The following is a 72089-nucleotide window of genomic DNA, read 5'->3' on the forward strand; positions in this document are numbered from 1 at the left end:
CAGTCTGGAGAGGGGGACGTCAGTGTGTCTGACTATGGCATCACCTATTATAGGTGTGTCACACATTGTGTTTGGCCTTATGGGCTGTGCCTGTTAAGAACACTGACTTTGTGAGGTCTGTGTTGCTTGAGATATGTGTTCATGTGGGATGCAGCGTGTCTGGCCATGTCATTTCTGTCCTTGGTCTGGTAAGTATCACCTTTGGTGACATAGGTATTCATATGTCAGCTGGTGAGCATTTGCAGTGTTACCTACTGAAAGTGGTACAGCTTGTTTGTTGTACAATGGACTACATGCAGCCCTGCTTACAGTAGCTATGTTTGCATGCATGTTTCCTTGCAGTTACCCTGGAATACTGATCCGACCTGCCATGCAGAGTTACACAGCTTCTGTGGACTCCTAGTGACATCTGCATAGCTTACTATATGTATGTTCATGTCTCACTTGACAGAATGTCACTGTTTCTCCTGTGCACATGTATGTTGCCTGTGACACTTTGCATATGACTTACCTGGCATCTGTCCACGTGAGCAGTCATATATGCCACTGCAGGACTCTAAACCTGATGATGCACACACTCGAAACATTCCTCAGCATGGAGAACATCGCTATCTGTGTAGTAACAGATACCGGATTCAGGGCTACCAACAGCACCCCAGCACTACCAAGTTATACCTCATACCATGCTTTTCAGGCCCAAAACTTGCACAAAACCACAAAAGGAGGGGGTGTATTGATATTCATCCAAGATACCCACACCTCCAGGTTGGTGGCAAAGCACCAAACATCAGAGACTATCCATATGCAAGTAACAATGGGTAAAACTGCCTTCCAGGTTATAGCCTGCTACAGACCACCTTCACAAACACAAGAACCGCACTTGGCCTTCCAGAAAACAGTTGGAAGTATGTAGGTCTGTCCATACACCATTATATTGGGTGGGTTAAACTACCCAAACATAGACTGGGAGCATGACTGTAGCTCCAACACCCTAGCCCACAGATTACTAGAATTTATATACCAAAATGCTATGGAACAACTTGTTACCACTCACACAAGAGGGGAAAACATACTGAACCTGATCATCACCAATATGGGGACTCTATGCTCCAGACCAGAAGTGTATCCCTTACTGGTAAGATCAGACCATAAACTAATCTCACTGGATATTCACATCCCAAGGCCACCCCCTGCACAGAAGAATACAGTCAACAACTCATGTAAAGCATGTTCACACTCCTCATAAATGATGTGGAAACCTTCAAAGCCCCCAGGCCTGTTGAAAATATGGACCAGACTGCAGATACCTGTATAAAGGTATTCTATGGACACCTTCAGGAATGCATGGATCATGCAATCCCAAATAAAAGCAAGACCCAATCCTCCAAAGGCAGACGTCCTGTGTGGTGGACACCAGCCATAAACAAACTATACAATAGAAGGATGAAGCTACTAAATGATACAAAAAACTCCCAAAATGTGAAGGCATCACTGATGAGTATTAGAAGAAAACTACAGGCACTCATAAGATTGTCTAAGGCCATCTTTGAGAGAAGATTCCACAAGACACTGAGGATAATCACCAGGCTTTCTGTAGTTATGTTAGGAACCTGGGTGGTAATTCCCAGATATGCTCAGAGGTAGTCCAAGATGTCAAAAGAAATACCAAACACACAGACATTGCCAGCATCCTAGTGGACAGGTTCACTGCTACCTTCTCCCCCCCTCCACACCAAAAGGGCAAATATTTCTCCCAGCAGAGTGCTGCCCCCCTGACATCTCAGATGCTCAGGTAAGAGCTGCCCTCTCCAAAGCAATAAACACTGCATCAATGGGAACAGACAGTGTCTCAGGCTGTGTCCTACATGAACTCCAAGAAGAGCTACACCCAGACATAACACTACTGTTCAGTCCCAGCCTTACTACACGATATGTGGCCAAAGAGTGGCGTACAGCAACAATGGTCCCTCTACATTTAGGTGGTGCCTTAACGGATCCTGGACACTATCGCCCCATAAGTCTGAATAGCTTGGTCTGCAAAGCTATGGCAAGGATCATCATGAACCTCATAAATATAGATATTGGGGACCTACAGACACTGCATCATACACAGTTTGGCTTTGTTAATGGCAGATCCTGCCTCTCAAACCTGTTTGATTTCTTTGAAACAGTCACCAAGGCCACTGTCAAGGGGAAGGTGGTCTACACAGCCTGACTGGACCTTGCATAAGCCTTTGATACAATACCCCACTTGTGCATTCTAGGGAAGCTCACCAGTGTACATATTAACCCCTATGTCACTACAGATATTGCACAGTGGCTCAAGGGCAGAACACACATGGTTAGAATTGCTGGAGCCATGTCAGCCTCAAAACCAGTTACAAGTGGTGTCCCACAAGGCTCAGCCCTGGGATCTGTCTTGTTCAGTATATATTTATCAGAGGTACAGGCCAACATGGAAGGACTGTGGCTGAGCAAGTCGCAGATGACTGCAAACTGGATGCCATAATCAACTCTCCAGCCAACACACGCATCCTCCAAAAGGGCCTCTTAGAAACAGACGACTTGTGCCACAGCCATGGCCTCAAGCTGAATGCCAAAAAGTGTATAGTCATCCCCTTTGGCAAAAACAAAGTGACCACAAAGTACCACATATGTGTTAATCCATTAAGTACAGACGAAGGAATTATGGACCTTGGGGTACACAAGTTGATAGCATTCTCTCATTTGACAACCACATGGCCAAAGTGGTTAGAAAAACATTTTATATAGGCCACCTCATCATGAAGGGATTCACATGTAGATCAGGGGAGGACATTGTGCCTCTTTACTCATCCCTCATCATGCCCATAATTGACTACAATGCCCCTGTTGGCATGCACCTTACCAGACACCTGCAGCAACTGGAAAGACCACAAAAGTACCTCAACAAGAGGATCAAAGGGCTCAAACAGATGCCACATACTGACTGGTTAAAGAAACAGCAGCTCTACTCAGTGGCATACTGCCTCTTCATAGGCAATCTGTGCCTGACATATAAAGCCATGTCAAACATGGACTTAATGGTCATGCTGCACCTCAGAATATCCAAATCCCATCAAGCTACATGCTGGAAAGACGTGAACCTCAGGAGTGATATACATAGGACATGCTGGAGGGACACATTCATAACTCAGAGGCTCCCTTCACTCTGGAATATTATCCCAATACAGGTTAGGCAGAGTCACTCAGGAATGTCTTCAAGAGGAATATTAATGACTGGATGGGACATTGTAGGTTTACCCTGGGTATCACTTATGTGTCACTGTTAGACAGAGGCACAGTATACTAACCTTGGAAAAGGGCATAGCAAGATAGATTTACAATGCATGGTGAAAGCCACACACATTCTGGCTAGGTTTATAAATGCTCTAGGGCAGATAGCCTAGTATGAACCTATGAACCTATGTATCTTGTTCACCATTGGCCCTATGTGTTGTTAATCACCAATGCAATCTCAATACTATGGTAGCATGTGCAAAGGTCAGTTGTCAGTCACCTCTATGGTACAGTTGTGGAATATGTGAGTCATGTAGTAATGTCACAGCTGCCACATGTACACAGTCATCCCTATCCCCTACCCATGGATGTACAACACATGTATGAGATGGAAACACATAGCCAAACTGTGGACTAAGCACTCTGAACCCAGTACTGGCATAACCTGTCAGGTGGCATGAAATACTACAGTGACTGCAATACCAGTCTGATGTAGACCTACACTGACAGCAATACAAGCACGGGAACACACCGGGCCATTCGTGGATGGCATCATACCCTCACCAGGAATGCTGACATATTACTGAATGCTAATGAATTACTGTAGCTACAACACCCTAGCTGAAAGGTTCTTAGCATGCAGTCACTGCATTGCTATGGAACAATTTCTTACAACTCCCACAACAGGTGAAAACATGCAGCACCTCTTCATCAACAACATGTAGACTATATGCCCCAGACCAGGTGTGTATCCCTCACTACTAGGTTGATAGCATCTACATCTCACACTGTATATACACATCCCACATGCAGCACCTGCACAGAAGACCACAGTCATAATGTTACCCAGTGCAAATACCATGTATTCACATGTTGCAGGCATCACACATGGTAACTATTGAAGGTCACAGGTACATATGTGTATTTGGCACACACATACATCATGTGTGCATTGCCATAACTGGTTTAATCGATGTCATGCATTATTGTGAGAAACAACCCGCACACATGGGCATTCTGTGTGAGCAAACCACACGTGACATGTCTGGAATCAAAAGCCATAAATAATTGTGATATTGTTTAGAAAGGGGTATGTGCATCCTGTAGTGTGTTTTCCCAGTTGCCAAAAGGGATGTTTCTTTCATACACACACACTAACCCCCCTTCACACACACTTGCTGGATTCAAACCCCTACCTAACTATGTTATGACACTAGAGACGGACGCATTAGCAGAGCGCGCTATTCGCATTACTGGGAGATTTCTTTTCTCCTGATATACTTATAGGGTGCTGACATCATCGGTGTTTAGAAAGGGGAATGTGCATCCTGTGGTGTGTTTTCACAGTTGCCAAAAGGGATGTTCCTTTCATACACACTTACACACACACTAACCCCCCTTCATACACTTGCCACATTCAAACCCCTACCTAACTATGTTATGACACTAGAGACGGACGCATTAGCGGAGCACGCTATTCGCATTACTGGGAGATTTCTTTTCTCCTGATATACTTATAGGGTGCTGACATCATCAGTGTTTAGAAAGGGGAATGGGCATCCTGTGGTGTGTTTTCAGAGTTGCCAAAAGGGATGTTCTTTTCATACACACTTACACACACACTAACCCCCCTTCACACACACTTGCCACATTCAAACCCCTACCTAACTATGTTATGACACTAGAGATGGACGCATTAGCAGAGCACGCTATTCGGATTACTGGGAGATTTTCTTTCTCCTGATATACTTATAGGGTGCTGACATCATCAGTGTTTAGAAAGGTGAATGAGCATCCTGTGGTGTGTTTTCCCAGTTGCTAAAAGGAACATTTCCCTCACACAGACTTGCACACAGACCAACCACAATCACCCACACACACACACTCTGGATAAGCTGTCATTCCCTAGGGCAAACAGCCTAGTGTTGACCTCTACACCCATATGTTTAACTGTCAGATGCACATTATTTGGTGCTGATAGCAGTGTTTGCAGGTCTTTATTGCCATAACATTTCCTGTTTGTATGAACAACTTATGTATCTGTGGAAGATGTTTGCATATGGGGGAAATCCACTATATCATGTATGTCTCTGTAGTCATTTAAGTGTGAGCACTGGTCAGATTGCTATAATGTTGTTGGTTACTGGAATAACACGTACATATACCAGATATATGTGGCAAAATGCTAAACTGATATTTGGACTGTGTGTGTGAGCATGCCCAGTTCAGCCTTCCCATGGCATGTTGTGTGAAAGATGTCTCATTTATCAAAGTGTGTGAGCATGCCCAGTGTGAGCTTTCCATATGTTGAACTCTGCAGCCCATCACATTTGTGGATGAGTGTGAACTTCAACAAATATCTCCTGTTTATGGGTGTGTGTTCTGTGTCATGTTGTGTAGTTACTGTCCAAATGCTTTTTGTGTGAACACAACAGGGATTATACTGTGCCTGCAGGCTTTGCATGGGATACATTGCATACAATTGTCAACATCTGTTCGTACTGACCTAACACTTTAGTACTGTATAGTGTAGTGGTTCAGTACTTTCACTGTGGTGGACAGTATCCTGGGCTTTAGTCCTATCACTGGTTTACATTTCCATAGTGAGCACAACAGCTTGGTTAGGGTCCAATTGTGCACATCTGCACAAAGGCGGTGCCTCTACGGACCCTGGTAATTACCGCCCCATAAGCTTAACAAGTCTAGTCTGCAAAGCTATGGAGAGGATCATAATGGAGCTCATAAACAAAGATATAGGGGACATGCAGACATTGGACCCGTCTCAGTTTGGCTTTGTCAAGGGCAGATCATGCCTTTTGAACTTGGTCGACTTCTTCGAAACAGTCACCAAGGCCATTGATGAGGGAAAGGCAGTCCATACAGCCTACCTTGACCTTGCAAAGGCTTTCGACACAATACTCCACTCAGGTATTGTAGAAAAACTTACCAACTTAAATGTAAACCCATATGTCACAAGATGGGTTGCAAACTGGCTTAAGGACAGAACCCACAGGGTTAGAGTTGCTGGCGCTATGTCAGACTCCAAGCCGGTCACAAGTGGTGTCCCACAGGGCTCGGTCCTTGGCCCCCTATTGTTCGGCATCTACTTCTCAGAAGTACAGGCCAACATGGGAGGACTTTGGCTGACAAAGTTTGCAGATGACTGCAAACTGAGCGCCATAGTGAAAAGTGCATCAGACACGGATATCCTTCAGAGGGGACTCACGGAAACCGATAGCTGGTGCCAGAGCCATGGCCTGAAGTTAAATGCCAAAAAATGTATAGTCATACCCTTCAGGAAAAGCAAGGTAACCCCAAGCTACCATATAGGTGGCAATCCTCTAAGCACAGAAGAGGTTATCAGGGACCTGGGGACCCAGGTTGACAGTGGCCTTTCTTTTGACACTCACGTTGCTAAAGTGGTTAGAAAGACCTTCTACATTGCCCACCTGATCATGAAGGGATTCACATCCAGATCTAGTGAGGTCATTGTTCCCCTGTACTCTTCACTTATCAGACCAATGATCGAGTACAATGCCCCATTCGGGATGTATCTCACCCGACATCTGCAGCAATTGGAGAGACCCCAAAAGTCCCTCACCAAAAGGATAAAGGGACTCCAACATCTGTCATATGCTGCCAGATTGAAGAAACTCCAGCTCTATTCAGTCGCATACCGTCTGCTCAGAGGTGACATGTGCCTGACATACAAGGCCATGTCCAACCAGGAATTAATGGACATGCTCCACCTCAAAAAATCCAAATCCACCAGAACCACTAGAGCAAGTGACTTAAACCTTAGCACGGATATAAATAGAACGTGCTGGAGGGATAGATTTATCACTCAGAGACTCCCTATGCTGTGGAATAGAATCCCGGTCCATGTGAGGCAGAGCACCTCGCTGGCTCTGTTCAAGAGGAATCTTGACCTGTGGATGGGAGATCGTAGGTTTACCCCGGGAATCGTCTCTGTGTCACTGCTGGACAGAGGCACAACAAACTAATGGGCACAGTATTTTTTCATATAAGGGGTGGCGTAAGCCACAAAACTCTGGGCTAGGCTTATAGATGCCTTAGGGCAGATAGCCTAGTATAAACCTATGAACCTATCTGACCATGTTGCATTATGTTCAGATATTAACTACTTACAACAGCCTCGTCCAACATCAGTAGTGTATTCCACAACATAGGTGTACATTGGCAAACACTACCGATGTGCCCTAGGCCATTTCTAATGCTAGTCAGAGAGTGTGTTTGTCCTTCAACACATTGTAAGTGTAGTTTGCCATGACATATGTCATGTTTAGTATACTGTGCCTCTGTCTACCCATGACATAACAGTGATACCCAGGGTAAACCTACCATCTCCCATCCACTCATTAAGATTCCTGTTGAGGAGAATCAATGAGTGACTCTATGGATAACCTGTACTGGTAGTTTACTCATGCGTGGGGGTGGCTTCTGTATTATGGATAATGCAGTACAGCTTGTCCTATGTATGTCAGTGCTGGGGTTCAGGTCCCTCTTGTGCATAGCTCACTGCCATTCAGATTGTACAAGGTGCAGCATGTTCATTGATTCCAGCTTGGACATGGCTTTCTACATCAGGCACAGCTTGCATCTGGGTGGCCAGCATGGCAGTGTGTAGAGTTGCACTCTGTTTAATCAGGCAACACATTACATCTGTTCAAGCTCTTTGATACTCCTGGTGAGGTACTGTTGTGGACTTTACAGTTGATGGAGGTGTCTGTTGTAGTCAATTGTAACGCTGATGAAGGATAACTGCAGAACCACAATGACCTCCCCTTATCTAGATGTCATAACCTTCATGATTAGGTTGGTAAATGGATTGTTTCTGTTAACACTACAGCCACATGTTTGTCCAATGTAGGATATCTATCACCTTGTGTACCCAGGCCTGTCATTACATGTTAAGTATGTAATGGGTTAACACCTATGTGGTAATTGGTGGTCACTTACTGTATATCCACAGAGGTTGACTATACAGTTTTCTCCATTTAACTTGCTGACATGGCTATGGCACCAGTTGTCTGTTTCTATCTGGCACTTTTGTGGGATGCTTGTGTCAGCTGGAGTGTCAGATATGTTGGGCGGTCTGTAGTCCTCTGCAAACATGTTCAGGCACAGTCCTTACATGTTGGCCTGTACCTATGGGGCATATATACCAGATGGGGAAGGTCCCAGGACCAAGCTTTGTGGGATATCTGTTATATGTGGTTTGTAGTCTGACATGGTTGCAGCATGTCTGACCATGTCAGTTCTGTCATTGGTCTGGTTTGCAACCCCTCTAGTGACATAGGGGTGTATATATAAGCTGGTGAGCATATCTATATTGAACACGTAGGGTATTGTATGGAAGGCTTTGCAAGGTCCAGCTACGCTGTGTGGACCACATTGCCCTCATCAGTGACCTCAATTACTGTTTCAACTGAGTCACACATGTTTAGGGGTAGGGTCTGCACTTAATAAACCCACACTGGGTAGGGTCAGGTGTCAATAGATCCCCAATATCTTTATGTCTGCAGTACATGCGGATCCTTTCCATAGCTGTGCAGACCAAGCTTCTCAGGATTCTGTGGTGGTTGTTTTTAGTATCCATTCAGGCGACACCTTTCTTGAGGACGACCACTTTTGTTGTACACTGCTCTTTGGGTACATATCCTGTGGTAAGGCTGACATAATGTCAGGGAGGCAGCAGTCTGCTGGGAAAGATATTTTGCATTATGGGGGGGGGGGGGTTGCACTGCACCTGTCAGGATGTATGTTGGCAATACGTGTGTGTGTTTGGTATGTTGTTTGTAATATTTGTGTGATCCAGAGCATATCTGGGAATTCACAACACGCTTCCTACCATCAGTTGCAGCAGCCTTGGGATTATCCTTAGTATCCTGTACAATTTGTATCATAATAGGTTCATAGGTTCATACTAGGCTATCCACCCTAGGGCATTTGTAAGCCTAGCCACAGTGTGTGTGGCTTTTGCCACTTGCTATGTGAATATTATGGCCATTTATGATTTACTTAGCTGTGCCTCTGTCTGGACATGACACAGTAAAGACCCCCCAGTGTACATCTACAATTATCCATCCATTTTGCAAACTTCCTGTTGAAGAGTGTCAGTGAGGGCTCTGCCTAACATGTAGTGGTATTCTGTTCCAGGGTGTGGAGAGCCTCAGGGTTAGGTATCTGTCCCTCCAGCACATCCTATTTGATTATGTGTTGAGGTTGACATCTCTGACTCACACAGCTCCGATGGCTTTGAGTTTTTTGGGGTGGAGCATGTCCATTACTTCTGTGTTGGACATGGACTTGTACAACAGACATACAATGCCTCTGTGTAGGCAGTATGTGACTGCATTCAGCTGTGGTGTCTACAGCCAGGCAACATATGACATATATTTGAGACCCTTTCTAACTCTTGGTGAGGTACCTTTGAGATCTTTCTAACTGCTGCAGGTGCCAGGTAATGTACATCCCAAATGAGGCATTGTACTACATTATGGTCTGATAAGGGGAACAGTATAGGGGCACAATGACCTTTGTTGACGTAGATGTGAATCCTTTCATGATACAGTGTCCAATATAGACAGTCTTCCTAGCCAAATTGGCAATGTGACTGTCACATAACAGGTTACTGTCCACTTGTGTCACTAGGTCCCTGATTACTCCTTCCATACATAATGGTTTACCACCTATGTGGTAATTTGTGTGTACCTTGTTTTGTATTTGGTGGTACATTCATACTGTCCACTGTCTTCAGGACAGCAGGGTGGGGTTCCTGTGTGTGAGAGTGTGGTCTGTAGCATGCTACAGACTGTACAGCAGTCTTGCTTACGGTTAGTTGCACATGGGTGGACTGCAATGACGTAAGCATTGTCAGTTCACTGGACGTATAGGTGTCTGTGCTGAATATGGATACTCACCCTCCTTTTATGATTTGTTCCATGTTTTGTGGCCATAACGCATGATATGTGGTATTACCTGGTAGTGCTGGTGTGCTGTCATGAGGCTTGCAGCAGTTTTCCATCAGTGGACAGACATCGATGTTCACCATACTGGGGAGGGCCTCAGGAGCATGCATATTGAGGTTTACACGTCTGGCATTGATCAGCATTACCCTTCTGTTTCTTTCCAGTTTTGTTTTCTATGGTGGTGGGTTAGTCTTTTCGGCCTTGCCTACAAAAGGATCTCTGTAGGTTGCAAAAGCCTTAGGCAATATCCAGACGCCCATGGGTAACAGGTGCAAGCCATCCCTGGAACAGCAGCATGTCTCACTATGGAGTCACCTATTACAACTGTATCAGGCATGTTGTTTCTCCTTCTGTCCTGTGACTGTTTGGCACACCAGCTTTGTGTACTATGTGTTGCATGTGCTATGTCTGGAGGTTGTTTTATTGGGTGTCTGCTTTGGAGGCTTGTGTTGGTGTTGTGTGTTTGTAATTAGGGCCTCTGGGAATGTTTTTGTGTTTATGTGTTTGGTTTACAGTCGTTGTAGGTCTATGTGGGACTGGGTTTGTGGTGTATGTGGTTACCTTGTCCTCCTGACTACTTTTGACAGTACCGATTTGGGGGTGCTCAGGCTCCGGTTTGGCTACCTGGTTGCGTCTATCACATATATTTGTATTTATTGGGGTGAGTTGTTGTTGTGTGCAGTGGATTGTATATGTGGACACATTTTATTGCCATACTAGTGATCACTGATTACTTCACTTTTTATGTTTGATCTATCATGTGGTAGCTTCCTCATTCTCTTCAATGGTTTAGTAATTGCTGGAGTCCAGCATGCCAGATGCCTGGGTGTATGGCATTGTGTCTTGTTGTTATTTGTGATTGCAGACTCCAAGCACTCTTGGCTGTGTTCATGGAATGCCTATATAACATGTTCTGCAGTGTGTCCCATATTCTGGACTTGCATAGGGCCTTTCATGGATTCCACATTGGTTTGTAGGGGTGCAAGCTATGCTTTATACATGTGTTTCACTGTGGTATTCTGGCCAGGGACTGGGGTCGGGATGTGTAACTACAGTGTGATTACTCTATGGTCTGGTCTTACCAGTAAGGGATATACTTCTCATCTTGACATCCAGTACTCATATTTCTGATTATCACATCCAGTATGCTTACCCCTCTTGTGAAAGTGTTACATTTTGCATGTCCATTTTGTTTGATGGCTTCTGGGAAATTTTCTATAAATGTGTCGGTGCTAGTATAATACAAAGAGTATAGTGACAAACTTCTCAAAAGCTGACTTCACACTTCTTCAGACTGAGATGGTATCCTTTAAGCCCACTGGGCCAGTGGAAACCACTACACACAATGGTGACTCCTTCACAAACGCTTTCTATGGACATCTCCAAGAAAGCATGGACCATGCAATCAGAAATAAAACCAAGACCCTCTCCACCAAGGGAAAGTGGCCTGTCTAGTGGACCCCAGCCATAAACGAACTGTATCACAAAAGAAGGATACTAATGCAAAACAGAGCTAAATCTCCTAAAGGGAAGGCAGCTGTGATCAGCACTAGTAAAAAGCTACATTCTCTCATAAAGACATCCAAGGTCAACTTTGAGACAAAAATCACCACAGACAATAAAGATAACCACAATGCCTTCTTCAGTTATGTCAGAAACCTGGGTGGGAACCCTCAGATATGCTCAGAGTTGGTACACAACAACATAAATTTCAGTGACCCGACAGATATTGGCAACATTCTGGCAGACAGGTTCAGTGCAATTTTCTCCCTCCCTCACCCCCAAAAGACGATAGTTATCACAGCTGAATGTAACCTCACTGTCATCTCAGATGTCCATGTGAGAGCCGCACTCAGCAAAGACAAAACACAGCATCAATGGGACCTGATGGTATCCCCAGTTGCGTGCTACGTGAACTCCAAGAGGAGCTAAATCCGTATATAAAATGCTATTTAACCTTAGCCTTGCTACAGGATATGTACCTGAACACTGGCATACAGCAACAGTGGTCCCACTCCACAAAGGAGATGCCTCCACAGACCCTGGGAACTACCACCACACAAGCTTAACCAGCCTTGACTGCAAAGCTATGGAAAGAGTCATTATGGAGCTCTTAAACAGAGACATTGGTGACCTACAGACTCTTGATCCCACCCAGTTCAGCTTTGTAAAGGGCAGATCCTGCCTTTTGAACCTAGTTGACTATTTTGAAACTGTCAGTAGGGCCATTGATGAGGGCTAAGCGGTCCACACAGCCTACCTGCACTTGGCTAAGGCCTTTGACACAATACCCCACTCAGGCATCATAGACAAGCTCAACAGCTGAAATATAAATCCATATGTCATAGGATAGGTTGCAAAATGGCTAAAAAACAGAACCCATAAAGTCGACATTGCAGGTGCCTTGTCAGATTCAAAGCCAGTCACAAGTGGTGTCCCACAGGGATCTGTCCTGGGGCCCCTCTTATTTGGCATTTACTTTTCAGATGTGAAAGCAAACATAGGAGGGTTGTGGCTGACACAGTTTGCAGATGACTGCAACCTAGGCACCATAGTGAATACATCAGCCGGCACACACATCCTACAGAATGCCCTCACAAAAACAGATAGCTGGTGCCAGAATCATGGCCTGAAATTGAATGCAACTGATGTGTAGTCATCTCCTTTGGGAGGAACAAAGTACCCACAAATTAACACATAGACAGCAACCCACTGAGCACAGAAAAAAAAAATCAGACACCTGGGGACCCATGTAGATAGTGACCTCTCGTTTGACACCCATGTTGCAAAAGTGGTTAGAAAGACTTTCTATCTTGCCCACCTTATCATGAAGGGTTTTCCATCCAGATCAAAGGAGGTCATTGTACCCCTATACTTCTCCCTTATCAGGCCCATGATTGAATACAAAGCCCCATTTGGTATGTACCTCACCCAGCACTTGCAACAGCTGGAGAGACCCCAAAAGTACCTTACCAAGAGGATCAAGGGTCTACAACACATGTCATATGCTTCCAGACTAAAGAAAATCCAGCTCTATTCAGTAGCATACCGCCTACTTACAGGTGACATATGCCTAACATACAAGACCATGTCCAATCAGGATTTGATGGACATGCTCCACTGCAAGCAATCCAAATCCACCAGAACCATGAGAGCTAAAGATTTGAACCTCAGCACATACATGTATAGGACATGCTGGAGGGACAGATTCATAACTCAGAGGCTTCTCACACTCTAGCACAGAATCCCAGTTCATGTTAGACAGAGTCCCTCACTGACTCTCTTCAAGAGAAATCTGGACAAGTGGATGTGAGATCGTAGGTTTACCCCAGGGGTCCTCCCTGTGTCACTACTAGACAGAGGCACAGTCAATTAATTCGATTAAGTAAAGGGGTCATAATGTGTCACTACTAAGTCAGAGGCACAATATTCGAATCTATTCTGTACACTTATTACCACTATAAGGGGTGGCAATAGCCACATCACTATGGCTAGGCTTATAAATGCACTAGGGCAGATAGCCTAGTAGTAAACTATGAAACTATGGTGTATGTGTAGGTATTTTCAGTCAAGCAATATAATGTGGTTTGGGGGGCTTGATATCTTCATGTATTCCAACATAGGCCTGGTGCAGTTCCTGCTATTAGGACAGTGGTCTGCAGCAAGCTATATAGTGGTAGGCAGTTTTAGCCATTGGTATTTGACCATGGCTAATCCATGCTGCTTCTTGTTGTGGTACCAACATGGGGGTGTGGTTATCCATGACATTTATTGCTAGTGACCCTCGTTTTGTAGCTTGTTCCATGTTTTGCAGCTGTACATCACTGTATGAGGTGTGATCTGGTAGTGTTAGGGTGCTGATGTGGGCTTTGACCCAGTTTTCTATTACAGCACTGATATCTACATTCTCTATACTGTGTGCATTTACACTGCACGCATCTTGCTGTTTATACTTCTGGCATTGGGTAGCATTACATCTAGGTTCCTATCCCTTGTGGTACCTATGAAGGTGGGTTTGTGTTTTTGTGGTTCATGATTGGTGAGGGTAGATGTTAGTCAGGGTCCTCAGGTGTGTGCATATGGTACATGGTGTTACATTACTTAACACATGGCATTCATGCCTCAGGTGGTGCTGCAGGGCTGCCTCTGTCGGATGCACATACTACACTCCCTGTACATGTTTGGAAGCAGGTTGTGTCATGTTAGGCGTCCCTGTTACTATATGAGTGAGTCGGAGGGGGTATCAGTCCCAGTGTTCCTACTGAGCCAGTGTATGTGCTATGCGTTGCCTCTTTGCCAAGGCCAGGGCATACTGGGCACGCCTCCTTCTGCCTACTGGGGCAAGGTCAGGTTGTTCCTCCTCCGAGTCACCCTCTGCCTGTGGTGGCCTTGGCAATGGTGGGGGTATGTTTGGCCCAGCCCTATGCTGGTCCTGCTGCAGTTGTTTCCGTAGGATCATATTATGTAGCATAGCACATATCATGATCATTTGGGCACATGTAGTTGGTGTGTACTGCAAGGCTCCACCAGATGTGTCCAGACACCGGAACCGTGACTTGAGCAGCCCAAACACACGCTCTATGACATTACGTGTTTGTGCATGTGCCTCATTATGGCGTTCCTGTTCAGGTGTGTGTGCATTTCTGATAGGTGTCATCAGCCACGGCTCAAGTGCATAACCTGCATCCCCCACTAGGTGTCCGTGTGGGAAGTCCCCACTGGCAAATGATTGGTACAGCTGCGTCAGATGCCAGATGTGGGAATCATGGTAGCTCCCAGGGCAGCCAGCACACACATTCATTATTATGCCCTGGGCATCACACACGACCTGGGAGTTGATGGAGGGGAATCCCTTGCGGTTAATATAGGCTCTACCCCGCTCACCGACTGGTGCTTTGATGCATATGTGCGTGCAGTCTATTGCACCCAGTACCTCAGGGTATCCCGCTATTTGCTGGAAGAGACGCATATTGCTGGCCAATACCTCACGGGCATTGGGGAAATATACATGATCACCGACATGTGCTGACATGGCATCCAGGAACTGGTGCAGTACCCTGGAGGCTGATGCCTGTGATATCCCCATCATATCACCAGTTGGTCTCTGGAAGGTACCTGTTGCTAGTATTCTTAGGCCAACACATACCTTGGTTTCCACTGGGATGGGTTCCCCTCTGTTGGTTCTGTGTGTGAGACGTGGCCTGCACAGCTCAACAATTTGCTGCAGAAGGTCTCTGTCCACTCTGTAGCGCTCTACTATCTCCAGCTCATGTAACCCATGGTAAGTGACCCTGGGCCTGTATACTCTTCTCCGTCTCCTCACACTGGGTTGTCTGTCAGCATCTGCATTGTCACCACCCTCAGCAATTCGCATATGCCTGATTATAACAGCTATGGCAGCCCCTAGCATTTCTGCTCTGAGTTCAGCTTTTTCAGTTTTCAATTCTGATAGCTTACTCCTTTCTTGCAGTATCTCTTGAGAGAAACACCCTGCACTGCTGTGTGCAGTGTTTTAAGTGCTGGGTTGGGCTTCTAGTCTGCCTGTGTAATTGCCTGCTTCTGATTGTTTTCACCAATTAACTTCAGCAGTATTCTCTGACAGCTTCCTTGTAATCTGGTTGTTTCCTTTTTCCTCTCTGTTTCCTCAGGGGGAGCAATGTGCACACCAATATAAAGCACGCTCACAGTGACTTAAACGCGCTCACACATACTTACATGGTTTGGACTTAGCTGATTCATGGTAAAACACGCGCACACAGCCTTATACATCAGGCAACAGGCTTCCTGATGTTTACATTGCCTTACACATGTGCACGCCCGCGCAAACCGTTTTAAACGGTTTGCAACATGCTCCCACATGGTGAGCCTGCCTTACACGTGCACACACGCGCGCATGCACATATATCAAAAAAGTTTGAGTGTAGGGATAGTGTACACCCTCTATTTCTTGACTTTCCTAGTGTTCTGTTGGGACACACCTCCCTCCCTGATGTCTGTCTGTCATCTTGTCATGTTACACTGCCCTCCAATGTGATACATTTATTTCTATCATTCCCCCCCCCATGATGTCACCTACCTCTTACTCTATTCCTCCCCCTTCTGTAACTCTTACACTACTCGAAAAGTGCTCATTAGCTATGTGGCAGTGTGATTCAGTATTGTAACCCTCATTTACATAGGATTGCCTAGTAATGCTTAGTTACATCTCTTACACTGAGCTTCCCCCCCTTGGCAACCACTATACGGTGGCCATATTGTTTTTGGTCTGCTGGTCCCTGAATTGTCATTCCATGTAATACATAAAACCCACAATTGTGAGCTTATAAGCTTCGGTTTTCACTTTTAGGCAGCGCACCCCGTTTGTGCGGGTGTGCGCTGCAGTTAAACATCAAAATCCCCCGAAAAAAAAAAAGTTATTTTAAATAATTTTGCAACACTTTTTAATGCCAACGGCCACATATTTGGCCATTGGCATGCTAGATGACACATATGCAACCTTTATTTGGAGCTGACATAGCTCCGTTGTCAATTTTGCAGAAATGTACTCAGTTGTCAGCTGAGTACATTTCTGCAGCTAAAACGTCCGTTACACGGGCTGGTTTGGGCTTCCTGGATCGCTCAAATACCTCATTTGCATATCTTTGAGCTGCAGATTAGGTATTGAGCATTTCCACGCCCAGTCCGTGTAAGAGACATTTTAGCTGTCTCTTACACGGAGGTTTGGGCTGTTCCTGGATCGGGAGGCTTACACGGAGGCTTACACTACTCTTAAACTCCGTGTAAGCCTTCGTGAATCCGCCCGACTGTCAGTATGAAAAATGAAGTAAGGAGGTTCAGAAGATAAGGCTTGCAGTTCTGAAGTTCTAGCTGAAGTAATGGGTACTGAAAATATCAAACTGACTTTGTCAATTTTCATTCTGCCATTCACTCTTGGGTTTGGCCATTATTATACCTTGTGACCACCAAACAACTCTCAAGTTCCTCTCTTACTCATAATGCACCAACCCCTAATATACCCCAGGTCTCGTTTGCCGCTTTTCGAATAACATGTGTTCACCATTTCAGCTCTTGAGCTGTTCTTCACAGGTGAGCTTTTTTAAATCTTTTTTATAAATCTTATTTACTCAGATATTTCCTCCCTTTTTCTTTCACAATAGCTGTAATTGTCATTTTCATAGTTGGTATTTTCTTGCTTTTTATATAAGCTACACATTCCGTGTAACCTTATTACCATTTTTGGTATTCCTAAATTTTATATTAAAAAAAAAAGTTATGTACTGACCGTAACGTTCCATCTGTGTTGTCCATCTTCATTTATTCTTGACATTTGTGTTCAATTCTAAACCTCAGAACTGACTTAGTCGCTACTACAGCTCGTGAGCACCAAAAAACTCTTGAGCCAGATCATACCCATGATGCTCCTCTTTAAGTTACCTCAGTTTGTTTGCAGACAGAAAAAGGAAAGATAGCATAATTCTGAAATACCTTTATAGACATCATATCTGGTATCATTAACAAATAAATGCACAGCTAGGACCATAAGTCACCCCACCCAGAAATCTGAATGGAAGGGGGGTGGTGATGTCAAGGATAAATGAAGATGGAACGTTATGGTAAATACATAACTTCTTTATCTGATGTTGTCAATCTTCATTTTATCCTTGACACTTGGGACAGAGACCCCAGCTACCATACATCTTGGATGGGCTCATGGGCGGATATTCCTGAGCACCATAGAACCAAATTGCACTCTTCCCACTACAGACCAGGTCCAATTTGTAATGAGTGATAAAGGTATGTGGCGTAGCCCAAGTTGCCACTGCACAAATATAGTCCATGGATGCCCTAGAGTGGAAAACTGCTAAAGGAGCTACAGCTGTACTGGAATTCGCCCTAGCAGGACCAGGTAATTTAGCTTTTCTTTTGTTATATATGAAGGAAATAAAGTATTTCAGCTACTTTGCTAAAGTAACTTTGGTGGCTGGTTTGCCCATTCTAACAAGTGCAAATGATACAAACAATTGGTCATACTTGTATCTTTTGTTCTATGAAGATAGAAATGCAGTTGTCTATGAAAATCTAATTAATGGAAACAGTATTCACCTTTGTTTAAGTAATTGGGGAAAAACACAAGTAAATGTATCATCTAATTGATATTTGTTTCTGACACAAACTTTGGTAAAAAGGAAGGTTCTGTTCTTAAGGAAAGCCTGTCTTTATGAAATATCAGGTAACGTGCCTTGCAAGACAAGGCTTGGATTTCTGAAATTCTTCTGGCTGAAGTAATTGGCTACTAGAAGAATAGTTTTCTAACTTAGACATTTTAAGTCACAGTCAGCAGCAGGCTCAATAGGGGAATGAAATATTGACTGTAATACCATATTCAAATTCCAGAGAGTCAACGGATTTTTATAGGGGATTTTAACATCAAGGTACCTCTTAAGAACACTTTGCAGAGTTTGTGAGCTATTAGGGAATTCTCTTCAAATCCATTATGAAAGGTTGAAATAGCTGCCAGTTGTTCCCTGATAGTAGAGAGGCTCCTGCTTCAAAGAACACAGCTAAAAATTGTAAAACTTTATCAGTAGGGGGTGGAAAAGGGGTCAGTGTTATTATCACAAACCCAGAAAGAAAATCTTTCCCATTTGCTACTGTACAGCTTTCTGCTATAGGGCTTATGAGATGCTAAAAGGATGCAACGAACTGAGAAAGAAAGTTTATTACACCTGGCATTCAATGGAACTGTAGAAGCCAAGCTGTGAGCTTGAGATTTTGGAGCTTGGGGTGAATCAATCCCTCTGCATAGGATAGGAGATCTGGATCTGGGTCCAGAGTCCATGGTCACTGAATCAGACAAGGCCAAAAAAAGGGGAAGCAAATCTTTCAAAGCCAGAAGGGAGCAATGATGTTTACCCTGGTCTTAAACCTGATTGCCCTGTTTACGAATTGAGGAATACATGGAAATGGGGGGAAAGCATACAGAAGAACTGAAGGCCAATTGTGCAGTAGAGTGTCTCTGATGGACTCCCCATTAGGAGGGATTAGGGCAAAGTAGTTGTTACAGTTGTTGTTCAGGGGCGACGGAAACAAGTCAGAGCCAGGCTGGCCCCAGTAATGAAATATCTTTTTCATCACTTTGGGATTTAGAGACCACTCGTGAAGCAGGAGAATGCACCTGCTCAGTATATCCACTATCAGATGTGAACTCCCCAGAATATGCATTGCTATAAGACAGCAGTTGGAAGAGATTTCTGTTGCCACATTCTGAGAGCATCTTGACAAAAGGGGTAAGACTTGGTTCCTCCCTGCTTGTTGATGTACAAAACCACAGACATACTGAACCATTGACATATTGTCCATTTGTATTGCAACAGTCCCAAAGGGGAGATGGCTTGAAAGGCTTGCAATGCTAACAGCACTGCTCTCAACTCTAGAACACTGATATGCAAGTTGGCTTCATGGGGGACCATGTACCTTAGATGGCCTTGCCCAGATAATGCCCCCTACCCCATCTGGGAGGTGTCTGTGGTCACTATGGCTTGGGGTTGAGAAGGAATAAAGGGACAGCCCAAAATAATTTCCTTTGAGTGGCACCACCAAGCTAGGTCTTTCTTGCAATGGTTGGTAATTAAAACCTGACGTGACATTGGTTGATTCAAAATGGACCACTGGGATACTAGAAGCCACTGTAAAAATCTAATGTGGAATCTTGCTATGGGCAGTAAAACTATGGCTGTTGCCATTGAACTTAAACCTTGTAAAACAAGTCATTTGGAAACTCTTGTTCTTGACAATTTTCCTTACTTGGGCTTTGATTTTCAGTAGTCTCTGTGGATGAAGGTAGGCTATGCAAGTGTTGGTGTTCAGTATTGCTCCCATGAACTCTGTCAGAGTCAGATGAGATTATTCATAGTTGATTGTAATTTCTAGGTTGGAGCAGGCCCGAGAACATAGTTCCTTGCTTGTTCTGTATAATGCCTGGTGAGAGTGGTAAGGAGCCAGTCATCTAAGTATGGAGACACCTGGAATTCTTGCAGTCTCAAGTGAGCTGCTCCTACTGTCATAGATTTGGTGAACACCCTGGGGTCTGTGGTGAGACGAAAAGAAAGAGCTCTAAACTGAAAATGACTGTCTCCCAGACAGAAGTGGAGATATCTCCTAGAGTGCTTGCTCATCTTTATGTGGTAGTCCACATCCTGGAGATGTATCAAGTACATCCAGTCCTCTTTCCCTAGAAACGGGAGGATAGACTGAACCGTGACCATTTGGAATTTTGTCTGTTGAATGGACTTGTTCAAAATGCTTAGATGCAAAAGTGGTCTCCAGTCCCCTGTCTTTTCTGCCACTAAAAAGAATCTTGAGTAAATCACAGATTCTATCTGGTCGGCAAGGCCTCTTGGATGACTCTTTTTTTTTTCTAGCAGTTTGAAGCTCTAAAACTGCTGGTTCCTTCTGACTGGATGGAATGTTGGGGAACTTTTTGCAATTGCAGGGAGGGGAAGAGAAGGGTATAGTTTATCCTCTGGTTATAATCCTTTGTGCCCAAACATCCAAAGTTATCCAAAGCCAGGCTTGTTGGTGCAAGGATAAACGCCCCATGACTGCCTTCAGTGGATGGCAGTCAGGCCTCCCTTCAGGAGCACTGATAAGATTTACCAGTAAAGAAGTCCCTGAACCCTGCCTGGTCTTGTGGGCCACCTCTGTCGCATGGACAGTGTCTCCCATTAAAGCTCCCCACTCTTCCCCTGGGGATGCCACGGCCACGTGTCCTGGAAAGGTCCTTAGGATTTCTGAAACCAGATTTTTCCACTCTTCTGATTCATAAAATAGTATAGTTGAGGAGTAGAAAAGCCTATGCCTACAGCAGTAAGGGTCTTTCCATCCTTCTCACACCTAGACAAGGTCTCTCATACTTAAAGGCCAAAAAATGATGAGCCATCAAAGGAGGCATTGATGAATGACTATGTGAATGGCTCTGCAAAATCACATAAGCACACCCAGGCATGTCTCCTTATGGCTACGCCTGAACCTGCTGCCCAGGTCAGTCATTTGGCTGCATGTGCTATGAGCCTCACAAGCAAATTTGCAATAGACTATAGGGTGGCCAACTGGAAAGCAGCATTATCTTGGACTCCCACAGACATGGCTCCTGTCAGGGTGTCTGATATCTCCTTAACCAGATCCCTTTGAAATCTGCTGAAGTATGCTATAAAGTTGAAGGACCATAATGCAAGAGTCGGTGAAGCATAGATCTGCTTTCCAAATCTAGCCATCATCCTAGACTGGAGATGGGTTCTATGGAATCAGGAGCCTTTCTTGCCTGTTGTGAGATCATCTTAATGAGCTTGTCAGCAAGTGGAGTTACCCAACAGGTAGGTGGTCGAGCACCGAAAACTTGCAAGTACACCAATTCATCTGAGGAGGGTTGTTTGGATGTCAAGCCACCCCTCTGCTTTAGGATTTCAAGAATGAGATGTCCTCTGGGGGTAACCATGGGAAACTCTCCCCTTAATCGTAATCTGTATCCTCTGTGAAAGATTCCTGTGGGGAATCCAAGTATTTCCTCTTATACTTCGTCTTCTATGGAACCTCCTCAGAGGGACAATCTGGGGAGGTATCACAACAAGACAACCCTGTTATGGGAGACCCTCGCAGCTTCGACTCCTGCTGTCCAGGTGTTGAGATTGGCTGGGGCTCTGGATGAGGGAAAGGAACAGGCAGCTGCTCCAAAAGGGAAGAGGCTGACTGTATGCCCACAAAGGACGAGGCCCTCTCCATGACCTGGAAAGCTGGTCCTGCCAAAGAGGGAAGGGAGCTCGACAGAGAGAAGGACTGCCTCAGCACCATGGTTCCACCCTAGTCTGAAGAAACTGCCCCGAGGCCGAAGCCAGTGTTAAGCTAACGTGCTGAGGCCCCAAGGTGCAGGGATGGCTCCGAAAAAACATGAGTGGAATCCTGCTCCCAAGAAAAAACAGCATACTTATGACCCGAGAGGTCTCCAGAATCCAAAGGTGCCGAAGAACCCAGGGTCGGAATCGATATCAGAGATAGGGATCTCATTGGCACCGAAACAGTCAGCACAGGGAAGGTCAGAGCTTAGAATATCTAAAGTCTCATTGGAGGTTGGAGGAGGAACAGTAGTAGGGGTCGAGGAAGGAAGTGTTCTGGCACCTGAAGGATCTGGAACCAGGCACATTCCTGGAATCCCTCTTGTAGGGAGGAGCTGATCCACCAATCTCAACACATCTAGCTCTGTCAGGGCCTTGGTGGAACAAACAGACTGGGTTGAGGGACATTTTTTCTTTCCAAAAATGGACTAGGTAGTCTGCCTGAGAAAGGGTCTACTGATGGTGAATATCTGGTCCTAGGCTGTTCTTAAAAGGTGCATTTAGTTGGTGCCAAAGCCAATGCAGCTGAAACAGAAGATGGCACTGAAATAACAGATCCTGTTTCTAATTTCTGTGCCAATAACTTCAACACCTGAAGAGAAGAAACTATGCTGAGGTCATTACCAAAGTATCCTTTTAGGCCCCAATCAGTTCCGTAGAGCTGGAGTTAACCGAGGACTTTAGTGTCTCAGCCATTGGTGCCAATGGAGAAGTAGGCACTGAATGACTCCGCTTTTTTGATTTTTCTGTCCTTGAGGAAGATGATGAAGGGGAAGACATCTGTCTTGCTTTTCTTTTCATATCCCAAGATGGCTTCCTCCAAGGCAGATTTTAACATGCCTTTTAAAATCAATTTATTCTTCCTTTCTACCAGGGTCTGGTGACTAAAGCTGTGACAAATGGAACATTCCTCCTGTAAATGCACCGGACCCAGGCAATAGACACACAGAGAATTCCCATTGGAGGTGGCATTTTTCTTTCACACTTTTGGCAATTCTTAAAACCTGAAATGGCTTTACCTTTATCAGTCATAAGTAGAAAATGGCTTCTACAACCAACAGTCAAACACACGAACTACCACACTATACTGACAGGAATAGGAAGGATATAATGTAAAGTATCAATGTAGAACCTTTTTTATATAGACATATTTAAGTAAAGGAAGAGGGTAGGCTATAGTGAAGAAACAGTAGGAAAAAAGTGAAGTATTATAGTCAGAAATAGATATCCAGGAAAAAATACAGAGATTGCTAACCAAAAACTCGAGAGCTCTAGGTGATGGGTCTGTTATAGAAAGTGGCAAATGAGATCTGGGGTAAGTTAGAGCAGCATCATAGGTAGTATATGGCTTGAGATTCTTTTAGTGTTCACATGCTATAGTAATGGCCAAGTCGGTTCTGAGGTTCAGAACTGAACCCAAGTGTCCAGGATAAAATGAAGATTGACAACATCAGATTACAAGTTTCCTTTTCTCTTCTTCTTTGTAAAATTCTTTACAGTACTAATAATGTCATAAAAACATCATTTGGGGTTCAAAGCATGTGGACACAAGTTCCCTTTATCAGATAAAATTCTAATCCTCAGACTATTACTGACCATAAAAATAAACTCATTCTGAAAAGGTTGCTTCCAACACCCTTTTCTGAGGACATTTCTGGACATCCACCCCCCCCCCCCAAATCCAAAACTAAGGAGTCTGTTTTAAAATCTCCCAAACTGTCAGGGTCTTCAACTCCTCCTTCTTCTTCTGAGCCTCCTAACAAAAATCAGAATTTGGATCCGAAGACTTCCACAACAATTTTGGTGCCAGATCCCACAGCCCCTTCTTCAGCTCTGAGTACCTTGGATCTGCTTCTTTACCTTGGACTACATACTCTCCCACTGTAGGCCCAGTACCATCTAGAGTTCATTCTCCATTTCTGAACCTCTGACAATCAAAATCCCTTCCTTGGCATCCTCTCAGTCTTCCAGAAGTCTAACTGAAGCTGATGTGGACAGGATGATGAATAGATTTCTCACCATGCAGATTCAGATGGGAGTTATCCTGGCTGCTACCACCATGGTTAAGGAAGTCAATCCTTCTGTCACTCCACCAATAACAACTCCTTCTCTGATCCAAACCATCCTTTCACAGCCCCAGGATCCCAGTCTTCTGGGTCCATCTGGTTAGGATCTGAGGATGGCATTATCTGTAGATCCGATGATATCTCTGACTGCAGTAGCTCAAACAAAGGAGGTAGTGTGGCCGAGTGGTCTAAGGTTCTGTATTAAGTCTGCAGTCTCTCTGGAAATTAAGGTTGTGAGATGTCTTTGAAGTTGGATGACTCTTGGAGCTGAAGCAGTTCTGCTGGATCTAAGGTGTTGGAGTTGACTCTGAAGTTTTCAGAGCCTTCTCCAGCCCTCTGAGCTTCATCACTGGACAGCTAGGCTCCCACTACTGCCTCGGGCAGGCTAGAGGCCCGGCTTCTTGGCTCTGTTGTCTTCCTTTCCAGTGGTGAAGAGGGTTTTCTCTGCTCTGGCAGAGCAGTAGGATCTTACCCCCCCCCCCCCTGCTCAGATATTCCTTCTGGACCCCAGATGTCTCTGCACCTTGAGTGACATCATTCTACACCACAGGGATAGTCAGCCCAAACTTTTCAGACCACCCAGCAGGGTTTCACTGTCTCTTCTGATACTTCACTGGAGCATCCCAGTGAGGAACTGCCTAGGAAGAAGTGCAAAAGTAGGCACTTGGGCTCCCCTTAGGAGTCAGTCACCAAAGATTCTGATTTGGATGAAGGGGAAGGGTTCCCATGATCAGCTCCTGAACACATCTCATTTGGAGACATTCTTGAGATCCTTGACCAGAATGGTGGTTGGTACTGTGCTAATCCTTCCCAAGAGGAGTCAGTATTACCAGAGGACTTTGAAGCTGGCCCATCTACCTCCTGGATTACTCCACCTGCTGATGAGATGATTGCCTTAATATGTAGGCAGGTGTGGCAGGAACCTGACTCATTTGAGCAAATCCCAAGAGACCAGACCAGATTCTGGCTCCACTGGTAGGTATGGAATTCTGTAGTAAAAAGGTGCCAGTAGATCCTATGCTTATGGTGGCATCCACCAAGAAGGAACTTGCTGAGCAGAGTTCCTCTGTCCATTACCCCTAACTGGAAGTCCAGGGCGTTGGATAGATTTTGAAGCATGTGTATGGTTCAGCGAGCTTTGCCCTTCGGTTGCTGAAGTATTTGCCACACTTTACAAGACTACAAAGGCACTTGATCAAGGAATTTCAAAATCCCTTGCCTGGATCAGTACTGATGAGGCTCAACTTTCTGTGACTTCACAGTTGGCTACCCTTCACTCTGTTTTTAATTCGTTGTTAGGGCTTCTCTCACATGCAGCTGAAAGTGCTTCAAAGGCAGCTGATTCAGGCATTTCTATCAGGAGGCATGCTTGGATGTGCTTGTTTGATTTTGCAGAGCCCTTCAAGTCTTCCTTCATCGAAGCTGGGATGCCCCTCTTCTGGGCCAGAGACTAAGGAGCCTGAATCTGCTGACACCAGTGCGGGGACGTGCACTTTGGGAAAGATAGATACACAGTATTTACAGAAGAGGCAACAGGGTACACAGTCAGCTCAGAACTCTTATATCTGTCTCCTTCCAAGGCCCCAATAAGCCTCCCCACTAGCATAGCAACAGGGTCAAGTCCTCAGCTGAGTGACCAAGCCAAGTCCTCCAGCACCCTCCCTGTGAAACTAGTGCTTCATGCCCCTGATCCAAGTAGCTGACACACACACACACACACTTTGAGATTTGTTTTTTCACACACACAGACACACCTGGGAAAGGCTGGCACAGATTACTATCAGTGCTCCCTTGGCACCCAGACCATAAGGTAATTAAATCCACTGCCACCAGTCAGTTCTTAATCAGCTACTGTAAGGCCCTTACAAAGAGTACCCAATTAATACTGTGCAAAATATTACTAATACAAATAGAGGTAGTTAGACAAGAACAGACAAGGCTTTCAGAGACAGACCACACAGTGACACTAATCAAGTACATACATGTACTCTCAAAAATTACATACTTTTCTAAAAGACCAGCCACAATAAAAGTTTTAAATATATATTTAATAATAAATAAATAATAAAAATACATAACAATACTAAAAATATATTCACAATAGTCAGTACAGAGATCTCTTCACAGGAAGTATTAAAATAAACTGTTGGATAGCTGAAATACAGAAAAACATTAATCTGAACTAACATCCGCGGTGGTGGTGCTGCAGTAGCGTTGTCGCCTCACAATAAGATGCAGTACAGTTCGACTCTCAGCTACAGCATCTTCTGCGTGGAGACATGCGTGAATGGGCGTTCCTTCGTTGAAGGTTGTGCATCAGGGCTGGCAACTCGGTACGTAAAAATCAACTGCCAATCATTAGCAGACCGGAGTTCCACTGTGGCGACTCCTAACCAGGAAACGCCGAAAGACACAACATTAATCTGAACTAACAACTTGCTGTATTCCTAGCTGTTCTCAAGAGAAACTGTTCCCTGGTTGTACTTACTACAGCAAGGTAGATCCTGAGTGTCAGCTCCACAAGCAGAAAAAAAAGGACAAAGAGAATAATGTCAGAGATAGCTGAATATTCTATAGTTTTTTTCTTCAGTAAGACATCCCCGACATCTGGTCACCTGACCTAAGTTTCTCACAAATATTTCTCTTTGAAATGCAGGGCAGGGAAAGCCAATACACATTGTACTTACTACAGCAAGGTAGATCCTGAGTGTCAGCTCCACAAGCAGAAAAAAAAGGACAAAGAGAATAATGTCAGAGATAGCTGAATATTCTATAGTTTTTTTCTTCAGTAAGACATCTCCGACATCTGGTCACCTGACCTAAGTTTCTCACAAATATTTCTCTTTGAAATGCAGGGCAGGGAAAGCCAATACACATTCACAGAGCAAAAGGGTAGACGTACCATCTCCATTTCTTTTCAGAACAAAAGAATAACATTTTAATTACTTAATGAGTCACTGTGATTTTATTGGTATGTCTTAAACCTATAAAAACAAGAAAATTAGCTGTTTAACTATTTTTTTTCCAGAGACGTCTACTAACACACATAACATGCAGTCTGACATATATTTTTGTACTTTGTCCAGCAGGCCCCACTGTAGATACATTATCTTAACACAAACAACTCAGGCCTCCTCTGATACATAGGTAGCATCTTCTGTTATAGCTCCCCCTCTGCCCCCAGGGGAACTATTCCCATATGCATCTTGGAAAGGACCCTGGGACTTCTGAAACACATCTTTGGGCCACCAACTTCAGAGCCTTTTTTCTTTATTCAAATGACATATAGTTCTTAATCAAACTTCACCTGGTTACACTGGCATAAGTTATACTTCACAGTTTTTTGCAAGTGCATCTTTTCATGGCAGCTTGTTATTTGGCCCAAAAATGATGGAGACACTTTCCAGGTATGAGAAAGTTGGGAACCCTTTGCCCTTTGTGCAGTGGATGTACATTTCTCAAACTGTCAAAGATCCTTTTCTAGAAATCAATGAGGTGTAGCATATCTGCCATGTGTGAAGATGCACCTGAGAGTGTGAGTGAAGTAACAGTGAGTCAGCGAAATATAAGAAATGCAAGTAAAGTATTCCAATGTACTGAACCAATGCATCCTGATGTGTGCATCTAATAAAAGACAATAAAATTCACAAGAAGCCTCTGCATCTCTTTAATGAATTATGAGACGTGAATAAAACAGTAGAATCCGTGCTGTCTCAAGTGAGCCACTACTACTGCCATGCATTTGGTAAACACCCAGGGGGCCATGGTGAGGCCAAAGGGCAGTGCTCTGGACTGCTAATGACTGACTCTCAACTGAAGCATAACTATCTTGGATTGCCTATTTATTTCTATGAGACAGTATGAATCTGGAAGATCTACTGAGCACATCCAGTCATCCTTGTGCAGGAAAGGCAAAATAGACTGAAACATGGCTATTCGGAACTTTGTATACTACACTGATTTTTTTCAGTTTGCTGAGATCCAAAACTGGTCTCAGGTTCCCTGCTTTCTTTGGCACAAAAAAAAAAACCTTGAGTAAACTCCGGTTTCTCTCTCTGTTCTGAGGGAGCCTCTTGGATTACTCTTTTTTTCTAGCAATTTTTCTATTTCTAGAGCTCCTACTTTCCTCTGACTGGGTGGAACCTCAGGAATTTTGTTGTTAAGGGGGGTATGGATAAGGGAATCATCACACAACTTCTGGAATTAATCTTCTGGATCCATGTACCTTCTAAAATGTCTAGCCACCCTTTCTGGTGCAGGGATACATAACCCCTGAATGCCTCCAGAGGTGGACAATCGGGCCTCCTTTCAGGAGTGATGATACAGTCTGTCAGAAAAGGAATCACTGAATCCCTGGTTTTGTGGGCCTCCTCTGATACATGGGTAGCATCTTCTGTTATAGCTCCCCCTCTGCCCCCAGGGGAACTATTCCCATATGTATCTTGGAAAGGACCTTGGGACTTCTGAACCACATCTTTGGACCACCTTGTTGATTCCTACAGAAGGTTCTTTGAGGAGTCACAAAACCTACGCCCACCTTAGGGCCAAGCAAGGAACCTCTGTAAGATGCAGCATTGACAAAGGAGACAAAATAACACGGGTTCATCCAGGCATGTCTCCTAATGGAAATGCCTGAACCTGCTGTCCTATAGGTACCTTCACTTGCATGTGAAACAAGCCTCATGGGAATTAGTAATGGAGTGTAAGGTAGCCAACTGTGATGCAACAAAAGTCTGTGCCTCAGCAGTTATTGCTCCTGAGAGTAATTTGGAGAGTTATTTAATCAAATCCTTTCGAATCTGGTGAAGTGCTCCAAATAGGTCAGTGATCTAAGTGTGAAAGTCACTGAAATGTAAATGCATTTTAGTAATCTGTCCATCACCCTAGACTCTTTTTAGGAGGATGAACAGATGAACTCTGCTCCATGAGTTCCTTCTTTGTGGCCACTGCAATGACCATAGCATTCACTGGTACTCCTTTGCTCCAAAAATTCTTTCCCCTTTGGTTTTTCCAACATCCTATCTGGTCTCTTGGGGATCGGTGCAATAATATCAGGTTCCTTCCATACCAGTTGACAGATCAATTCAATGAGCTCATCAGCAGGTGGAGTCACCCAGGAAGTAGATGGGCAAGACCCAAATGCCTCCTGGAATTCCAATTCCTCTTGGGAAGGGTTATCAGTACACCACCTAAAATTTCTTCGAAGAAAAAGTAATCAGGTGGTGATCTTGGGGACCCTTCCCCCTTCACTGAAATCAGCATCTTTCTTCTCTGCTTGACTGTTGGGGAGTCTAAGTGCCTCCTCTTGCACTTTAACTTCCTAGGGAATTCTTCAGTGGGGTGCTGCAGATAAGTATCAGAAAAAATAAGGATACCATGTTGGGTGGCCTGGAAACTTTGGGCTTGACTGTCCCTGTGCAGTACAGTGATAAGGCTCATGGCACACTGACATATGGGATGGTAGATCCATGGCTGATGGGGCTGACGTGTAGGGGGGGTAGGAACAGGGAGAAATCCTATCTCTGTCTGCACCAAGAAAACTTACTCCTCATCCTATTCACCATCTGCCTCTGTAAGACTCCTGGAAGAAAAGGAAGAAGTTTAGGATGGAGTTATAGAATGCTGGTGGCACTCTTAAAAAGTGGGAAGGTAGTCCAGTGGAGACTAGGTCCTGACAGGATGCATAATGGGTCTGGGGAAGCTATTTTGGCTCCGAGAGAAGTAGATCTGATGAGGCAGACCATTGGAGACAGTCAAATCTGAGGATCTGGTCTTTAGATCTAATCCTTTCAAAATTTTCCAGGTCAGTTCCTTGTTTGGATACAAAGAAGTAGTGCAAGTCTCAGACTGCTCATGGACTTATTTTATCAACTTTTCTTTTGCCCTGTCTTGGAGGACTGAGTTTCAGCCCATGATTCTGAAAAGGTCGAAGGGAAAAGCCCCTTGAGAATCAATTCATTTTTCCAGTCTACCAAAGCTTTTGGATTCAAAGATTTACAAATCCCGCAAAGAACTTTCAAATAGGTAGAGCCCAGACAATAGGTAGAAGACTCGTGGGCATGACTCTTTTATGTTATTTGAAGCTTAAAGGTTTTTCTGGCATTATGGTAAACAGCAAAGAAGAATAAGGCAGAAAAGTTTTCTTTTTCACTTGTTCTTCTATATTAGTAAGGCAAGGGAAGAAAAAAACTACCAATAATGGTAGTTTGAAATACTGAAAAGGTAGGAAAAAATCGGGAAAAAACTACCAATGATGGTATTAAACTATATGCGGTAAAAATAAGGGAGGATAGCTTGTAACTAGCATGATATGTAACAATAGAAAAAGAGAATACGTATACAGTGAAAAACTCTTTTAACTCACTAACTGCTTGACAGTTGAGACTGACCATGTCCATATGTGAAGGCTGCAAATCAGATCTGAGATACAGAGGGGCATACAGCATTGTGGGTAAGGGAGGAACTCAGGAGATTGCTGTAGTCACAAGCTGTAAAAAGCAGCTGAGTCACACCCAAGGATCGGATGCAAACACACATGTCATGGAACAGCAGAAAACTGACAATATCAGATCAATAATTTTTATCTGCTGTATGAAAAATTGCTATATCTGCCATCTGTAGTTTAATGTTTGAAAAAAAGCAGCCAGAAAATCAAGAATATAAGCGACGGGCAGTAAAAGGGTCAGGGATGTTTATTAATGCCCAAAGGGCAAATCTTTTCTATTTGCTCTTGTAAACATTTTTGGTGGAGTCATTTTGTGAGGAAATTAAAGTGGTACATACCCAGGAGTGAAGCCTGGGCTGTCTGGCTATTGGAACTGGAGAAACTATGCGGTTAGTTTGAGGGCTGGGATATTGGGATGACTCATTCATGAGGCTTGTGAGAGAAAATTTGGAGTTGGGTCCAATATCCAGAGAGGATAACAAAGATATGACCAAAGGAGGGGAACCACACCTGGCGATCTCATAATGGAGCAAACATGAGGACTGAGCTCTTCAATCAAAATTTTTTTTTTTTTTTAATACCCTAATTGAATTATCACTTGTGACACAGGCAAATTTACATTTCTATGAAAGTAACCAAACAGTATTAAGTTCACATATACAAACATTATAGTTCACATATATTGCTGTATATCATACAACATTACATAACTTATTCATTTCCTGCCCTTTTTTTAAACAAGAAACATCTTTATTACAACATCACTTACAACATAGGCAATCATGCATTTATATAAATGAAAACACACCACACCAACACAATCTTAGTTGCCACCATTTTACATCACAAACCATAATGACACAATCCCAGTTGCAACATTATGCATCATAATATAATTACCCAATCCTTTTCAGTCAAACATTACCTAGCTCATATAACTCCTGCCTTGTTTTAAACCTCATTCATCTCCTGTATGTCTTGTTCCCACAATTCCCATTTCTCCTATACAGTTTGCTCCTACCTTTTCTAGAGATCTCAATTCCAGTTGTTTTATCTCTGTTACTATATTCATTACTTCTACTACAGTTCTTTTACATTTTGATTTCCATTTCCTAGTAATTGCTTTTTTGGCAGTGACCATAAGTAGACACACCAAGTCCTTCTCATGTCTACGCAGTTCCAGTTCTGTATCATACCTCAGAAAAGTTATCACCCTCGTCAGACCAATCTGCCCACCCATGATCTCTGATGGTACATCCCGCAGGGAATTCCTAAAAGTCTACCAGCTCACCTCACTTCAGGAAATATGTTCCCAGTTACCTCTTGCTTCCCCGTCACACCTGCAATACTTGTCTATTTTAGGGTAAAATTCTTTGGCGTGTACTTGGGGTATAACAATTACCCATGTGAACATTTCCAAGCAGAAATCTTGAATCTTCTATATTTTGTGGCATATTTGGAAGACATACACGCATCCTCCTATTGTTTCTTTGTGAATTACTTATCCAGTCTCTCCTCCTAATCCCTTCTCATCTCCTCTGACTGATTCTTATAGTTATCATGCAATATTTTATATGCTGTAGTAATTATTCCTTTTTTTACTGGTAGCTTCTGTTCTACAGTGTACTAAACAATCTACCACTGCTGGTCTGTCCTTTAGGATGCCCCACAGTTCCTCCTCTTTGCCACACTCTGATATCAATGCTTCATAGGGAAGGCAATCTGTAACCTGCAGTCTAAGCAAATTCTTGGCATCTTTCCCTCTCTGTTTCTTTGCTCCCAATACTATGCTTATTTTGCCAGTTTTCTTCAATACATTCAAGCCCCTTCTTGCCTATTGCCTATATCCCTAATTGCAGTCATCCCTCTCAGCAGAATCTCCTTGTTTAGATACTTCTTGCTACTTTATACATATAATATTCTGTATGACTATTGTTATTCTCCTCAAAGGCTTGATCCAAAATCTGTCTCTGCTTGTTTCTTGACCTTCTCCCGTTTCCTCATCACCCCTTTCCACATTGAGTTATAATTGTCTGCTTGTGTATAGAAGCCTCAGCTGTGCAGCTCTGAAATACTCCTTCGAATTGGGTAATCCCAACCCGCCCTGTTCAACTGGAAGAATCAGCTTATCCCACTTGTCTCTTGCCATCTTCCCCTCCCAGATAAAGTCCTTCAGCTCTTTACTAATTGGTATCCATGACGTCTCCTCTGGTTGATACAAATATGGTCAACCTGTATAAAAGAGTAAAGGGACTAAAAACATTTCAGCTTTTTGTATCTTACTATCTCAATCATCTTTTCCTTTCTTTCTTCCCACATATTCTCAGCTGCCACACCAGAATAATTTCTAATCCATATTCCTAAGTATTTCATTTTATCATGTCCCCTAAAAGGGATATTGTTGAACCAATTCATATCTAGGTACATAATGCCTTTTCTGTTTTTAGCTTCATTATTTTGGTATCCAGAAAAGATTTGCAACTATCTCAAAATGTTCCCCAACACTGTAATGTCTGTTTCTGGCTTTGTCAGATATAAAATAATATCGTCTGCAAATAGAGATATATTTTATGGACTAACATGCCAATTATAACATTGAATTTCTGGGGCCCTTATTTTCTTTGCCAATGGTTCTAAATATAATGCAAACAACAAAGGGGGAAGCGGACTTCCCTGCCTGGTTCCTCTCCTCAAGCATAAATTATCACATATGACCCCACCCACTTTACTTTTTGCCTCCCATCCCTCATATATTCTCCAAATCAACCGTATATTCTTTTCAGGAAATGCAAATGCTTCCATTGTCCTGCTCAAAAACTGAAAACGTACTCTCCCAAATGCTTTCTCTAAATCAAGACCCACCAACAACAATGGCATTTTGCTTCCCTCTGGATCATTAATGTTCTGTTAATGTTGTCAAATGTTAGTCTCCCCTCCACAAAACCACACTGATTACTATCAGTCATGTTTGGCATTACTTGCTCTACTTTTAGCCTTTATAGACATGGACACTTTATACTCATGGTTTAGTGTTGAAATGGGCCTGCATGAAGCTGGAACTCATGGACCTTTACCTTCTTTAGCTATTACAGCTACTGCTGCTTTCTTACATGATGTTGGTACTTCTCCTCATAAAATACTGTTAAAACCTTCCAGGTGTCATCAGTTTTTTCCCTCCTAGCTTCCAAACTTCCACAGGAATAATATCTATTCCTGTGGGCTCTCTTGTAGACTAGTTATACACAACAACATTTCTTTCATCTTCACCTGTCCTAATCGTTAATAACTGAGCCTCATCTACTTCTAACCTTGGCATAATTACTTCTTCCATAAACATTTCCATTTGTATCTTTTCTTCATTCTCATATTTCTCTGCTTTATACAGACTTTCACAGAATTTCAAAAATATTTCTAATGCCTCTACATGATCTCTTACCTTCCTTGTTATAGACTCCATAAACTTGGCGATAGCCCTTTCTAATTTCTGTAGGTTGAGTCGTTGTGCTGAAAGTTGTTGTGCTCCACTATTATCAAAAAACAGTTGCTTAACAACAATCTTTCTAAATTCTCATATATTAACACACTAATTCATTAATTTCTGTTTAGCATTCTGCAGTTGATCATCTTGTTCTTTGAGATTATCCCTATTTAGCAATACTCTAGCATTTGTCAGTACCTCCAAATATTTCTTGTTACGTCTTAACCATAGCTCCCTTTCATTTCCACTCTATTTATGAACTCCATCTTAATTTTAAGCTGCTCCCTAGCTATACTTTCAGAAGTAATCTCTATCCTCTCAAATAGTTACTGAATAATTTGAACTACCCATTCCTTGCATCCCTCTGTTTATCAAATTCACATGCTCAGTTCTTTCCAAGTGTGTCTCCTATAACATAACTATTAGCAATCTAATTTTTTGATAGACTTCATTATTCCTTTCTTTATATTTATCTGTGACACTGTTCACATTTAAAGACAGTACAGAAAGCATCACTGCATTCAATAATTATTAGTCCTGTGATAATGTGATGTATTGCCATCTGTGCCAGGGAGAGTAGGGCAGTGCATGTGTAAATATGCCAGCATAGCCAGTTGGGAGTTTTGTAAAGAATGTTATGTAATTTCATTATTATACTGATTTGTACAGTTGCTTGTGTTAAAAATGTAGTTGTGGAGTTGCTTGTGTTGAAAATGCTTTGATGCTGGGTCCTGTTGGACAGAGAACACATGTCCTTGTATGTCGGACAGTATTATTATAACTGATTAAATACATGTGTTTTAGCAGAGAATTCTAGAAGGCAAGAATGGTAGTTTATAAAATTGTTCTGTAGCTTTCAGATGCTGCAACAGATGTGATGTCATTCAAAAAGCAGCACTGAAAGGCCCGAACCCTTGCAGCAGTTTGTTTTGTTTTGATTTTTTAGAACTTGACAAATAAAGATCTTTGACAGTTATTGCAGTTACTCAGTCAGGTAAAATATTATCACCTTTCCTTTTGGAAGAAAGCATCTCAACACTTCATTTTGCCTTGCTGAATTATTTCAGTTAAATACGGAACACTTCTTTAGACAGTCAGGAAAATACAGTGAGATTAGTTAAGTATCATTTTCCTATCTATATGTGAATCTATCCACTGTTATTTCTTATAGCACCTGTGAATGAAACTCTGGTCTTTCCTGTAACTAGATATTCAGTATTTTGATGTTTTCTATTTTATTAGTTATTATTAAATATTTCTATGCCTTTCATCGTGGCTTGTCCTTGAGAGAATATTTTCACATCTTGAGAGTGCTTATGCTTATTTTAGTGACACTGTGGCCACCCCGCAAAGCTTTGCTGCTTTGGTCACACTATACCATTTGTATTACAATTACTTTCACTCAGTAATTGGATACCCTTGCAAGAGCTTTAGAGTAGCTGACTGGTGCCAGCATGATTATCTTATAGTCTGGGCAGAGGGGCACAGCTACTAAATCTATGCCAGCCTTTTCCAAAGCTGTGTGTGCATGAAAATCAAAATGCCAAGTGTGGGTGTGTCAGCTACTTATAACTGGGGCACAGTGCTCCAAAGTCATCAGTGTGGAGTCTTTTTTGTGGTGTGGAGAGAAACACAGAGTCCATTCCCAGGTCTGGAGCATGTTCTGTATGGTATTACAGGAAATTCTGCTTGGTGTAAACAGCTGCATTTCAAAATGCTGAGTAAATTCATTCCTGTTTTTAGTGTCTGCCTCTCACTGGTGTCAGTGGCGAGGATTGAGGCTACATTACTCACCCAGGGTTGAGAGGCCATCACAAGTCCCACCTGTTACGTATAACAACTTTTTGTTAAATGTCTACTTCCAGCATTTGTGTTACATGCATACTCTGGTGGGCAGCTGGAAGTGTTATATGCTGTACACTGTTACTTTGCCACTGGAATGCATAAAAGTACAGACTACAGATATCACATAAAAATGGAGACTTCCCAATTTCATAAAAATGGTCAAACGCTTTTGTCTGCTCAACCATGGACTTCTTCAGAACCATTTTACTTACATTTAATACCTCTTTCTATTTAAAAATCATGCAGTCATGTTATTGTTCAATTGATCCTACGTTTGAAATATTCAAAGTGACAGTGTTACATTTAACCATATAACATGCATTTTACCACAAATTACAATACAACAGACACCAGCCAGCCTAAAAATCATGTGAAGCACTATGTTATAAAACAAATGAATAAATAAATAATGTAGTAAACTAGACATTTCAAACCAACCGTTATATATATTGTGTGTTAAGCACATTTAAAAAGCAAACAGCAAACAATCATGCAAGATCTATATAATAAACATTTTAATTATTCTGAGAGTTCCCTTCTCAAACTCCATTTTTAAAGTAGGGATCCAAATAAACCTTATTATGTTTTGCTTGGTTATTTCTCTTCATTTATACTTCAGCTGACAACAGTTTCAGTATTGGTGTCAATGAGGTCTGATAATTTAAACCAAGAATTGACATGGCATTCATCCTGAGCTGCCAAATGAGCTCCCTTTACTCTACCTGTGTTTCCTAACTGCCCTCTCTGATGCTCTTAGGTATTGTTTCTAAAATACAAAACTTACACTTTGTAAATGTGGGTCACATCTCGCTGTGTCCATAAAGGGCACTGCTTGTGTTGCTTTGACAGTTGTGTGTAAATGTTCGTAAATATGCTCACAAAACTACCTTTCTGTCTTTCCATTGCAGAAATATTTACAGCTTGAGAAAATTGCTATATACACTATTCCTCTAGTGTTACAATTTTCATCTCCAAAATGTACTACTCTAGCGGGTTACCTGTACTGATTTTCTGTTCTTCTGAAATGTATCTACATTGGTTGCATGCACTATAATGTTTGGTGCCCTTGATGTTAAGTTGTCTATCTCTTCTTTGTTCTTGCTGTCTGGGGTTCAGAGCCGATCCTCGGCCATCTTCTATAGCTCGAGAGCTGTTTACTGTCTCGAGGCTACCCCTTATCCCAGAATGCCCAGCATCAGCTACCCAGATCTCATTTGCCGCTTCAGCTGCGAGGTTGCTTCCTTACTGGCTCAGGCTTGTATAATCTTTTTGATATTATATATTGTTACTTTTTTTCTTGAAAGTTTGTCAAGTAATTGTCTTTTAGTATATAGATAATATTCCTTTATCCCTTTTTCGCATTTCTGTGTATTTTAGCTTTGTTGGCCGTCACTCCATAACTCTTAGGCCTTCTGTTCCCTTGAACTCATTTAAATTAGCGATTTCTCCCTCCCCCCTCCCCACAGGATAGCCGTTTAAGTTAGAGGCTTTCCTTCTATTTTTTAACTGTAAAAAAAAAACTCTATTTGTTCTTGTTTTTTTAAAGTATAGTTTCATTATTTGTTGTGTGTTGTTGTTACTATAATGTCTAAAGATACTAAGGTATCTGGCTTCAAAAAGTGTGACTCATGCTGTCAAAAAATGTCTCTGACAGATGGGCACACTAGTTGTGTTTATTGTTTGGGTGCTGTTCACCTGCAGGACTCCTGTACTATATTTCGTGCTTTTAGTCCAAGGGTCCTGCAGGAGCGCAAAAACAAATTAATCCTTCGGGGATTATTGAAGCCTCAGGATTCTCCGGCCAAAAGTTCTCAGTCAGCGAAATCCCCTAAGGCTGTCAAGCCGTCGGCTCCACCTTCAGAGCCAACTCCTTTACCTGACCAACCAAGTATGTCGGTACCAGCTGGCACCAACAAGACAACTCCTCCGTCGGCTCCATCTGTTATTTCGGAGCTGTCTCGGAGCCATAAGAGACTGAGTTCACCATCCTTGGAGTCCATCCACTCGGCACCACAGTCACCTTTATTACAGAGTGAACGTAGCCATCATTCTTCCCACTCCTCTCGATCCTCTAGATTATCGGATCTTGATGTGGAGAGAGTAGTAAGTAGGTTGCTTAAGTCACAGGCACTGGCAAAAATTCTGTCCAGCCCACCTCAACAGGTATCGGCTCCAACTGCCTCTATTTCTATTCCTCCTCTGACTACTTTTAGCTCGGAGCCAGGGACAATGGACCCGCAGGCAGTAGAACCATTGGCTCTGATCATCATTTCTCCTTCGGTTCTGATGTCAGCTCCAATTACTTCGATTGTACCTTCTATCGAGCGATCTAGGCACCAAGGCTCTCTCGTTGGCTCCAAGGGGGGAGTGGCATCAGACCCTTGTCTGACCCCGTTCTCCCCCTCTGAGCTTCGGTGCAGGTGAGCTTGGCTCCAACATCGGCCTCGGAGCTGTCACCCTCAACATGGAGAAAGACTCCTGTTTCTTCAGAGCTGGAGCTTTCTCTGCCTAGAGGTCGGGATGCCTTCGAGGTCATGTGGAGTGTTCTGTCCCCCGAGACAGCTCTACTACCAGCTCCATCGGCTCCTCCCCCTGTGTTGTCTGTGCCAACCTCTATGCCTCCTCCAGACCCCAAGGGTAGGGAACCTATGCCCCAGGGCACACCATTGGGTTATCCCTCTTCTTCTGAAGCCTCCCCTGATCACTCAGAGGAGCCTCCCCAGAAGAAGAAGTGCAAGAGGAAGCACATACACTCCTCTGAGTCTGTCACTTCAGATACAGACATAGATGAATCGGAAGGGTCCCCAAGGTCTCCCTCTGAAGATGTTTCCTTTTCGACATCCTTGAAATGCTTAGGCAGAGGAGGGACTGGACTTCCCTAACCCCTACCGAGGATGAGTCTGTATACCTGGACGCATTCGGTTTCCAACCTTCCACCTCCTGGGTATCTCCTCCTTTCAATCCACTCATGTCTGTAGTGGCTCGCAAGACTTGGTCAGCTCCAGATTCTGTGGAACCTACTCTGAGGAGATCAAATAAATTCATTACAGCCCCCCAGGACAAGCAATTCCTCTCAAAAGGTGTGCCTGTTGATGCCATGGTGGTAGCAGCAGCCACTAAGAAAGAGTTAGCAGAGACCTCTTCTTCTGTTCATCCTCCAAACAAAGAGTCTCGGATGATGGACAGATATGGGAAGCAAATGTTTGCTTCAGCGACCTTTTCTATGAGTCACTGAATTATCTATGCCATTTTTCACGTCTTCAAAGAGATCTCCTGAAAGAGCTTGGAGATACCCTTCAAGATCTTACAGCTGAGGGAGCACCAGCCAAAGTAGCTTCTCAGCTTGCAACTCTTAATTCCATATTTAACTCCTCCATGAGGCTGATTTCCTATGCAGCTGATGAAGTGAGCAAGGCCACAGGTACAGGTGTGGCTCTCAGCAGACATGCTTGGATGCGGCTGTGTCAGTTTTCGGAACCCTTTTGAGTGTCCTTCACCAATACTCCCTTTGATGGCTCTTTTCTCTTTGGATCTTAGGTGAAAGACACTTTGACCAGGTGTGAACAGGAAGGCAAGACTCTCTCTGCCATGGGAGTCTGTTTTTCTACTCCTTCCAGACCTTATCCCAAGGGTCAGAAGAGTGGGAAGATGTGGTTCCAAAAATCCCAGGGACCCTTGCCTGACACACGTGGTGATTTTTCCCCCAGAGGCAGAGGGAGAAACAACAATAACAGACGTCGCCCTCGTGGCAGAGGGGGACCGCAAAACCAGGGTGACAGAGAAACTTTCACTGCCAAACCCTTCCAGCATCCCTGAAGGGTTGCTCGACTGCTCACCTCTGGAGGCAGTCGGGGGAAGACTTTCACTGTACCCAAAAGCCTGGCAAAATATAACAAGAGACAGATGGGTACTATCCATCATATCCGGAGGTTACAAAATTCCCTTCCTTCAATCCCCCATAGAATCAAAAAAGCCCATCCCAGATGTCCCACCCAATCTAAGGGATCAAGCAGTCACAGAAGTTTCAAGACTGCTAGAAAAAAAAGCCATTCAAGAAGTCCCCACAGACCAACTAGGATCCGGAACTTACTCAAGATTTTTTTTATTACCAAAAAAGACAGGGGACTGGAGACCAATACTGGATCTCAGCAGATTGAACAAATCTATACAAAAAGAAAAGTTCTGGATGGTGACACTGCAATCCATTTTCCCTTTTCTGGGTCAGGACAATTGGATGTGCTCCATAGATCTTCAGGACGCGCACTACCATATCAAGATGGACAGATGCTCCAGGAGATTTCTTCGCTTCTGGGTAGGGGCCAGTCATTACCAGTTCAGAGCTCTGCCCTTTGGTCTCACCTCAGCCCCCAGGGTATTCACCAAGTGTATGACAGTAGTCACGGCTCACCTGAGGCGTCAAGGATTCCAGGTGTTTCCCTATCTAGACGACTGGCTCCTGACTGCTACCACCAGGCGTCAACTCTTAGAGGCATGGGATTATACAATCACATCATGCACTCAACTAGGCATTAAAGTAAATTTTGAAAAATCTGCCTTGTTGCCCTGTCAGTCTATCACATACATAGGAGCAGAATTAAACACAAAAGAAATGTCTGCAAGATTACCACAGGAAAGAGTTTCCACTATTCGTCAACAAGTGTTAATTCTAATGCAGAGCAAAAGGGTTCAAGTCAGACATGTCCTCCAAGCCCTAAGCTCCATGGCAGCTGCAATTCTTCTTGTCCCATTAGCTCATTTCCACATGAGAATCCTTCAGTGGCTTCTTTTTACGCAGTGGTCTTTCCAGGAACTACCCATGTCTCACATGATTCTGATCACAGAAACATGCAAAAGGCACCTTTCTTGGTGGATGGTCTCCCCACTAGTAATTCAGGGCAGACCCTTCATACAGCCCCCGGTAGCCACAGTGACCACAGATGCCTCCCTGATAGGGTGGGGGGGGGGGGCATTATCTAGGCAGGACAGTCCAAGGCACTTGGCAACCTCACGAGTACCATCTGCATATCAATGTCCTAGAAATGAGAGCGGTTCTCCTAGCGTTGCAAGCCCTTCAAGACTCTCTTCCTTCTGGTACCATTGCAATCCAAACAGACAACTTGTCAGTGGTGTGGTACATCAGCAAACAGGGTGGGACCAGGTCTTACCCCCTATGTCGAGAAGCACTCAGACTGTGGCAATGGGCGATTTCCTCCCAACGTTTTCTGATAGCAATGCACATCCCTGGGAAATCCAACGTTATAGCGGACAGGCTCAGCAGAGCTATCCTCATGCCTCATGAGCGGTCTCTGAAACAGGAAGTTGCGGATCTTATCTTCCACAAATGGGGACAGCCTTGTTGTGACCTGTTTGCCACTCCTCTCAACAACAAATACAGCAGCTACTTCCTGTTCCAAGTCATATACCCAGAGATGCTCTAGTCCACAATTGGCCACAGGGACTTCTTTACGCTTTTCCCCTAATTCCAAGACTCATACAGAAAGCAAAATCTTTGGTTTGCAAAATGATCCTCATTGCCCCATATTGGCCTTGACAAATATGGTTCCCATTCCTACACCTTCACCTTTTGGATCAACCCTGGATTCTGGACCTGGTTCCAGATCTGCTGATTCACCAATTAGGCGGGTTGCACCAATCCCGTCAAACTCTCCAGCTCACAGCTTGGTTACTCCACTTCCAACCTTAGCCAGGCTTTCCAATATTTCCCCAGCGGTCCGTGATATTATTGTTTCCTCACATAAGTCTACTATGAGGAAAACATATGCTAGTAAATGGAAACAGTTTTCTTACTGGGCAGAATCTAGAAATTTGGATCCTTTCTCAGCCCCAATCCATGAAATTCTTGAATTTCTAACACAGCTTTTTCAGTCTGGTGCGGCTTCCTCTACCATTAGAGTACAACTAGCTGCCATTTCTAATTTTCTTATCGGTATGTTTAATTCTAGCATAATGTCTCATAAGCTCTGCAAAGCCTTTATGAAAGGAACATCTCTTCTTAGCCCCCAGTTAGAGATCCTCCCCCTCCTTGGGATCTCATTTTAGTTTTAGCCTCCTTAATTTTGCCTCCCTTTGAACCGGCAGCATCGTGTCCTTTAAAATTTCTTTCTTGGGAAGACACTTTTTCTAGTTGCTATCACTTCAGCTAGATGTGTCTCAGAACTTCAAGCATTATGTGTCCGTCCTCCGTACCTGGTGTTTCACAAGGACAGAGTTTCTCTGAGTACCAATCCATCCTTTATTCCTAAAGTCTAAGGCAGAATACAAGCTCCACCAATTGGATGTACACAGACAATTGCATTTTCACCTCCATAGAACTAAGGAACTAAGAAAGTCAGACCAATTATTTCTTTCTTATGCCTTCAACAAACAAGGTCTTCCAGTTTCTAAAGTGATCTTATCCAGATGGTTATCCGATACTATTGCCTTTATTTATCAATTACGAAATAAAGAGCTACCAGCTAAACCAAAAGGTCATTCCAGTAGAGCATTAGCCACCTCTGTATCATTTCAGTCTAGGTTGCCCACAGATTCAATCTGTGCAGCTGCCACTTGGGCAAACCCCCACACTTTTATCTCTCATTACAAGGTAGATATGGTGTCCCGGAGCAGAGCTTCTTTTGGTTCTACTGTTCTGAAGAGTTTGTTCCAATAAGCCACCCAGGATTTTAGGTGCTAGGGACACTGTCCCAAACAGCAAGAATGAAGGCGAGATAGAGAACTTAACATAAAGAAGTTATGTACCTACCATAATGTTCCACGTTAATTGTTTTCATCTCGCCTTCCTTCTTGCGTCCCTCCCTCCTTCCCCCTTCCTAGAGGATTGTGAGGAGTTCCCTTTTGTTTTCACTGGCTGAGCATCTTTTATTACTTCACATGCCAGGTAAATCTATAACTCTTTCCTTGTTTAGGTGCATTGGACAACCAGTTTTAGTAACTGGTTACTCTACTAATGTCTAGTGTGTGCTATGACAAACGAGATCTGGGTAGCTGATGCTGGGCATTCTGGGATAAGGGGTAGCCTCGAGCCAGTAAACAGCTCTCGAGCTATAGAAGATGGCTGAGTCAGAGCCGAGGATCGGCTCCGAACCCCAAACAGCAAGAAGGAAGGCGAGATGAAGACAACTAACATGGCACATTATGGTAGGTACATAACTTATTTTTACTATACATTGTTTTTATCTTGGGGTAACTTCTTCCCACTCTTATAGACAAATCTTAGAGTTTCACCAATGGCTGTAAAGATATCATCATTATCCCTAAATATGTTTGGGTTTCTAATAAATATATCCTTTTTTCTTTGGTGTAGCTATCCAATTATAACACCATAGATTTGGTGTAAACCCTTTCCTGATTGTGTTTTGTCCTGGTGTCTCAGGGCACTACTCCTGTATCATTACCTAGTAGTAGATTTTATTTAGTGCCCCATCCATTCAGTAATATCCACTTTCTCAGAAAACATCAATTAATTTATTTAGTTGCATCTGGAACTCATTATGGATGCTCTCAGTAACTGACCTTTGAACATGTTCATTTTTGTGTCTCCAGGGTGACGGATGTTGAACTCCAAATATTTATTAGGAAATGTAGGTTTTCTGTACAGCCTTGACCCAAAACACCACTTTTAATGAACTCTGTAGACTGTCACATCTAGATAGTCAATCTGATTGTCAGTGGGACTCTGTTTAAATCTTACAAAAAGATTAATATTGATGTAGGTAATAACTTCTTCCCTTTATTGTCCTCTACCCTTCTAAAGGATAAACATATCATCCAGAAACAAAGGTAGGCATTCCATTCTCTCTCTTAAAATCAGATTTTACAATATACTTATTTTCTCATTGGTATATAACCAGGTTGGCATATATGAGGGCACAATTCCAAACATTTCAAATGTGGTATCCATTGAACAATCACATGACTGTCTGATTTTTAAATAAAAAATGGGTTTTATATGCAAGTAAAATGGTTCTGTGGAAGTCCATGGTTGAATGGATGATGGCGCTTGACCTTTTTTATATAATTTGCATTTTTGTCCTGTTTGGAATTTATAAATTCTCTGTTTTTATGTGATATCTACAGTCAGGGCCAGCCTTAGCCGAAATGGCGCCCTAGGCGAAGTAGTGCTCAGGCGCCCCTTAAGCCTCACCCACACCACAGTCATGAAACACCCCTATTTGAGCCACACCCACAGGGTCACTCCCCAAGAAAGCCAATCTTGTCATTTCCTCACATTATTTAAATGCATAGGAAGAATAGCTACATTCCAAGGTATCTTTATCTATAACTACTTCTGCATAATATTTTCTACTTTAAATACCAGAGCCAGATCATGGTCAAATAGAGCCCTAGGCAGGGTAATAGACTGCCCCCCCACCCAGAGCAGCTGCTCCTGCAGCAAACCACTCCCCCCCCCCAGCAGCACCCTCCTCCTCAGCCATTCCAGTGTTCCATTATTTGGTTATTTCTCACCAGTTACCATGCATACTATTCTCTTATTAGCTTCTACAGTCATTACAGATATTTAAATAAAATAGCACAAACACAGGTAGCCATTTGCTAAACAATACATTCTCACAATGAAAACAGACTTAGCATAAGCAGTAAACTTCTCTGCCCTTGAAACTCACATTCATTGAAATGGAAAAATTCATATTCATTGAAACGGCATGAAAACCCGCATTCATAGAAAATGCATCTGGCCAATGTAGAATTAAGTTTACCTTTGGGCTGTTTTCAAAACAGACTCCTTGCACGCATTTTTTAGGGCCATGCATATGTGTATTTGTTCTTTGATTCACCTTCTTGATTGCATTGAATTATATCCCTTGTATAATATAGCACCACTTGTTAGAAAGTGTTTTAAATTTGTAGTTTTAAACATTATTTTTATAGGCAGTGAAATAAAATGTATGAACCAATAACTACCCATTTCAGAAATTTTCAACCATAAAAGGCCACTCAAGACTTCTGTCATTATAATCCACCAATATTACTCCATACTCACAAGCTCTGCAAATGTAAAATCATCTGAATTCCACACTAAAGAAATCCGTACCTAATGAAGAGGTTGCTACCAACAAAACAACTTCACATATCAATGTTTTATCTACAAATTCAGTGCCTGCTTTCCCTGAAAAATTAATTGCCTATATTGCATTAAAAATTGGTAAGTTGGTAATATTGCAATAGTAAATGACCAACAAGTTCATAATCACTAGGCATCTCATACAAAGGACATACTCAGGAGTGTAGAACCCCTAGCACCCCTTATAATGCACCAAATAATCAATAATCATATGGACACTGCAATACCAGCACTCCATCTACACGGTGTGGGAGTAGAATCCACAGCCTTCTGCACCAAAGGCAATTATGCTAACACTGCTTTCAGATTTTACAACACAATGTGCCATTTGATAAACAAAAAACAGCTAGTTGCGCATAGAAACATTTACACTTGTTAGAGTATGTTATAAATTTGTAGTTTTTGAACATTTTTCCAGTAAGCAATGAAACAAAATGTATGAACCAATAATGATAAAACTACCCATTTCAGAATATTGAACCATAAAAGGCTCCTCAGACATCTGTCATTACAACCCACCATCCATTTTCTGAAGGAAATGAAGGCTACAACTCAAATGTATGACATTTAGTTATTTAAATCTTCAGTGATTTGCCAGAAAACCACAAATTTTATGAGGAATAGGCCAAAAATATGAGGTACAAATCTGGATAGTTGAGAGGCATGCATACCTTTCAACCTTACTGCAAGAACTCTGGACATGATGTGGATGCAATGACCATAAAAATAGGGATAGATTTTAAATATTACACTTTTTTAACTTAAAGTTGCTAGAACAACAGGATTTGTGTTAACTTGCATTTCTGAAGGATATGAAGTCTGAAAGTCATATATTTCAGATCCTCGGCAGGTTAAACTTCAGGCAAATCAGACAACACTCTCCTCCTCCCAACAAATTCCAACACATGTGTAAGATGCAACCATATAGCCAAACTGAAGGCTAAGCTCTCTCAACTCAGTACTGGCATAACCAGTCAGGAGGAGAAGGAAACCACACTCACTACAATTCCAGTCTCACATAGACCTATCATGACAGCAAACCAAACACATAATCACTCAAAAACATACTCGGAGGGTCTAAGTAAAGATCTGCCTAAGCAGCAGAGACCTCCAAAGCAGACACCCAAGCAACTGCTACCCCAAAACAAAACATGTGCAACACATATCTCACAAAGCCAGTGTGCCGAACAGTCACAGCCCTTAAGACTAAACAACACACCTGATACACTTGTAATAGGTGACTCTATCATCAGGCACACTGACGTCCTGCTCACCAGGCTGAACAAGGAGAGGGTCATGGTGAGCAGCCTGTCGGGTGCTAGGATCCGCCACATAACACAAGCACTCAGGTCACTCCAAGGCAAGTACAAATATGACTCAGTCATTGTCCATGCTGGTGTGAATGACCTGAGATGTACCTCCCTGGACTACATGAAAAGAGACATAGAGGAGCTCTCTGAGCATGTAGCCCAGGCCGGTATGACCCTGACCTTGAGTAGCATCTTACCCTCACCAAGAATGATGCCACAATATGAAGACAAGATGATCAATTTCAACAATTGGTTTAAGTACTGGTGTCATTCAAAGGGGATCCAATGCCTGTCAGCTTGGGATGATATGCTCGACAAGCCACGATGCTTCGCTAGGGATGGCTTGCACCTGTCACCCCTGTGCTTTCGGATATTGGCAAAGGCTCTTGCTACCCCCATAGTGCCTTTTTTAGGCAAGGCTCAAAAGACAACCCCACCTCCATAGGTATCACAAGGGATAAGAAACTAAGAGTAATGCTACTCAATGCCAGAAGTCTAAACCTCAAGATGCACGCACTCGAAACTCTCCTTAGCATGGAGAACATCGATATCTGTGCAGTAACAGAAACCTGGTTCAGGGCTCCCGAGAGCACCCCAGCACTACCAGGTTATACCTCATACCATGCTTTTCGGCCCCAAAACTTGGACCAAACCACAAAAGGAGGGGGAGTATCGATATTCATCAAAGATACCCACACCTCCAGGTTGGTGGCAAAGCACGAAGCATCAGAGACTATCCATGTGCAACTAACAGTGGGTAAAACTGCCTTCCAGTTTATAGCCTGCTACAAACCACCCTCCCAAACCCAGGAACCATACTCGGCCTTCCTGAGAACACTGGAAAATATGAAGGTCTCTCCAAACACCATTATATTGGGCGACTTCAACTACCCAAACATAGACTGGGAGCATTACTCTAGATCCAACACCCTAACCCAAAGGTTCCTAGAATTTATAAACTCAAATGCTATGGAACAACTTGTTACCACTCCCACAAGAAGGGAAAACATACTGGACCTGATCATCACCAACATGGGGACTCAATGCTCCAGACCAGAAGTGTATCCCTCACTGGTAAGATCAGACAATAAACTAATCTCACTGGATATTCACATCCCAACCCCACCCCCTGCCCAGAAAACCACAGTGAAAAACTTCTCTAAACCAAATTTCACACTCCTCAAAACCGAGGTGGAATCCTTCAAAGCCCCCGGGCCTGTGGAAAATACAGCCCAGACCGCAGAATCCTTTATAAACGCATTCTATGAACACCTTCAGGAATGCATGGATCATGTGATCCCAAATAAAACCAAGACCCAATCCTCCAAAGGCAGACGTCCGGTCTGGTGGACCCCAGCCATAAACAAACTATACAATAGAAGGAGGAAGCTACTAAATGATAGAGCAAAATCCCAAAAGGGAAGGCATCACTGATCAGTATTAGCAAAAAACTACGGGCACTCATAAAATTGTCTAAGGCCAGCCTCGAGAGAAAAATTGCACAGGACACCAAGGATAATCACAAGGCTTTCTTTAGTTATGTTAGGAACCTGGGTGGGAATTCCCAGATATGCTCAGAATTAGTCCAAAATGACAAAAAATACACCGAACCCACAGACATTGCCAACATCCTAGCTGACAGGTTCAGCGCAAACTTCTCACCCCCCCTCCCCACCAAAAGGGCAAATATCTATCCCAGCAGAGTGCTGCCCCCCTGACATCTCAGATGCTCAGGTAAGAGCCGCCCTCTCCAAAGCAAAAAACACAGCATCAATGGGACCAGACAGTGTCCCGGGCTGCATCCTACATGAACTCCAAGAAGAGCTAAACCCAAACATAAAACTAATGTTCAATCTCAGCCTTACTACAGGATATGTGCCCAAAGAGTGGCATACAGCAACAGTGGTCCCTCTCCATAAAGGTGGTGCCTCAACGGATCCTGGGAACTATCGCCCCATAAGCCTGACTAGCCTGGTCTGCAAAGCTATGGAAAGGATCATCATGGACCTCATAAATAAAGATATTGGGGACCTACAGACACTGGATCCTACCCAGTTCAGCTTTGGTAAGGGCAGATCCTGCCTCTTAAACCTGGTTGATTTCTTTGAAACAGTCACCAAGGCCATTGACGAGGGGAAGGTGGTCCACACAGCCTACCTGGACCTCGCAAAAGCCTTCGATACAATACCCCACTCGGGCATTATAGATAAGCTCACCAGCTTAAATATAAACCCCTATGTTACTAGATGGATTGCAAACTGGCTCAAGGACAGAACCCACATGGTTAGAATTGCTGGAGCCATGTCAGACTCCAAACCAGTTACAAGTGGTGTCCCACAAGGCTCAGTCCTGGGACCTCTCTTGTTCGGTATATATTTCTTGGAGGTACAGGCCAACATGGAAGGACTGTGGCTGACCAAGTTCGCAGATGACTGCAAACTGGGCGCCATAATCGACTCTCCAGCCGACACAAGCATCCTCCAAAAGGGCCTCATAGAAACAGACAACTTGTGCCAGAGCCATGGCCTCAAGCTAAATGCCAAAAAGTGTATAGTCATCCCCTTTGGCAGAAACAAAGTGCCCACAAATTACCACATAGGTGGTAATCCATTAAGTACAGAAGAAGTAATTAGGGACCTGGGGACCCAAATTGATAGCAATCTCTCATTTGACAACCACGTGGCCAATGTGGTTAGAAAAACATTTTATATAGCCCACCTAATCATGAAGGGATTCACATCTAGATCAGGGGAGGTCATCGTGCCTCTTTACTCATCCCTCATCAGGCCCATAATTGAGTACAATGCCCCTTTTGGGATGTACCTTACCAGACACCTGCAGCAACTGGAAAGACCCCAAAAGTACCTCACCACGAGGATCAAAGGGCTCAAACAGATGCCATATGCTGCCCGGTTAAAGAAACTCCAGCTCTACTCAGTGGCATACCGCCTGTTCAGAGGCGATCTGTGCCTGACATATAAAGCCATGTCCAACCCAGAATTAATGGACATGCTGCACCTTAGAAAATCCAAATCCCATTGAGCTACGCGCTCGAGAGACTTGAACCTCAGCACTGAAATAAATAGGACATGCTGGAGGGACAGATTCATAACCCAGAGGCTCCCTTCACTCTGGAATAAAATCCCAGTCCAGGTTAGGCAGAGTCCCTCATTGACTCTCTTCAAGAGGAATCTTGATGAGTGGATGGGAGATCGTAGATTTACCCCGGGTATCACTTCTGTGTCACTGTTAGACAGAGGCACAGTATACTAACCTTGAAAAAGGGCATAGCAAAATAAATTTAAAATGGGTGGCGAAAGCCAAACACATTCTGGCTAGGCTTATAAATGCCCTAGGGCAGATAGCCTAGTATGAACCTATGAACCTATGAACCTATGATGCTTTTGAGTTCAGTCTTTGGCCATCCATAAGTTACTCTCTTACCTGCCAGCCTCATCAAAAAATCAAAGTCATTAGTAAGTTTATATTTTACTTTTATGTAGAACATATTATTAACTTCTGCCAACCAACTTTAGTGGTCTCTTCTTTATGATACAAATCACCCTTATCATACTATAGTGTACCAGTGACACGTATCCAGGGACCAGTGCAGCCTATCTCTAAGGTCCTTGGCTGCCTACCTTCAATGAAATACTTTATTGCATACTGCTTGCACAGCCCTCATGGTCATCTGAGTTGGAGACTAATATAAATTTTCAAAGTAGAACACATACATGGGTCTACTACAAGCATTCAGGTCCAAAGTGCTCAAAAACACAATCTCAGACCCAAGGACCTGAGTGTCTTTGTATCTGGTGTAGCCTGCCACTTGCTCTCAAATTCAAATACGAGGCTGGACAAGCAGCTGCCACCCTTTACACAAGTGGATTATTTGAGTTCAAGCAAGGTAGTGTAGTAGCCATGGGAAAGGAGTGAAAAAGGGATTTTACAGTCAGGAAGGGACTTTATGAATTGGGGAACACAAAGAGAGTTTTAGGGTAAGGAAGCAAGGACTCTGGTTGGGAGATTCTGGGGTTAGAGTTGTGGTTCTGATAGGGCTATTCAGCTTTATAGGGCTATGTGTTGGGAGGGCTATGCAGAAACAGGATATTGGGCAAGTGGGAGGTTGAGCAGTTGTGTTTTCAAACAAGTGGCAGCAAGGAAGTATTTTGTGGGCTACTAGCAAGTGAGTGCCTGCAGCAGGCCATATATACATAAATAACAAAAAATATTCTTAAATATAACAACTATGTAAAACAGAAGTAGAAACTAGATTCATAACCAATAACCATGCAAACGCTGGGCTAATCCTGAGATAATAAATAAATAAACATTTAAATCATCCCACCCATTTAATTTGAGGGCTATATATAAAAACAGCAGAAATAAGGTACATAATCAATAATCATAAACAAAGAACAATAAAATCCCCCACCAGCAACAACACCCGTGTTACTTATGAAAAGTAATAAGGAACTACCTACATCACCCAAGGATAATAAAGGTTCTCCATGTTAATGCTAGTAGCATAATTAAAATAAATAAAATCAAGGCTCACAAGTTACTACAAAAATCTGTGAGACAGATATGACCAGGTTAATATAACTTAGACTTAAAAGCCTGAAAAAGAAATACAATGTGCACATGATTATTCCAATAGCATGACTACTACAAATGTGGGTCTGGGGGGTGGTTGGGTTTAAGGGTAAGGTGCTAGTTTTCACTGTACAAAGTAGGATACCACAAGATGAAAGAGGCATGGAATGCTGAGTATATTGCTGAGTTCATGGATTTATTACTAACCACAGACAAACCAATTCAAATGGAATGAGCATAAGCATGCCTAGGTAAAACAATACATTTATAGAATGTGGAATTATGAATTAATGCCCAGGACAAACAGATTGATCATACACTCACTCAAATCGACTACTTTGAGATACGAACCCCTAAAAATCTAGTTACACAAACATGAGAACACAATATTCAATGCTAGTGCCACAGCACAATCACTCAGTGATGTTACTCTTTCTGACCTATTTAGATATATTTAGCATTCAAATCCATTCATTTTAAATATGTATCACCTGTCTTATTTGTAAGCTGCAAGTATTAAGGTCTGCAGTAAGGCTTAGGAAATGTAATGTTTTCTGTTTACATTCTCTTTTTGTAAATTGTGATTGTAGGCAACTGTTAACCTTTTGTATATTCTTTGTAAATCTTTGTAAAATTATCTTTTTGTGCTACTGTTATGGAGCTTTTTTCCTCGAGTCTCCACTGAAAATTGGCTACTTGCCCAGCCAGACACTACCTGGTTGAAAATGTAAAATAAAATAAATAAATACAATTAACTTAGAACTTCCCCCTTTGCTGCTTGAAGGTGTGGCTCAAACACACTGTTCAATACAGTAATTATTCTAGGTCTCATTACTGCTTAGTATTTGTGTGGGATAAATTAAGCCTCACTGCAGTATGCTGACTGCAGTACTTTGAACATTGGTGCCATTGTGTTGCACCCTTTACAAAGATCTCTTGTATGTGAGTAACTATTGTTTACCTAGTACCAGAGTTGCAGCTCAAGAGAGTCCTTGAGCAACCAACATAAAATGTTTTCTTAAGGTTAGGTTTCTACCCATGTTTCTTCCGCTTCCCTTAGATTGAGTATGCCTTAGAACTACATTTTCCCACTGGTTGCCTTAATCCCATATCTTGATAATTGCTGCCAACAATTTCAGTGAGGAAAGAGTGTTGTGGCTGTAGGAAAGACCTCTCTAATTAATCCCAAAGCATCCACAGCTTCAGTACCTTGATATACTACCATTTTAATAAATACAGACAAAAAAGGAAAGCAAAAATGGGAACTCCATATCCTGTGTCGTTTTATTCTTGACATAATTGGTATACTTCAGAAAGAAGACATGCTAGTGAAGTAAGAATTATTAGACATAGTCTGAGCCCAATAAAATACTTCTCTAAAGGTATAGTAACATCTAAATATATACATAAAATGCCAGTGCTATTGGAACATTTATTTAATCATAAGCTCCCATAACTTCATTTTATAGTATCTCTCTGTACACTCTGCAGATGGTAGCATATAAAGAAGTACACAGACTATAGTAGTTACTGCATCTCTTTGTCACAGAGAGACAGCGACCCTAAAACAAACAGATTTTACCAGGATTATATGACTCGGTGGGAATAATTTAGTCAGTGTGCACTTTATTGTATTCAGTGCAAATATGACTGCAGAAGTATAAGTTTCCCTTATTTTTTATTGTTTTAAAATAGTGCCTCAAACTCTTGATAACCCTCCGGAAGGACAGGAAAAAAAAAAAACAAAAGCACCTGTTTGCCTGCTGTTGCTATTTAATCACTGTGGTTATTCACGCTGGCAGGGTTCTTTCAGTCATCGTTCAGCAGCTCAGTGGAGCAGTACATTTGACAGCAGCAACAAGTTCTTGCATTATGTTATATTGTCATGTCTCTGTGAAAAGCATCCTTTCTCTCTCTCTCTCTCTCTCTCTGTCTCACTGTCTCTGTTACGGCATGATAAACTAGAACAACCTAGTGTATGTCATATTTTAACACAGACCGTAAATTCCAATGAGAATCAGTTTTGTTCGAATTTCCTAATACAGTATAGCTTATTCGAGCTGTATTAACATCTCTCACCATCTGCAAAATATTTTGGCAGTTCAGTCTACCTTAATTTCTCCAAACTTACTGGAATCTTGTACAACATATTGTACTATTCTAACATATATAATGTTAATGGATACTTACTTTTAAGGGGGTTTTGAAACTGATATTGACAGCCTAATTCATAAACGTGCACATGCGTACACATGGAGTGAACCCTTTTCTTAAAGTGCTAGCTTAATTTCCGCGTGCAACTTTAGAATATCTTTTGGTGTGCGTGGATGTGATGCATGCATGCATGTTCCTACTTAAAGGAGAGGACTCCACTACTACGGAGTGAAGGTTTTTTTTTTCTTTGTTAATTCTTATCCAGTCCTGGCCAACCTGCAGCTGTAAAAGTGGGAGGGGCGCTCGCTTCCCCCCTCCTCATCCTACGATTCTGACGCCCTATGGTTTATTTATTTTAATTAATTTACTTTTCTTATTAAGAAAAGTAAATTAATTAAAATAAATAGATAAACACAAATTGCGCCCTTTGCGAGGCCGGCCTGTACGGTGCCCTAGGCAGTCGCCTAGTTCGCCTATGCCTAAGGCCGGCCGTATCTACAGTCTGCATTTTTATTCCATTCATTGATGAACTAACAGTCTACAGTGTATAGAAATTAGAGGGTTGTTGGTGACTGTTCACTATGTGAGCTTTTTTCATTTCAAGCTTTATCTGTGCCTATACGGTGCACACGGCTTTATTACTGTTCATTTCCAAGGTGCTCTCAATTCTTCTACTCAGCTCTTGTGCTCCAGTCTTCTCTCCAATATTTTCCATTGAAACAGTGGAAATTGTTGCACAGATACAGTCTCTCTGTGGTATTTATTACCAGAACTAGAAGCAGAATTGCCCTCTGTTTCACAACTACTTATTGTTGGACAAACTTTTGTTATTTCATCCTTATCATGCATTTCATCTAGAAATGATTTTGTCCCTCGACGAAAGAATAGCTTGAAGACAGCTTGGTATAGCACTTTAAGTCTCACACCTGCATTTCGACATTCCATGAATATTGGCATGAGTTTACTCCTTTTCTGCCTGGTGTAAAATGAGCAATCATTACCAACAAACACTCTGTTGTCTCCCACTTTTAGTATGTTGACCTTCTGGCACAGGTTTGTCAGAATAAGCACCTTATGCTGGTAGGACTGCATCTCTGCTATAAAAGGTCTAGGTTGCTTTCTCATAGTCAGGTTTGCAGCATACACATGATGTGCCCTTTCATCTAAAAATGCATGCTGTGGAATACCAGTCCAGGTGCTTATTTGTGCTTTTATAAAATGAATGCAGTATGTTCCTTCCAAGTTCTCTGTTACAGCTGAAAATCTCAGGTTTTCCCTACGTGCTCTGTCCTGCACTTCTATTATTTTTTGAAAATCTCCTCCTAAGCAGTCTCTTATTCAGCCAGCGCTACCTTCATTTAAAACTCTGCATTTTTGCAGCTTTACCACCTCATCTGAATATCTGTTTACAGCATCTTCCATTTTAAGGCCTTTTATTTGTGTTGATGTACTCCATCAGTCCTTCATTTATTTTACAGGTCTTTGTGTATTTCTCTTGTATGTTCCTGTAGGTTGCTGGAAGTCATGTCTGGAGGTTTTATTGCTTTTTCTGGAACAGCTGCAGAACTTTCCACAGTCACTGTATCTTCAGTCTTTGTAGCTGATTCTTTTGCAGATGCTCTGTATTTCCTTTTTCCTGGCATCCAGGCAGTACACTTACTCATCGGTTACTGATATTTACCCAAAATTAAAAGTTTACTGGCCTTTTCTGCTGAGTTTCTGTTTTCATACTGGGAGACCTGGAGTTAAGCTGCTACTCAATGTGCAACCATCTTGGAAGTCCAACATAAATGCTTTCTGTAGAAATTTGGGGAACAAAGGAAGTGGGGGATAAGCATAAAGGAGACTGGATGGTCAAATGTGAAATACAGCATATATCACTGACTCCTCCTGGGGGGGGGGGTGTCAGGGTAGAATACCTGTTGCCCTTGTTGTTGTGGAGAGAAAAAAAGAGGTCACAGCAAGGATGGCCCGAATGATGGAAAAGTTTCTACACCACTGACTGAGAGACTACTCATGATGTATTAAAATGGACCTGCTGAGTTTCTCCCCTGGTATGTTGGATTGCCCTGAATGTGTATTGCAGGTAGAAATTAGTTGAAGGAGATCACTTATTGCCACACTGTCATACCTTCTCAGCAGAGGGGGTATGAGCGGGCTCCCCCTTGCTTGTTGATGTATCAGACTATGGACCTAATGTTGAGTTGAATCACAACAGTCCCTAGAGGAAGATCATCTTGAAATTAATGCAAAGCTACAAGGACTGCTGTCATCTCCAGTTTGCTGATATGCGAATTGGTCTGTTAGGGGGACCACATGCCTTTGATCGTTCTTCCCAAGTAATGCTCACCAGTTAGGAGGTTTCCATATCCAGTGTGGCCTTTGGGGGTGGTAAAACAAAGGATACAGCTAAGTAAATGTCATATGACTGGATCCACCACTGAATGTGGTGTTTGCATATTGTTGAAAGCTTGATTGGAAGAGGTAGGGGTTGTCAAAGAATAGACTACTGATCAGCCAGAATCCACTGAAGGATAGGTATAAAGTCGCATGCTAAAGGAAGTAGAACTTTCACTGCTGCCATACACCCTAACCTAAAGCATGAATAATTAAGCTTTTTGAAGTGAAACTTCTTATGGCTCATTAAGCCATAAGTGAAACTCGAAAGTAAAATGGAAGTACATAAGTCTAACACCACCTGTACGTCTGAGTTTGACTTCCGTACTCTACTTCAGCTTTTCAAACACACACACACACACACACACACACACACACACACACACACACACACACACACACACACTAATGATTGTCACCTTAAATAAAGAAAAAAGCTAAAAATTATTTTCCTGCAAACTGTCAAACACTTGCCCATTACCTCTACAGGACACAACCAACAAAATCAGGCCAGCCATGTAAACCCCCTCCCCCGACAACTAACAATCAAAAACCAATTCCCACACCACAGAAGTGAATGGGCAGCTACCTACACTGTAAGGCCAAAGTTTTAAGTACTAAAACAAACCATGCAAAGTATAAAATTAAAAACAAAACAGAATAGCATGCTTGTTGATTACTACTAGTAAGACACCAACCCTACTGGATTGCAACCTAAGTCCTGCTTGAGTATTTCAGTGAAAATACAAACTAAAACTAACAACTGAATGAACAGGAAGATTCATGGCAAATAGAATACACTTGCTTTGAAACTGGAGCTCGGCTTGTTTTGGTAGCTGTTTTGGGAGATTAACAGGTTCATCGCTTATGTGATTGGTGTAACATGTAGTAGGGGATACACCCTCTTTTGTGTAGACTACTTTCTTTAATCACAGTTATAAGTATTTTCTTCGAATGTGTAATATATATATATTTTTTTCTCCATGTGGTTTTGGGGTGGATCACAGGCATTATTACTGAAGAAGAACAGGACCTTTCGTATTTGTCCCACATCTGTTGCTTTGCTATGTTAGGTTCACTAGTCCATTGAATGGAGGATGTTGTCACTCTCTTTACATGTGCTAGGTGTAGCCAAATGTAATGAATGGCTTGTCAGTAGGTCATGGTATTATGGTATTAACCTGTCTTGTGCATTACACAGTGAGAACGGCTGAAGAAACATTGAGATAAAATTACTGCTGTAAAGGCTGGCTAATGATGTCATGTTTTGCAAAGCTAACAGCTAAGTTATTAAATGGTTTTGTCAACTCTCCCAGAGGTGCTGACTGAGTTAGGGTGACAAGTGCTACCCATACCTTTCATCTTCAGAAATCTGGACAAAACCATACCTTATGGGGTGACAAAGGCCCAAAAATAGGGACAATTTAGTTTTATATTTTTAATTATTGCTCTCACAAACTTAGAAATGCAGAAAGTAAATGGATAAGAAAATATATATGTGCATGGCCACTACGCATGTTAGAAGTGAAACTTCTATAAGGAACTGTGAAAATGTACTGATTTGGAAAACCGTGTGTGTGTGTGTGTGTGTGTGTGTGTGTGTGTGTGTGTGTGTGTGTTCATTTCCGCACTTCATTGCAGAAGTTTCTCTCCTAACACACGTAGTGGCCATGCACGAACATCTTTTTTCCCATATATCTTGACTTCTTCTCTTGTAGACTGTTTTACATTTCTGCTGTATTATTTACATTGTTATGTATGTAGTGCTAGTTCTGTACTTAGTATCTGTCATGTATCTGAAAATTTCTGTACTTAGTGTTATTTCTGCTTTACAGTTGCTCTGTATGCAGCTTTTCTCTCCAGGCCTCTGCTGGAAAAGGGCACATGCTCAGTCTGACATACCCTGTTAACAAATGTCCAGGTGTAATAAAATACATAAGTAAAATTACTTTGGCTGGAGGAGACGGATGGGATAAAATCAGAAGAACCTGAGATCTGAGTGTATCTATGTGATGAGTAGGCAAAGAGCAATTTGCGTTGTTGCATTCATATGTGCACCAGTACAATCCAGGATCTGTACTGGTGTCAGATTTGATCTGGCATACTTATAGGTTCATAGGTGTGTACTAGACTAATGGCCCTCTAATCTTTACAAGCCTAACCCATATGATTACCCTGACCTTAGTTTCCATAGCATGAGCAGTCTCTGGGTTATGAACCTGTCCCTCCAGCACATTCTGTTGATTGTGGTAATGAGGTTGAGATCTCTGGAGCATGTGGTGGGGAGTGATTGGGATTTCTTTAGATGTAGCATTTCTAACAGAGCTGGGTCAGACATGGCTTTGTAACTCAAGCAGAGATCGCCTCTAAGTAAGTGATATGAGACAGAGAATAGTTTTAGTTTTTTGAGTCTGTCCATATAGGACAAGTGTTTAAGGCCTAGGATTCTGTTTGGGAGGTGCTTTTGCTGCCTCTCCAGTTGTTGCAAGTGTCTAGTGAGGTACATGCCAAATGGGGCACTGTACTCAATGACTGGTCTAATGAGGGAAGTGTAGTGTTGAGTGTTATCCCCCAGTGAGTGACAAATGTGGAGCAAATAGTCCATGGATTGTTGTAGGAGATGCATGCTAGGGGTGGTGAGGAGCCAGTCATCTATGTATGTAAACAATCGGGATCCTTTTAGCCTTATCTGCTGGGAGGCTGTGTTGAGTCCAAAGGACAGGAGTCTGAATTGGTAATGGTTGGCTCCCATCTGAGAGTGTAAGTGTCTGCAGGACTGCCTGTTCATTTTACTTTGATAATGCACATCCTGAAGATCTATGGAGGGCATCCAACAGTCCTTGCTTTGAAATGGCAGAATGGACTGGACCATGACCATTTGGATTTAGTTTGCTTAGAACCAGTACTGGTATCATGTCCCCTGACTTTTCGGGCACTAACAAACAAAAATAAGTTATTGCATAAACCATAACATTCCATCTGTGTTGACCATTTTCATTCTTCCTCAACAGGTGGGTTCAGATCCGATCTTCGGATCTGACTTAGCCATTATTGTAGCTCGTGGCTACCAAAAAACTCTTGAGCGCCTCCCTTACCCATAGGGTGCCAACCCTAACATACCTCAGATCTTGTTTACTGGTTGACATAATGTCACAGATATTGCCATAACATCCTGATAGAAGAAGCCATTATCTGGAGCTCAACATAAGGAAAATACATTTCTATACAATCTTACCGTAACAGCAGATGTCCTTTCTATCACTGTTGCAGTTTTCTTTACATGTGAGATTTCCTGCCAAGGGTAGCCATTGATGTCTGGCTGGCCAATATACAAAAGCCTACTGTTGCTTTAAGGTACGCCGAATGTCACAAGTATGCTTTTTGCTTAGCATAGGGCACAGTGGTGATGTCTGTATATAGCTTTCTCAGAATTGACTGACTCAGTAGAAATCCAGTGTAATGAACGCCAGGAGCTAAACTGTACATCCATGCAGGAGAAGGACTGAGGGATGGAAGGAGGGAGAGAATATTGCAACAGTGAAGGAAAGGACATCTATTGTTATGGTCAGATTGTATAAAACTGTACTATGTCCTTCCATTCACTGTTGCAGTATTTGTTCCATGTGGGAGACTGCCAAAGCTAAATAACAAATCTGGGAGGAGGAAGGAACAGTGCAGCCCTCTACAAAGCCATGAAGAATGACTGTAGCAAAACCAGCTCTACCTCTGCACACATCATCCAACTTGTAGTGCTTGGTAAAAGTATGCATATAACTTTAGACAGCAGCATCAAGACTAGAATTACTATCTGACCTCTTGAAAAAAGCACCAAAAGAAGCCACAGCTCTAGCTGAATGAGCCTTCACAGAAGAAGAAAGGCTCTTGCCGTGAAAAGTGTAACAAAAATCAAAAGCCTTTGAAATCCAATAATAAATACTTGGCTTGGATACATTGAATCTTAATGACCTACGATGAAAAGAAACAAACAGCTGATCAGATTTTCTAATACCCTTACTGTTATTCCAATAAAATATGAGTTGCCTATGCACATCCAAAGTATGTAGCATCCTCTCACTGGCAGATTGTGTAGAGGGGGAAAAAAGTAGGAAAACTAATAAAGTGACAACTCATTAACTACTTTATGCATAAAATAAGGCTTAGTATGTAGACACACTATTGTTATGAAATACTAAAAAAGGAGGACAAGCCATAAGGGCATGTACTTCAGGCATCTGTTTGGCAGAAGTAACAGCCCACAACATAATTGCCTTCCAAGAACAGTGCTGCAAAGAAGCTGAAGCAGCAGGCTCTGAAGGATCCAGATTTAACTTCTAAAAAACAAAATTAAGACCCCAGGGAGGAGGAACAAGCTTCCTGGGAGGTCTCCTATGAAGGACACCTTTTAGAAATTGTTTAATTGTTTAGAATTTGATACATTGATATCCCTTGAAGGTGAAATGCCAAGGTACCAGGATTAAAGCTGTTTGGCACTCCAAATTTGTGTAAGCCTTTTGGGTTTATTATGTTTTTATGTTTTTTTTCTTTGGTTTTGATAAACCTTTTAGAAATGTTTTAGCCTGAAATCTACAAGTTGAAGGGGGAAATAAAGGCAGACAAGCAAAGACAGCTGATAACGGGGCCTTAATTGAGGAATAGGCCAAACCAGCATTTAGCAACTCACACAAATAAAAAGAAACTAAGGAACATCCATAATAAGTGGGTCCAGGTTATGAGACAGACACCAAAAAGAAAAACACTTCCATTTTGATAAGAAGGATTTCCTAGTACTGGGCTTCCTGCCCTACAGCAGGAGCCACAGCACGTCCTCAAAAAATAGGTGTCTATGAGGAATCAGATTACTATCACCAACCATGTCAATTGAAGAGTGGACAGGTGGGGATGGAGGAGAGATCCTATGTCTTGCATGAGAAGATCCACCCTGTGAGGTAACTTGTGATGATTGTCCCTGGCTAAATGCAGAGGAAGAGAGAACCAGTGCTGTCTGGGTCAAAAAGGAGTCCCCAAGATTTTGGGAGCATCCTGTTCTGTTTTCAACAGGACTTTTCGAATGAGAGGAAAGGGAGGAAATGCATACAGAAACATCCCATTCCCAGAAAAATAAAAAGCATCCCACTTCCACACCAGAGGACCTGGGGCTATGACAAAAAAAAGAAAGCTGCGTGTCCAGAGAAGAGGCAAACAGAACTACGTGTCAATGTCCAGAAACACATCCCTGTGAAGCATCCATTCTTGGAATTGAGATAAGGCCCTGCTCAGTGTCTGCTACAATGTTCACTATGAAGGCATATGAACTGCCTGAAGAGTTACTTGATACCTGACAACATCCCAAACTGGAAGTGTCATCTGGCAAAGAAGATAAGATCTTTTTCCTCCATTTTTGTTTACATACCACATCATTGTGGTATTGTCTGTGAATACCTTGACAGTCCCTGTAGAAAAAAAGAGGTTGAAATGCTTGCAGAGCCAGCATGAGAGCTCATATCTCTTTGACATTGATGTGCTCCTTATGCTGAAGAGGTGATCACCCTCTCTGTAATTTTGGTAGCCAAAAGCAGCTCCCAGTGCCATGTCTGAAGCATCTGAAAACAGTTTCTGAGCTGAAAGAGGAGGCTGAAATGTGATCCCTGGATTTAAAGACAACTGCTGAATCCACCAGAGAAGTTCCTTCTTCAGACAAGGAACAAGAGAACCAACAAAGTTTGAAGAATGAGCATGTTGAAACCACACTGACTTCAGAAGCAACTGATACTTTCTCATGTGGAGTCTGGTCAGAAGGAGTACAGGAATGGTGGCTGCCATAAACCCCATAACTCTCAGAAACTCCCTGGCTGTAATGGAGGCCAGAGGAAGAAGAGTTCAGAGGAAAGAAACGAGAGTTAGGGCTTTTGCAGAAGGTAAGGAAGCCATTGTGATGGTCCTCAGGCCTGTCCACTGACACCAGTGAGGGAACGTTCACATTGGGGAGAATAGATACAGTATTGCATCAAGCACAATTTCCCTTAAGAGCATACTTGGACCACAGTCAGCCCATGGTCTGGATCTCTTTATATCCGAATTCCTCCAAGGCCCCAATAAGGCTCCCCACTAGCACAGCTACAGGCTCAGGTCCTCAGCACCCCTTTTGTCAAACTGCTTCTTTTCCCTGCCCCAAGTAGCTGACACACACATATATACACACACACACCTGGGAAAGGCTGGCACAGGTTTACCCACTGTTCCCCCTCTGCCAAGACTATAAGGTTGTTCAAACACTGCCACCAGTTACCCTATTTAATCAGTTACTTTAAGGCCCTTACAAAGGATATATAATAATACTGTGCAATATTAATATAACTACAAATAGAGGTAGTTTGACCAAGACAGCCTATGGCTTCAGACACACCCAAACAGTGACATCAAATAAGTAAGTATAAGAACTCTCAAAGTTTAAGAATTGTCAATCTTTGGTTTTGTTTTTTTGTCAAGCTTCCAGGCCTTGCCAGTTTCATTATTTGGTTAACTCTCAAAGTTTGAATATTTTCTAAAAGGACCAGCCACAATAAAATGTTTAAATATATTTAGCAATAAATAAAAGACATGAAAATACTAAATATATATGTACAGTAAACAAAGAGTTCTCTTCACAAGAAATATTGAAATAATCGTTGAACAGTCTTAGGCAGTAAAGAAAAACAGAAATAAACTAATCTTGCTAAATATTCCTGACTGATCTAAAGAATACCATTTTCTAACAACTTACTCAAGAGCAAGCAAGGCAGATGATGGTGGATAATCCTTCTGGTGTCAGGCCGCAATGTTGACTACTCTGTACTCATAGATTTCCCCTAGTAATATCTAATATCCAGGATGACTAAGCAGAATGGCCACATCTCTGGTCACATGACTGTAAGTTCCCACAGTATTCCTTTGGAAGTTTAGACAGGATTTCTTCACTCTCATATGAAACAGAGTATTACTCAGATCTGTTACAGTTTTTAGGATGTCATAAAACAATTAGTGCTCCTGCAGGGACAAACCACAGAGACAAACTATTCTAGCAGACATTCTGTCTTTGCCTTCCTTCACAACTGAGAGATAACATGTTATTGACTTTAATAGTTCATTCACATCTCCCTGATATTTCTTAAAAAAGGAAACAAGATAAATGTTTAACTGCTAATCTGTCCAGCAGGACCCGCTGTTAATAAATTATCTTAACACAAACCACTTTAAAAATACATTTGAGGCAAAAGCACCTGCGCAAGTCAAGTTTGATGTTCAAATGACATACAGTTCTAACACATTTTTCACATAAGCAGCTTCACAAAGACTTTTTCAGTTTCAGATACAGATGAGATATATTTCTTTATACAAATGGCATATAATTCTTAACCAAATTTTAGCTGGCAACGCTGGCATATGTTACACATTTATTGCTCTACTGTGACAAACACAGCTGGCATTAGCCCATCTCATCACATTTCTCACAGCCATCATAGGCACTGTCTGAATCCTGCAACCCAGAAAGACATGATCCTGAGAAGGAGTCAGAGAAGCCCTTTTGAAGTGTACTGTGAACCACAGGCTCTAAAGAAGAGAAATGGCAAAATGAAACACTTTCAAAAGTATCTCTGGAGAAGATGCCTGAATCAGATCATCCAAGTAAGGAAATATTTGCATCCCTTCAAGCTTGCAAAAAGCAATCACAACAGCTAGACATTTGGTGAATGCCCTTGGGGCAGTACAAAGGCAAAAGGCAAAGCAGAGAACTGAAAATGCCAGGAAGCCACATAGAAATGCAAAAATGAATAGAGGATAGATAGGGATATGCACATAAGCAGAACCAGAGACATCATCTCAGCCTTAGGAATCAAAAGAGGAAACAGATTCTGAAGAGACACTACATCTGAAAGGATGGCACCTTCAAAAAATTATTTTCATAAGAGAGGTCTAGAATTGGCCTCAGAGTATCCCCTTTTCTGGTCATTAGAAGCATTCTTGAGTAAAACCCCTTCCCCCTTTGGGACACACTTACATTTCAAATAGTACCCTGAGACGAAAAAGTCTCAAAGAATCTCTGGAGAAAAAAGGAAGTTGTTCATGAAGAAGCTGAGAAGTGCCTATAAAAGGAGGATGGGATTTCAACACCATGAATTACCCGTGACAAATAATGGACAGAACCCAAGAATCCTGATTAATCTGAAGCCAAGATGGAAGACAGAGAGGCAGGTAAACAGAAATAGGAATGTGACTGGGAAGGGACTGATACTCATACAGCACCTGGTTTATTTGGAAAGGGCAACTTTTGATTCCCTGAAACATGAGTGACCTTAGCAGGGGAACCTGCTAGCTACCCTTTTTTTTTCTTAGAAGGAGTACAAGACTGCCTGCAAACAAAAGCTGGCTTACTGTGGTAGTTTATTTGAAATTTAGGCATAGGAAAAACAAACACGTTTGACTTCCTGAAAGGTCTTCCCTTTATCTTGAAGATACTTAACCCAGCAGCTGCTTCCCCGAACCAAAGTTTATTATCAAGAGGAATATAGATCAACTTAGCAGTGATGTCATCAGGTAAAGCCTGAAGCCTAAGCCAAGAATAACTTCTCCTAACATAACTGAAAGCAGCAGTAGCAGTAGAAGAAACATTTGCTGCTGCATAGCTACACTGATAGAAAAGCAAATCATTTGAGATGAAGCTTCTACCAAAGAGCATAACTTTTATCCTCGGAGTCAGGGAATTTGGAAATAAGCTGACTATCCTGAGAATGAAGAGCCAAAACATAGCTGGACAAATGAGTCTGATAATTAATCGCCCAAAAGGCCAGAGTACCACAAGTGTAAACCTTCTTACCTAGACATCCCATGGTTTTACTGTCTTTATCAGAAGGCAGTTACTTGGATGAAGAAGGAAATTAAAAGGCTTGTCAGAGGCTACAGACCACTGAAGGATCAGTAGAAGAACATTTCTACAAGAAATTAAAATCCTCAAGCACCCTATAAAGCCTATCAGTTTTTTAGGATCAAGGGGCAGAGAATTAGGAGCTTTGCAGGCATTAGAAAAAAAAACATCCAACAAAGCAGTCAAAACAGGGGGAATAGCACAAGGTTTTTGGGAAATCCATCTACAGCATCTTAATACTTCCTATGGATGTCAGAATACTGAGCAAAATCACATTTAAAAAATCCATCATCTTAGAAATTGTGTCCCCAAAGAAAATTTCTTCAAAAGGAGTATCAGGACTGTTACACTCCTCTTTCTCTGACCCACTGTCCAAAGGAGAAGGAATTTGAGTGGAATAAGCCAAGGAATCCTCTTTAGAAGCCGACTCATCTTCAGAAGCAGCCTGTTGTCTAGGCCTTTTTAGGAGACTACAGGACCAAAGAGGAACAGGAACAGAAACAGTAACATAATGCCATGAAGGGACAGTTTTTTAGGACAGCAAGACTGCACACTAGTGATAGTGACATGCACACCTCTTTTGATGTTCTGACTAATGAGTATAAGCAACAAGGGTACTTTGACATAGATATTGGACGAATACAGAATGATGTTGTCTCTCACAGGCATGATAGAACTAGACCACATTTTGATGTGAATGATACAGTAGTGAATGATGGGAGTTCTGGTTGTAGCTACCTCAGGTTGTCTATCACATACTTGACTGATGTCAATTCTGTATGTGAGATTGTAAGGAAACATTGGAAAATTCTGCTAGCAGATCCTAAGTACAGAGACGTCTTAGACAGTGAACCCTGGTTTGTTTTTAAGAATAATACATCCTTTAAGAGGATGCTTTGTTATAAATCTGTTGCCCCTGATAAGTTAACTATGGAAGCAACCAGGGATAGATGTGGGACGTATCTATGTGGGGCGTGCAATGTCTGTAGTTATATTAGGACAGATAATTCCTTTACACATCCCTTGAATGGACACCTGTTTGTGCTTGAGTTGTCTGCTGATTGTAACACCAAGAATGTGGTGTATCTAGCTGTATGTAATTTGTGTGCTTCATATTATGTTGGTATGACCACTAGATGCTTTAGAGAGCACATAAAGGAATATATCTATGTCATTAATAAAGGCGACACTAGGAATGCATTAGCTAGGCATATGGTTAAGGAAGAAGGTTCACACACCTTTGGATTTATGGTGCTAGAAAAATGTAAGGTATCTGAAAGAGGAGGGGATGTCAAAACATATATTGAGTGTTTAGAGGTTAAATGGATTTACACACTTGCTGCAAATAGGGGTACGAGGCTTAATGGCAATGTCCCTTTAAAACCAGCCCTGAGAACTAGGGCTTTGAAGTGTTGATTGGTTCTAGGTTAAGTGGTTTAAATTGTTTAAGTATAAATTATGTGAGCATTGTATGAGGTATTAGATCGGAAGAAGCAACTGTGTTGCAAAAGCGCTCATCTTTTTTATTTGCTTTTATTTTAAATAAGATGTTTCCGCCAGATGCTGAGTTTTATTTTATACAATTTTACACTTTAAAAAAATGTCACATAAACAGAAATAGGTCTTAATGGAAACATAAACATTGAGACACATTTTACAAATGAAGTGTACAAATTTTATATTTCAACCTATTTATTTTTCTGAATATCTTCCACTGGTGAGAATACAACATATAAATATACAAAAAATAGATATACATATTTCTCTAAAACAATATACAACTGCTGATGCTTCGGCCATGAATATTTCCATGAACCACCACTGAGTTATTTGCTACTGTTACATGAAACAGTGCAACATGTCCTTTTACACTCATAACACTGATCAAAGGCAAGTACAGTACTGACACAAACACATATGTAACATGAAATATATGGTGTTGGGTATCCACAATATTTGCAGTAAAAATAAACCATAAACCAGTGCATGTATAACTGCAGTAGTACACACTTTAGAACAAGCACTGATCTAGACAGTAATACTGAGGTAGATAGCTTCTTCTTATTATTCTTTTGGCTTTTCCTGGTTAGGGGTCGCCACAGTGGATCACCTGTCTGCTCATGACTGGCAGTGGAGTTTTACGGTGTTGAGTTGCCAGCCTGGCACCCAACCTTCCACAGAAGGCACACACATGCACACACTCACACCTAGGGCCAATTTAGAGTGTCCAATCCACCTACAGCATGTCTTTGGGATGTGGGAAGAAACCGGAGTACCCGGCAGAAACCCACATGACCACAGGGAGGGCATGCAGACTCCGCACAGAAGGCACCCCAGCCGAGGATCGAACCAGAGAACCTCTTGCTGTGAGGTGACAACGCTAACTGCTGCACCACCGTGGATGCCCAATACTGAGGTAGATAAGTATATTAAAAAGCATCAGTAATAATACCTGCACTAACATCAAAGTGATTATCTGAATTCACAGCATTCTGTTAATAGTTGCTCAATTCAAAGTTGTAGAATTATGTAATAAAATTCAGTGAGCAAAGCTTGTTAAAGTTCCACATCTATGTAGCTGTATAAAAAGGACAGCAGTACCTACTCATTGAGTCTACTTCAGAAGACCGATGGCTCAAAAGACTAAAACTCAAATGATCAAAAACTCAAAATATAGAACAAATTTTTCATGCAGGGGGGCAAACCCCCCTACACCCCCATGTGGGATCTGGGGGGCGCAGCCCCTCACACCCCCTGCTAATTATATATACCAACTCCCAGCAATAGTATTGAAAGGAAAAATTCCACATTCTATATTTTGAGTTTTCAATCATTTGAGTTTCAGTGTTTTGAGCTGTCAGTCTTCTGAAGTAGACCATACTCATCAAACCCTAGAAGTGTGAAGATTTAGTGTAATACCAGTACCAACTGAAAGTACTATTCTAAAACAAACTATTTACAATGGAACTGTATATAATGATATAATTACATAATGTATTATAACTAACTGCAGAAATCACTGACATATGTTGTGCCACATTGACACAGTGTGCAATTTTTCGTGTCACATCTTTGATGACTATGTATATATCTACACAGATTCTGACTACATTCATACTGGCTGTATCTTCAGGGCACGAGTTACTTATCTGCCTTCACTTGCAGGAACGCTACTGCACGTTGCAGCCCAATTCCATATGCATGTCACTTTTACATCTACTTTATACTTTTGGTTTGTCTTCATTAGGCTACTCATAAAACAGAAACATTGTAGTACTACTTCACTTCCTTGCCCTGTACATTACTCCAGGGAAAGTATACTACTGATATGGTCTATTCTTAGGTTTTCCATTGACACCAATCATCACTCTTTCTTTAGGGAAATTCCCTGCACTGCTTCAGTTTTCAGCTTGATTGAACTGCCAGTGTCATTGCACTATATCAGTAAAATGAAATATACACAAATACCGATAGTTGAAATAGCAAAGTGCAATATATGCAAAAAATGAGGTAAAATACAATATGACAATGGAGCACTACCATCAAAACAAGAAGTAGGCACTCAAGTCATGCTACTGGGTCTTTGCCCTATAACACTGATAGTATGGCTGGCCAACAGAACCACACTGTTCAAAGCCATGAAATGTAATGTCAAATTAGGACAGTGCCACATATGAAAACACATTTGTTTTTAGTGCACCACACTACTCCACTGTTCTTTCTGCTGCATTTGTTGCAAAAGAACCTCTTTGTGGTTTTCAAACACTGGTCATTCTTTGTAACAGCAATACATGTGAAATGTATCCATGCTTTACATTCATGGCATTCAATCATGCTCTCATCCAGTTTATATATGTGGCAGAAGCAATGCAGTGTCAACTGTACTTTCTTAAAGTTTTTTTTTCACTAGTGTGTGTGGAAATATCTTTATCTCTCTCTCATCTATGCACTGAATTAAATATTGTCTTATTTCCCTTTGGATGAAATATATGTTGGTCAAACATGATTCATTTGCAAGAGCAACAGCATTGGCCACAGCAAAAAGACCACAGTCACTGGATCCTATCTGTTTTTGACAATGCAAAAAATTAATGTCAAGGACTTGATCTGTGTCAGCAAATAATGGAGCATACATTCTAATGAGCTGCTCCTTCAGTGTGTCTAAGATGCCAGAGAATTGTAGAGAGTCGTAGACTGTTACACATGCACCACACCTGCTTGACACAACCCAATGTGCCCCAACATGATGAATCCGGATAATCTTTTCACAGTCAATTTTACTCGCAGACTTATGAGCAAGAAGCACAATGTCTATAAAATCACCATAACATGGGTGTTTTTATGCAAGTAAACACTGACATACATTAATGATGTTATCATTGAGCCATTCACTAGTGGAAGTGTAATTTCTGTCTCTGTATGTCAGTTTGATTGCATCATGCTCATCCTCATCTTCCACTGTGTCTGACTGTTCTTCCTGATACCTGGAAGTAATGACCATCTCTCTGCATCCTCTGTGACTCCATGTAACTGTTCCTCTGGTGGTGTCATTGCGATAACATCACTAACTGACAAGATGTCAACATCATCTTCGATTGTGTATTTATGTTCTTTGGTAGTTTCGGATGTCATTTCAGTACTTTCCCAGATGTCAACCTTCTGCAGGTCTGCTTTCTTCCCATCCCTCTTTGCTCCCACATTTTCTCTTTCCATATTTTCATTGTGGAAGGGGATGTATTTGTCCATGATTTGCTGGTATTCTGATACCTGTTTTAGCATAACAGAAAGGCTTGTTAGACAGCTTTCATTTGTCACCAAATAGAATCTGTTATTTTCTTTAGGTACTGTGTACACTACCTGATTAACATGGTTCTCCTACTTCTCCTTTGTGGCGGCAAGTCAAGTAATGACTGATCTGTTTTCAGTACCTGTATGTGCTCCTGTTTTGCAATTGTCTTTGGATGTCTCCCACTGATCATTGCATGACAAACAATCTTTATCTAACATAAACAATGGGTTTTCTGAATATGATTTATGAAGGCTATTCCAACTCCATCCATCAATGCAGTGAAAAATGCAACACATCTGCTGGCATGGCAAGAGGAATCTTCTCCAATCTTCACAGCTACATGATGATGCCTCACTGCCCAACTCAATTGTATATGTTTTTTCATTATGAGACTCACTTTTTATTTTGAACATTCCACTTCGATCATTTACAGATCTTATATGCATATTGTCCAGAGTACTAAAGTACCACTGCATTAGATGTAAAACAAAGTAATGTGGGCAAGTCTTCAAAAATGCTGGTATCTCCTCATTGTATTTATGATATTTCTTATATCCTTGGGCATTGAGCTGAACATATCTAAATGAAAAAAATAGAAATAAAACCATCAAATATGCTAAACTCCACAGTAAATACACTTAGAATTATTTGGTGTTCTTGTCATAACTGTGGTTGTCTTCTCATACCATAACAGTAGACATACCAGATATCACTGGTACTGTAAGTTATTCTGCTAGACATTTCATATTGTATAACACTCTCCATATCTACATATGTTATCCAGACATTACTGAAACTGAACAGCTAATATATAGTACTTACTGTGACGATTGGGGAGAGATGGGTGAAGGCTGCCAGCCTAGTCAAATAGAATTTGATACATAATTCAATCAACTGTATAAATAAATGTAAAATACAGGCATGTTTTCTTGAGTGTAAAAGAATACTGTGAAATGTGGAACTGTAAAATATGTGGCAACATTGCACTCTACTGGCCCAGTGAAGCATGTTGTGACCCTTTCATGCTTTACAAGTCGGCTCCAGTGAGTCTGGATAAAGGTTTTATGCCCATTGTTTTAAGGCTAAAGTTTATGACCAGAATTTACATGTGGAAGGTGCTTTATTGCTCTGGTTTCTGCTAGAGTGTATATGTGAAATGCTTTGTATTGTAAGTTTCTGAGCAGGTGTTAGATTGCTAAATAATGCAGTTTGTGGTCTGAGAACTCAGACCAGGTGTCAAGATGATGCAATATGAATACTGGGAAAACCTAAGTGTCAAAGTGATGTAATTTGGGAGGGCCTCAGCAGAGCTGTTGATTAGTGTTTAAAAACTATTGTTCAGTGAGAGACTGTGAGCATTTTGACTTTGGACATCTAACTCAGCACTTTGCCTTATGCTCACATGTAAGTTTTAGCACTGTGATTTCTTGTAGGAATAGATCTGAAGTAGGAGATTCATTTGTCTGCAACCTGTGGGTTATGGATCCGATATCGGATCCGAACCGGCATGGTTTTCCAGCTATGGATCCAAGCTCTCAGCTCCTCCCCTCACCCATAATGCCCTGCTCTACCCTCATGACCCCAGATCTCGTTTGTCGCGCATGGTGACTGGATTTGTTTCTCAAGCTCTCAAGCTAAGTGGTAGTTTTACTGTTTAAAATCAGAATTTTGAAGTTTTTATTGATTTTTTGTGTGAAAGTGTAGGTTTCCCCTTTGATATTTTTCCTTTTTAGAGTTAATCTAAAAGTTTTATCCCTCCCCTCGCTGTTGGCGTAGAGTGTGTGTGTTGGGCCTGTGTGTGTATTGGTTGTTTAGTTACTTTAGTTTGGTAACTGTTTTGTTAGACTAGGATGGCAGACCAACCTAAGTCTATATTTTCTAAATGCTCCGAGTGTGGCCATAAGCTTTCCCCAGCTGATGGCCACACTCGGTGTGTTAGATGACTGGGGGTTGAACACCTCACATCTGGATGTTCCATTTGTGCAGGGTTCAACCCCAGGGCATTGAAGGAGCGGAGGTCCAAGCTTGTTTTGGCGGGCCTTTTACCGCCGGACTCGGCTCCGACCTCCGCTCCTTCCAGAGTAACCATGCCTACGGTTATTCCCTCTGCGGCACCCCCTCCTCCTCCTGGGACTCAACCTCCCGTTTCTGGTTCGGAGGAGAGGGATGCTAGAAAAGGACCGGAGGGAGAAGCACCATAAGCGGCGGGCCAAGACCTCTGTTTCGGCCCCGCCAGCCAAGCGGGCTTCTCCTCCGGCTCCGTTGTCGGCTCCATTGTCGGCTCGGTCTCCTCCTTCTCGGCTCCGGTCTCCAGTGTGTTTTTCACCGGGACCTGAGGAGGAGGAGACCCGATCTCCGTCGAGGCTATCGAGGAGGCACTCCAGGCCTACCTCAGTAGCCTCGTCGAGATCCACGTATAGCCTTTCGGATGCTGATCTGGACCGGATGATGAGAAGGTTCATCCAGGCCCAGATGCAGATGGGAGTGCTCTTGCCTCCCTCCGGGGCTCAACACCCTTTTCAAACCGATTGCTCCTTCTCCGACCCGCTATCCGGGTTCGGAGCAGCTGGAGCCGAGCAGCCGAGCGGGGTGGGTCGGCGCCGATAGTACTTTGTACCGGATCCGACCCTGCCCTCGAGTGCATCGGATCCGACCTCGGAGCCTGGATCCGAGCCTCGGATCCGGGGGTCAGTGCTCCCGGCGCCGTCTGTGTCGGAGCGCACTGTCCCGCCGGATCCGGCGCGGCGCCGGCTCGATCCACTCTTCGGATCCGAGGGAGCCGATTGTCAGATCCTTTGGTCGAGGTCGGCTCCCTTCGGCGTTGATGTAGTGGAGAGGGCCCTGTTGAGGGTCTCCGGACCCCGGCACT

The sequence above is a fragment of the Protopterus annectens genome, chromosome 4.part1 (assembly GCF_019279795.1).
Source record: "Protopterus annectens isolate FY-2018-M chromosome 4.part1, PAN1.0, whole genome shotgun sequence".
NCBI classification, from domain to species: domain Eukaryota; kingdom Metazoa; phylum Chordata; order Ceratodontiformes; family Protopteridae; genus Protopterus; species Protopterus annectens.